The sequence below is a fragment of the Plecotus auritus genome (genome assembly GCF_963455305.1).
Source record: "Plecotus auritus genome assembly, chromosome: 9".
Taxonomy (NCBI): domain Eukaryota; kingdom Metazoa; phylum Chordata; class Mammalia; order Chiroptera; family Vespertilionidae; genus Plecotus; species Plecotus auritus.
Window position 1 is genome coordinate 152,850,030 of NC_137783.1, and position 59,307 is coordinate 152,909,336.

General features: G+C 58.9%; 6 protein-coding genes across 11 annotated transcripts; 5 read left to right on the forward strand and 1 right to left on the reverse strand.

Moving 5' to 3' along the window:
• Window positions 1-878: 878 nt before the first annotated feature.
• B3GAT3 (beta-1,3-glucuronyltransferase 3) lies at window positions 879-6,001 on the forward strand. Its single transcript, XM_080640359.1, has 5 exons — window positions 879-1,187; window positions 2,186-2,360; window positions 4,313-4,673; window positions 4,852-5,142; window positions 5,513-6,001. Exons 1-5 carry the CDS (start codon window positions 1,106-1,108, stop codon window positions 5,609-5,611), a joined length of 1,008 nt encoding a protein of 335 aa, XP_080496485.1. The 5' UTR covers window positions 879-1,105; the 3' UTR covers window positions 5,612-6,001.
• Window positions 6,002-8,375, reverse strand: ROM1 (retinal outer segment membrane protein 1). Its single transcript, XM_080640358.1, has 3 exons — window positions 7,381-8,375; window positions 6,758-7,004; window positions 6,002-6,644 (listed from the first exon to the last, which is right to left on the reverse strand). Exons 1-3 carry the CDS (start codon window positions 7,968-7,970, stop codon window positions 6,441-6,443), a joined length of 1,041 nt encoding a protein of 346 aa, XP_080496484.1. The 5' UTR covers window positions 7,971-8,375; the 3' UTR covers window positions 6,002-6,440.
• Window positions 8,376-8,630: 255 nt separating this feature from the next.
• On the forward strand, window positions 8,631-18,088 carry EML3 (EMAP like 3). Of its 6 annotated transcripts, none has more exons than XR_013958991.1 (22): window positions 8,631-8,774; window positions 9,574-9,745; window positions 9,824-10,111; window positions 10,201-10,308; window positions 11,281-11,348; window positions 11,517-11,640; window positions 11,868-12,038; window positions 12,228-12,297; window positions 12,382-12,492; window positions 12,735-12,830; window positions 13,163-13,318; window positions 13,469-13,610; window positions 14,007-14,158; window positions 14,242-14,367; window positions 14,448-14,579; window positions 14,972-15,039; window positions 16,108-16,196; window positions 16,328-16,373; window positions 16,505-16,592; window positions 17,115-17,213; window positions 17,455-17,585; window positions 17,660-18,088. XR_013958991.1 is itself a non-coding variant. In XM_080640353.1 (22 exons), the coding sequence occupies exons 1-22, from the start codon at window positions 8,753-8,755 to the stop codon at window positions 17,861-17,863; spliced, it is 2,715 nt and encodes a 904-aa protein (XP_080496479.1). In that variant the 5' UTR covers window positions 8,631-8,752; the 3' UTR covers window positions 17,864-18,088. The 6 variants fall into 6 exon arrangements, 4 of the variants coding, with proteins under 4 accessions (XP_080496479.1, XP_080496480.1, XP_080496482.1 ...); XM_080640353.1 differs by having other exon boundaries at window positions 16,276-16,373; XM_080640354.1 differs by having other exon boundaries at window positions 9,827-10,111; window positions 16,276-16,373.
• Window positions 18,089-18,306: 218 nt separating this feature from the next.
• MTA2 (metastasis associated 1 family member 2) lies at window positions 18,307-27,178 on the forward strand. The gene is made up of 18 exons (XM_080640357.1): window positions 18,307-18,828; window positions 19,423-19,490; window positions 19,829-19,922; window positions 21,685-21,802; window positions 21,915-21,978; window positions 22,152-22,269; window positions 22,543-22,645; window positions 22,825-22,924; window positions 23,082-23,270; window positions 23,370-23,444; window positions 23,524-23,582; window positions 23,815-23,912; window positions 24,036-24,175; window positions 24,394-24,622; window positions 25,044-25,133; window positions 25,804-25,922; window positions 26,020-26,168; window positions 26,379-27,178. Exons 1-18 carry the CDS (start codon window positions 18,801-18,803, stop codon window positions 26,542-26,544), a joined length of 2,007 nt encoding a protein of 668 aa, XP_080496483.1. The 5' UTR covers window positions 18,307-18,800; the 3' UTR covers window positions 26,545-27,178.
• Window positions 27,179-29,996: 2,818 nt separating this feature from the next.
• On the forward strand, window positions 29,997-38,223 carry TUT1 (terminal uridylyl transferase 1, U6 snRNA-specific). The gene is made up of 9 exons (XM_080641911.1): window positions 29,997-30,105; window positions 31,586-31,776; window positions 33,022-33,337; window positions 33,509-33,609; window positions 34,980-35,449; window positions 36,026-36,135; window positions 36,276-36,386; window positions 36,530-36,622; window positions 37,021-38,223. Exons 1-9 carry the CDS (start codon window positions 30,024-30,026, stop codon window positions 38,175-38,177), a joined length of 2,631 nt encoding a protein of 876 aa, XP_080498037.1. The 5' UTR covers window positions 29,997-30,023; the 3' UTR covers window positions 38,178-38,223.
• A 991-nt stretch (window positions 38,224-39,214) lies between these two features.
• Window positions 39,215-49,589, forward strand: EEF1G (eukaryotic translation elongation factor 1 gamma). The gene is made up of 10 exons (XM_080641995.1): window positions 39,215-39,384; window positions 40,414-40,572; window positions 41,575-41,638; window positions 42,023-42,165; window positions 42,947-43,090; window positions 44,901-45,030; window positions 45,381-45,585; window positions 48,755-48,927; window positions 49,011-49,135; window positions 49,357-49,589. Exons 1-10 carry the CDS (start codon window positions 39,373-39,375, stop codon window positions 49,513-49,515), a joined length of 1,314 nt encoding a protein of 437 aa, XP_080498121.1. The 5' UTR covers window positions 39,215-39,372; the 3' UTR covers window positions 49,516-49,589.
• The last annotated feature ends 9,718 nt before the right edge of the window (window positions 49,590-59,307 follow it).

Sequence of the window (59,307 nt, forward strand, 5' to 3'; positions counted from 1 at the left end):
CCACCCACGTAAAAGAAGTATGTGTGTATCATTTTAGTTTTTATTCTATCCCAAAGGTTTCCTCATTTTCCTTTCTCCTGCCTCCCTAATCTATCACCAGTAGGTTGCAGGTAACCCACTTATGTCTTTTCTTCTTTTCTTTTTTTTTAAAATATATTTTATTGATTTTTTACAGAGAGGAAGGCAGAGGGATAGAGAGTTAGAAACATTGATGGGAGAGAAACATCAATCAGCTGCCTCTTGCACACCTCCTACTGGGGTTTGCCCGCAACTAAGGTACATGCCCTTGACCCGAATCGAACCTGGGACCCTTCAGTCCGCAGGCTGACGTTCTATCCACTGAGCCAAACCAGTCAGGGCTTATGTCTTTTCTTCTGACTGTAATGTATAAGATGCAAGACTGCCATTCTCTGGAGCATTTTCTCAATTCATAAAAATGTTGCTTCCCGGCAACTGTGGACAGTTTGGCTCAAATCAACTCACAAAACTTCTCTGCAGGCCTGAATGTTTCTTACGATGACACATAACTTTTGTCAATCCTAGTTGCGTGTCTATGAATTGGGACAATACCATCTATCTCCTAGGATCCCAGCGAGGATCGTATGAGACGGACTAGGTCACATGACAGGCCTGGATGTCCATCACTCCGGTGGCAGGTGTTCACTGAGCTGCTGTGCCTGGCGCTGTGGCTGATGGATGGGTGAATGAAGAGGGGCCAATCCGGGCACACGGGCGGCGGTTCAAGGGGAAGGCCTCAAAGTCCCGCCCACGTGCTCCCACCGGCTTCTGACAGCAGCCCAGAGCGCTTGACACGCCGGATATGACGTCACCAACGCCCGAGGTTCCCAGAACTAGGCGGTGGGACCGGAAGTGAACCCGGGAGAGTGGGGGTGTTCCAGACTGACCGGATGTGGGCGCGGGCCGGCTCCCCAGCCCCAGTTCCCGGGAGCTGGTCGAGGGGAGTGCGAGGAAGGCGGGACGCGGGGCGGAGCCGCTGCAGGGGCGGGGCCTGCAGGCTGTCCGGCGGGGGCGGGACCCCTTGTCCCTGCGGGACCCCCTGTCCCTGCGGGACCCCGCCTGCCCGGTCGCCGGCGGCGGCTCGGCCATGAAGCTGAAGCTGAAGAACGTGTTTCTCGTCTACTTCCTGGTGTCGATCGCCGGCCTCCTCTACGCGCTGGTGCAGCTCGGTGAGCGGGGCGGGGCGGGGTGCTTCCCGCCCTGGGGATGAGCCGGGTGCGGACCCCATTCACCCGGCGCGGCCCTGCGACACCCCCTCCGCGGCCGCCGGGCGCAGGCCCCTCGCTAGAACGCACCCCGGCTCCCGCCGCACCTCGGATGAAATCCAGGCTCCTTCCTGGCGTGCAGGGCCCCGCATGGTCCCGCCGCCGTCACCCCATTTCCTAACCCTCTCGCTCGCTCTGCTCCGGCCACGCTGGCTCGGTGACAGTTTACGGAACCCCGCAAGCTCATTGCTCTGCAAGCTCTTAACCCGTTCCCTCCGCCTGCGGTGCTTCCTCCCGCCTTCGCAGCCTGCAGGTCTCCGCTCAGGGGTCACCGCCTCTGAGGCCTTCCCTGACTGCTTCGTTACGAACGCTTTTTTCTGGGTTCTCTCTTATGCTCTAACGACCTGTCTGCTTCCTTCATGGCCCTTATGACAATTGGCAATGTTCTTTGCTTAGTGTCCGCCTCCTCCAGGGAGCATGTCTGCCTTGCTCCCTGATGCATCCCCAGCCCCTAAGGCAGCCCCTCCCAGGAGGAGCACTCAATAAATACCTATCCAATAACGGAACGGAGCAGTTTAATGAGTCTTTGGTCACCCAGCGAAGGGATTTCCAGACAGGGCCCCTGCGGACCCCAGGTATTTGAGACTGTCCTGGGTTAGGGAGATAGACTTCTTTATGACTCCAGAAGGCAAAATTGGAACCAACCGGGAGGAGAAAGGATGGAGGCAGATAATCCGCTCAGCATCCAAATGAAAACGGTGACAGATGGGATTTATGACAGCTGGAGAGGGGATGCTGACTGGGGCAGTGAGGTCCCCACCCCGGAGGTGTAGAAGGCTGGCTGGCTGAGAAGCTGTAAGGTGACTCCTGCCCTGGCTGGAGGGAATGACATGCTGGGCCTTTGGGATACTGAACGTGCTCTGCTTCCGTTCTCTGCCCCTACCCCTGCTTCCCGGGACCAGGCCAGCCATGCGACTGCCTCCCCCCCTTGCGGGCAGCAGCAGAGCAGCTTCGGCAGAAGGATCTGAGGATTTCCCAGCTGCAAGCTGATCTCCATCGCCCAGCCCCTGCCCCTGCCCAGCCCCCTGAGCCTGAGGCCCTGCCTACTATCTATGTTGTTACCCCCACCTATGCCAGGTATGGGCTGTGGTGTACCCAAGAGGCTTGCATGAACCAAGAGGTTGGGGTTGATGGAGGTGGTGGTGGGGGGGCATTGGGCCAGGGAATGTTCCTCAAACCAGGGCATACCAAATGACAGGAGAAATGAACCACATCTTTCCTCAGAAACGTGTGGGGAAATGGTTATTTTCCACTAAAAGAGATAGGGGTGTACGATAAAGTAGAATGCAAGATCCCTGAGAAATGTTAAGTAGAACCATACAATTTCAAAGAAACTTGGAGCTTGCCACGGCGCGCACTCTCTCTCCTCAGGGACCCTCTGGTGAGAAAGTCTGAGGACCCCTATCTAGCTTGACGCAGACAAGGGCTTGGTCCTGCCCAGGCTGGTGTGGCTCCTCCCAGGCACCGAAGGCTCTCGGGTTCCATTCCCAGGGGCACATAGCCCCCAGTGGGGGCGATACTTCTTTCTCACATCTACTAGTATGTCTCTCTCTTTCCCTCTTCCTCTCGCTATAAAATCAATAAAAATTTTACCTACGAGAGGATTTTTAAAAATTTAAAACTATTTAAAAAAGGGGGAAGGCCCTAACCGGTTTGGCTCAGTGGATAGAGCGTCAGCCTGCGGACTGAAGGGTCCCGGGTTCGATTCTGGTCAAGGGCATGTACCTTGGTTGCGGGCACATCCCCAGTGGGAGGTGTGCAGGAGGCAGCTGATCGATGTTTCTCTCTCATCGATGTTTCTAACTCTCTATCCTTCTCCCTTCCTCTCTGTAAAAAAAAGCAATAAAATATATTTATATACACATATATATACATATATATATACATATATATGTATATATATGTGTGTGTGTATATATATATATATATATATATATATATATATATATATAAAAGGGGGAAGGACTCAGTCTGGTAGTTTTTACCAGGGTCTAGAAATAGTTACATTAGATATTATTTATAATGTGTTTACCCTTACCAGGCACTGTGCTAAGTGCTGCACTTTAAAAAAACAACACGATTGGGGGGGGGGGCAATGGTAAGATATGTACACATATAATACCTTAATAAAAAAAATAAAAAAATAAAAAAACAACACGATCTTTAATTGATTTTTAGAGAGAGAGAGAAAGAGATGGGGGGGGAGAGGAGAAACATCAATGGGAAAGCAAAACATCGATGGGCTGCCTCCTGCATGCCCTCTACTGGGGATCGAGCCTGCAGCCTGGACATGTGCCCTGACCGGGAATTGCATGGAACCCACAAGTTGCAGGGCTAAGTGCTATGCTTTTTTTTTTGGTTTTGTTTTTAATTAAAATATAGCCGTTATTACTCATACAGATCAAGTGGGAAACTGTGGTTTTGGATCTGCAGCCAAAGGGCCTGCTAATTGCTCCCTGGAATCAGATGGCTGAGCCATCTAGGCACGGGCGGCTCTAGAACCTCTCCCCCTCCACACACACACACACCGACCCGAAGGAGAAAGAAGCCGGGCCCCTCTTCCCAGTTCTTTGTCTAAACGCGGATAAACCGTCATCCCCTGGCGAGGAGTGAGTCCAGGGACTCCTAGATCCCTCTCCCTGGAAACCCAAGCACAGAAGGAAAAGAACCTGGTCCCACCGGAGTTTTAGAAAATCATTACCTTATTTAATCTTCAAAACAACCTGGCTGTGGAGTCCTGTTATTCCCATGTTACAGCCAAGGACCCTGAGACTCGGGGAGACTGAGCCATTTTCCCCGGATGTCGCACCTAATTACGAACCTGGCATTCCAACCCAGATCTGGTTCCTTCCCTGAGTGTCTCCCCGGGTTGAGGTGGGTGGCAGACATGAGGGGGAGGACAGGGCAGGTGAGTGTCCCTGTGAAGTTGACGGGCAAGACAAGGAGTTGGGGAAAGGCCCTGGGCTGCCAGATGGGGGTCGGGAGAAGCTGTGCCTGCCCCTTCCCTGCTGCTGCCTCTCCCCCTCCAGGCTGGTGCAGAAGGCCGAGCTGGTGCGACTGTCCCAGACCCTGAGTCTGGTGCCCCGGCTGCACTGGCTGCTGGTGGAAGACGCGGAGGGCCCCACCCCGTTGGTGTCCAGGCTGCTGGCTGCCTCTGGCCTCCTCTTCACACACTTGGCGGTCCTCACTCCCAAGGCCCAGAGGCTCCGGGAGGGCGAGCCGGGCTGGGTTCGGCCCCGAGGTGTAGAGCAACGGAACAGGGCTCTGGACTGGCTGCGGAGCGGAGGGGGCGCTGTTGGGGGAGAGAAGGACCCTCCGCCCCCGGGGACCCGGGGGGTTGTGTACTTTGCCGATGATGACAACACCTACAGCCGGGAACTCTTTGAGGAGGTGAGCACCCGGAGGGAGGGGCCGGGAAAGGGGCCCTGGGCCAGCTTCCTCTGTTGCTGAGTCTCTAGGCTGTTGGGGGAGGAGGGGGGGACATGGAGCAGAGGACCCAAGGGGTCCTTCCTGCTGCTCCCTGTCCCCGGGGCCACCCCTGTCTGTTTCTTGTCTCCTGACCTCTTAGATGCGCTGGACCCGCGGTGTCTCCGTGTGGCCCGTGGGGCTGGTGGGCGGCCTGCGATTCGAGGGCCCGCGGGTACAGGACGGCCGGGTTGTGGGCTTCCACACGGCGTGGGAGCCCAACCGGCCCTTCCCAGTGGATATGGCGGGGTTTGCGGTGGCCCTGCCCTTGCTGCTGGCCAAGCCCAATGCCCAGTTTGACGCAGCCGCTCCCCGGGGCCACCTGGAGAGCAGTCTCCTGAGCCACCTGGTGGACCCCAAGGACCTGGAGCCACGGGCTGCCAACTGCACCCGGGTAAGAGGATGGAGGTGGGCACGCAGCTCTGGGGTGGACAGGGGGTGGGAGAAGTGGGGTGAGGCCCTGGGAGGAGGATCACAGGGCAGGTGTCTGAGCAGGAGGGACCCTCCGGAACTCAGCCACAACCTTGCTTACTCTCCTGAAGGGCAGCGGGGAGCCAGAGAAGGAAAGTGGGGTCTTGCCACTCTGTCTCCCAGAGTCAGGGAGGTCCTGCATGGCCCACGGAGGTGAAGGGGTCAAGGCCCCATTTCAGAGGCCTGAGGCTCCCACTGTGTGCAGAGGGGGTTGGAGAATCCGGTCTACATTGAGGGCCCCAGAGGCCTGGCTCTGGCTGGGCCCAGCTCTAACGGGCGTCCCCCCGGGACAGGTTCTGGTGTGGCACACGCGGACGGAGAAGCCCAAGATGAAGCAGGAGGAGCAGCTACAGCGGCAGGGCCGAGGCTCAGACCCAGCCATGGAGGTGTGACAGATGCCCCACCGGACTACTGTTTCGCCAGGCACCGACCTGTGGGGCCAGGCCCCTGGCCTGCCAGGGTGCGGTTCTCCACGTCCTGACCCCTCAGAGCCAGGGGCGGCCCCTCTGCCATTTCAGCCCAGCTGCTTCCCCCTCCCCCAGCCTGCCATGTGGCACTGCCCACAAGCTGGGGACAAGCAGCCCTTGTGTTGAGCCGGGTCAGCCCTGTCTGGGGCGGAGCAGAAGGACAGACAGACTCAGGAGGGAGGGCAGCTGAGTAACTGGGTAACTTATTGGGGCTGGGCATGCACGGGGCGGCGGGGGCTGGAGGAGCTGGGCTGGACCCTCCCCACCTGAGCATGCTGACCCCTCCTACCTCCAGAATAAAAAAATCTCAGCCTGGATCGGCCTCGCATCTTTTTCGTTTTATTGGTCTGTTTCTCGCATTCTCATTCTTACCAGGGTCCAAACCTTGGCCTCCTGGCTTTTCTCTCAGACAAAAACCATCCTCTCAGGAACCACCCCTGGAGGAGGAGACCAGCGGCTTCAGTCCAGAAGCTTCCATGAGTCCGCAGGGAAGCATCTCCAGCCCTTCCCATGCCGCTTTCCCACCACGCTGGGATTTGTTTCTGGGCTGTTCTGGCCACAGGGGCTAGCCCTCGGACCCCTCGTTTTTTCTCCTGCCCCGTCCAGCTTGCTGATTATTCTTAATCACTCTAATCTCAGGGACATCCCTCCCCCCCCAACTTCCCCAGCAGGGGCCTTGGCAAAAGAGTTGTGAGGTTTCCTGTCTTCTCCACCCCTCCTCCCCTGCCAGACCCCCAGCCCACGCTCCAGGCCACTAGGCCTCAGGGGGGTCCTCCTTGCACGGGGCCTCTTCTGGAGGGGCCTCCCCGGGCGCTGGCCTGTGGGCAGCCCCTCCCTGCAGCCAGTGTCTCAGCCCCCCAGGAAAGAGATAGCCCTGGGTCTCTCCTTCCCCATCGATGACTCCTCCAAGCCCCTCCAGCGCCGTCTGCAGGTACCGCAGGCCCAGGAGCACCAGAGTCTGGGGAAAGCAAGGGGAAGAGGTCGGTGAGGGTCAGCGGGCCCCGGGCCGCAGGGTTGGAGGCAGTGAGGAGGTCCCGATGGAGGGAGGCCTCGGACACTTTGCTGACTCACCTGCAGCAGGAAGGTGACAGCCAGCGTGCTGCCCAGCGTGCTCGCCAACCCCTGCAGGTGCCCCAGCAGCACCCTGTGGCACCCTTGAGCCCAGAGGTTTAGGTTGGGCTGACGGGGATCGAAGAGGGGGTGGGCGTGGGGGTCTGAGAGCCGGTCTTGCAGGCAAGGCCTGGGTGAGTGGGGGTTGCAGCAGGAAAAAGGGACTCCGTCAATCAGATAGAGGCCTTCCACGTTGCTCTGGATCCGGCTGCAAAAGGAGGGGCAGGTGTTAGGGTGTCTGGAGATAGAGGCCTGGCGGGGGAGGGGGGGGGAGCTGAAGCACAGAGTTGAGAAGGGAAAAATGACAGGAACACATTTCTAACTGCTTTCCTACGCGCCAGGCATGCCCAATGCATTTGTCTTCACGGCAATTCTGTAAGACAGATGCGAGTATCACCTCCATCCTGCAGACGAGGACACGGGCCCAGAGGAGTTCGCGAACGTGCCCTGGGCCACACAGCTACTACGTGGCAGAGCTGTCACCCATTGCCTCAGTCACTAAGCTCTATTTGTTGCCGTCTGGGTGAGGTGGATTTTGAAAGGATGGAGGAGGAGGGGGAGGAGGAGAGAAGCAAGTCACTCACTCAACCACATCCTGGTCATTGGGATCCAAGTACCGGCTGCTGACCCACTGGACCCCAAACCAATCCTTGAACCCATGGCGCCCGCAGCAGTGGTGCCTCAGCTGCAGCTCATCCAACAGCCGTTTGGCATGGCAGTGTCCAGGCACCTCTGTGTCCTTGTAGTGAGCCATGGCAGCGCCCAGGCCCTCCTCCAGCCCCGAGTCCAGGCTTCCAGGTAGAGCTAAGGCTAGCCCCAGAGAGAGGAGCAGCAGCCCGCCACCCCCAGCAGTGCCAGCCACCAGCAGGGGGCCCAGGACCCTTCGCCAGGGCGGGTATTGCGCTGCGTCCAAACTGGCCCTGCTGGCCCCTGCGCCCGCCAGTCCTGTGCACAGGGCCACCGCTCCCGCGGCCAGGGCAACCTGCGGCAGGGCAGTGAACGGGCAGGAGGGAGCCAAGAAGGTGCGAAGGTGCAACAGCTGGACCAGGAGGTGCCCGCTACACAGGAGCGTGAGGCCACCGGCCAGCGCCAGCACCCAGGAGAGGAGCCAGAGCCCCTGCGCCAGCCGGATGCGGGGCTGGAGCGGCAGCGCCAGGGGCAGCACGGGCGCCATCTCCCATCTCTGCCCCGGGAAGAGCAGGGTTGGCAGGGACGGGTTGTCCGGGCAAGACGCTGAGTCAGCCCAGCCCGGCTTGAGCTGGGCTAATGCCACCCTGACCCCAATACCCTGGGAACCCTCCCACCCAGCCTTAATCGCCCGGCGCCCCGTCCCCTGCCGGAGCCAATTCGGGATGCCTCGGCCTTGCCCCTGGGGGAAAGCCCCGCCCCGGCCCCTCCCGGAAGGGGGAGGGGCTGGTCGGCTCGGCCCCGGGGGGCTGGGGGCTGAGGGCTGGGGGCGGAGACCTCGAGGTCCACGCGCCCTCCGATCCCCAGGGAGTCCGGGGGCGGAGATCCCGGAAGGGCCCCGAGAGCGGAGACCAGACGGGGGCCAGGGGGGTCAGCGGGTTGGCCCCGCCCCTTGCTGAGCCGCGGGGCCCGGACAGGGAGGGGTTACCGGGCGGCCCGGCCCCCCCCTGGGCCCGCCCCCCCTCCCGCGCTTCCTGGCGGCTCCGCGTCCGGCGCCTGTTTGTGCAGCGGCGCTGGGGCCCGCGACGGCCCCGCCACTCCACCCCCGGGAGCCCAGAGCGGCCCCGGGAGAGCCCGAGGCCCCGGCGGGCCCGAGCCCGCGCCCCCGCCCCCTCCAGCCCCTTTCCCCGAGCCCGACAGCGCCCCCAGGGGGTGGCACGGCGCCCCGCGCGCCCCAGGGTGCTTCCCCTTCCCCTCTCCCGGGCCATGGCCCCCGCGGCTTAGACGCCTCCTCCGCTGCCGCCGCTCGGAGCAAGCCCGGGGGGCCGGATGGATGGGGCCGGGGGGCCCGGTGAGTACGGGGCGGGCGGGCGGCGAGCCCTTTCCCGGAGCGCCCGGCCGGCCGGTCCGGCGCTGCTGGTGCCCGACGGCCGTCCAGGGGCGCCCGCGTGCTCTGCAGCCGCGGGGCTGGAGCATTCTCCACGGCCCTCAGGTCGCTCTCCAGGTCCGTGGGGCCCCTGCTGCTGTCCCTTCGGACTTACCCAGCGTCATCCTACCTACCCCACCCCCACCCCCCGTTGCTCCGGCACCTGGATGTTCCCCTGTCCCCAGGTTACCTGGGCCTCTCCTGCTGGTATTTCGTGTCTTTTTCCTTCTGACCCCCAACTGTTACCCCGGGACCTTCCCTGGGGCTCTGTCTCCGCGATGCCCTCCCCTGTCACCCTACATTTCTTCTGGTCCTCACTCCGGTGTCCCCGCGCTGTCCCAGGGCTGCCTGCTCAGGGTCCCGCCTTCCCTGGAGACGGAGCTTGCCCTGGGTGGGCCCCGTGGGCCCTCCCCAGCTCTGCGACAACCTCTGTGGTTCCCACGCCCCGTGGCAGGACTCCACGCTCCCCCCGTGCTCCCGGTCCGCCCTGCCTTGCGGAGGCCTGGACGGCAGCAGGAAAGGCGCTCTGCCAGCTTCCTCGCCTGCCCGCCAGAAGGAGGCCCTGGGTCCTCCGCCACCGTCTCCTCCCCTCGGGCAGCCTCGGAGCCGGGGCTGCAGCCCTCCTGCACAAATGCAAAGCTGCGGGGAGAAAGAACCCTCTCAGCCTCCCCCGGGTGGCGGGACCTTCTGAGCGCGCCTTCCCCTTCCCCTTCCCCTTTTCCAGGCGAGGGCCCTGCTCAGCAGGCCCTGCAGTCCCTGAGCCGGCGGCTCCAGGTGCAGGAGAAGGAGATGGAGCTGGTCAAGGCAGCCCTGGCAGAAGCCCTTCGCCTGCTTCGGCTGCAGGCGCCCCCCACCTCCCTGCAGGATCCTGACCTGACAGCTCCGACGAGGGCCAGGTATGCATGTCATCACCCCCTCTTCCTCCTCCTTCCCGGGGCCTCAGCGGGCATCAGGCTGATTCGCTGTCTCCTCAGCAGCCCTGCAGCCCCCGCAGGCCTGCCGCCCTCGTGCAGCCCCTCCTTGGTGAGCCGAGGCACCCAGACGGAGACAGAGTCGGAGATGGAGGCACCCCCTGGAACCCCTGGCCTGAGCAATGGGCCCCCGGCCCCTCAGGGGGGCAGTGAAGAGCCTAGTGGAACCCAGTCTGAAGGAGGGGGCAGCAGCAGCAGTGGCACTGGCTCCCCTGGGGGCGCTGGCTCCCCTGGGGGCGCTGGCTCCCCGGGCATCCTCAGGCTTGTACAGCCCCCCCAGTGCACTGACACGTGAGTGTCCTGTGGCCGAGGCCCGGGGGGAGAGGACTGCGGAGCATGGTTAGAGGGGGTGACCTTCACCGGCTCACTGCTCCGCTCAGGGCGCGGAGGAATTCTTCTTCATCCCCCTCGGAGCGGCCTCGACAGAAACTCTCCCGGAAGGCAGCGTCCTCGGCCAACCTGTTACTGCGGTCAGGGAGCACAGAGAGGTGGGCAAGGCTCCCCAACCTGCCCCACCCCAGGCCCAGGCTCCTGACTTTCCTCGTCCCTCACTCGCTTCCCTGGGTGGGGTGGGGGGACCTCATTGCCCAACAGGAAGAAAGGAACCAGCACTCCTGGGGGCCTGCTGTGTTCCGGGCACTGTGCTCAGTCCTCGACCTCCTCCATCTCATTCAGTCCCACGGCACCCTTGGGGGGTAGGTGGTCTCATGCTGTTCATTGTCCAGGTGAGGAGCAGGCTCAGAGAGGGTAAGTCATTTGTCTGGGGTCACACAGCTAGAGGCAGGACTCGAACTCAGCTCCTCCTGACTCTAGCTCCTTGCTCTTTCCTCCTTGTCAGCATATACCTCTTGAGATGCCAAGAGGCTTCTCCAAAAGCTCGCATGATCTTCATGGATGACTCTCCTCGGAGTTCCGGCCCCTCCCCTTTCTCGGGTTTACCAGGCTTGACTTTTAGAGCAGAGGCAGATCCCAGTGGTTGAGCGTAGCTGTCTCAGAGTGTGGACAGGCCTCAGGACATCGGAGTGATCGTTCTAGCCCTACCCTTGGCCTCTCCTTCATTCTCTGAAGAGGCATCACCACCTTATTATCATCTCATGACAGTGATCTCTGGAATTCTGTTCCTTTCCTCCTGAGAGATAAGGACTTTCTTGTTGACCTCCCAGAGCCCCGAAGGGCAGGGCTGGGGGACATTCTGGATTCCCTTCTGTCTGGAGGAAAGGGCCCCTCCCTGTCACTCAGCTTTATGGCCCGGTGCCACGCGCTCAGCCCCCAGCCTCACCGGCTCATGTCTTAGATGGAGCCGGTAGTCCCGTCTACTCCAGGGCCTGGATGCCCACCATGCAGACCGTGCCCGCAGGGGTGACGGTGGCCTCGAGTAGCCTCCCTTCTGTGCTCGGCCCCTTTGCACGTATATCTCGGGACCCGACCCCAATCCCTATGCTTTTCTGTCTTCCCAACAGCCGTGGGGGGAAAGACCCCCTCTCCAGCCCTGGGGGTCCGGGATCTCGGAGGAGCAATTACAATTTGGGTAAGTACAGAAGCATCTGGAAGAATCTGGATGAAAGAGTTAGGGTTTGGGCTAGAGCCCCAAGAGCTACTTTGGGGCGACCTGTGAGGTCTGGTGGGTAGAGTTCTGCTCTGGCTTCCCGGGAGGGAGGCTGCAGGGCGGTGGTTGACACCCCCCTTTTCTCTGTAGAAGGCATCTCGGTGAAGATGTTCCTTCGCGGCCGCCCAATTACCATGTACATCCCATCTGGCATCCGCAGCCTTGAGGAGCTACCCAGCGGCCCGCCCCCGGAGACCCTCAGCCTTGACTGGGTGTATCCTGCCCCCTCCAGGCCCATGGGAACCATCTTTCCCATCTTGGGACCCCCACCCCCCACCCTCCCGTTTATGGTTTCCTCCTGGCTCTGCAGGGACGGGGAACGCCCTGAATCCTCCCTTACCATCCTCTGCCAGTAGCACTGCCAGCCAGAAGCTCTGTTCTCCTCCCTTCCTCATCCCGCCCTTGATCTGACCCTTTCCTTGACCGCGGTCCCCACTCCAGTTATGGGTACAGGGGTCGTGACTCCCGCTCTAATCTCTTTGTGCTGCGTTCTGGGGAGGTGGTCTACTTTATCGCCTGTGTGGTGGTGCTGTACCGGCCTGGGGGAGGCCCAGGGGGTCCTGGAGGTGGCGGCCAGAGACATTACCGGGGCCACACGGACTGCGTTCGATGGTGAGGGGCCTGGGGGCGGGGAGTGGGCGGCTCTAGGCATGGGGATGCTGGCTTGGCAGACAGAGGGCCTGTTGGGTGTGGAGGAGCAGGAGAGAGGCGTTGCCTTGCTGCTCCGTAAGCCTAGAGAGGCGGCCTGGGTGGTCTTGAGAGACCCACCCCCTTCCTTAGAGCATCTGCTCCCCCACGTAGCCTGGCCGTCCACCCTGATGGTGTTCGCGTCGCCTCAGGACAGACAGCTGGAGTGGATAAGGATGGAAAGGTAAGGCCAAACTCAAACCCAGGTGGCAGGACGAACCTCTAGCCCAGCTCTCCTCCCCACGCCTGACCCCTTCTCCCGCTCCAGCCCCTGCAGCCTGTGGTTCATGTGTGGGACTCGGAGACGCTGCTGAAGCTGCAGGAGATAGGACTGGGGGCCTTCGAGCGGGGCGTGGGGGCCCTGGCCTTTTCAGTGGTGGTGAGCTGGCCGAAGCCTCTAGACCCCCATCTTTCTTATCCGGGAACCCCCTTCTTGCACTTCACCAGGAAGTCTCAGACATCCTGGCCTGCCGGAACCTTGCCCAGCCGGTTCTCCTGAGAGAGGGATGTGTGTCCGCTTCTCCCTCCCTCCCCACCTGTGATGGTGTGTGTTGCCTAATGACCGTGAACTCCCAGACCTCTAGTCCTCACTCAGCCCCTCCCGCGTGTCCCCACCCTCAGGATCAGGGTGCTTTTCTCTGCGTGGTGGATGATTCCAACGAGCACATGCTGTCCGTGTGGGACTGCAGCCGCGGCACAAAGCTGGCTGAGATCAAGGTGAGGGGCCCCGGTGGCCTGCAGGCACCGCCGGTTGGGAGGTGGGAGTGGTGGGCCCCGAGAGTCCAGACTTACCCATCGATTACTTCCTTTCTGGTTGTCGCTGGGGCCCACCATTTCTCTGTGAGGCTGAGAAATGGGGACTCACAGGAGATCATGTCAGGCAGGCGGATGACTAATCAGTAGTTGCTCTTCGGGGCCCAGGGTGTGGAAGGGGGGTACCCCGGGGTTTCTGGACCTCTGCAGACCCAAGGTCAGGATGCAGAGGAAGAGGCAAGTGGAATGAGGGAGCTCAGGGCTGGGGGTGGCTGAATCCAGTGTCTTCTCTTCAGAGCACAAACGACTCAGTCTTGGCTGTCGGCTTCAGCCCTCGCGATAGCAGCTGCATTGTCACCAGCGGGAAGTCCCACGTCCACTTCTGGAACTGGAGTGGCGCCGTGGGGGTTCCTGGGAATGGGACCCTCACGCGGAAACAGGGTGTCTTTGGGGTGAGGTGTGGATGGGTGCAGGGTGGTGGGGAGGACAGAGTGGAGCTGGAAGTAGCCATCTAAGGCCTGGAGACCCCGATGCTACCCAGCTCCCAGCGACCCCGTGACTGTTGGTCTTTGCCCTTCCCTTTGACCTCACCTCTCCCCTAGAAATACAAGAAACCCAAGTTTATCCCTTGCTTTGTGTTCCTCCCGGACGGGGACATCCTCACCGGGGATTCAGAGGGGAACATTCTCACCTGGGCGCGGAGCCTCTCAGATTCCAAGACTCCAGGCAGGGGCGGAGCCAAAGGTATGTGGCTGGGGGTGGCATCTGGGAAGTCTAGCCCCCTAGAGGGTTTATGGGAACAGAGAAGAGGGTTCTCCCCCCCCCTTCTTTTTTTTTTTTTTTTACTGTGCGAGTTGACAGTTCTCTGGGGGATCGTCTAGAAAGGTAGGGGCAGCATGGCAGAGAGGAAAGGGCTGGGGCTTTGCGGCCTGCCAGGTCCTGGGTTCAAATCCCAGTGTTGCCACTCATGGTCTGGCCTTTAGGAAGTGACTTCAGCTCTTTGAGTCTCAGTGGTCTCGTCCGTAAACTGGGAAGAACAATAGCCCAGGTCAGAGACGGTATGGGCAGCTGGGAGTTACTCCTCCCCTCCCCACTTCCCTGCACCCCAAGAGCCTGACCCACCCAGGACTTTGCCAACAGAGACCTATGGGATTGTGGCTCAGGCCCATGCTCATGAAGGCTCCATCTTTGCCCTGTGTCTTCGGCGGGACGGGACTGTGCTGAGTGGTGGCGGGCGGGACCGGCGGCTGGTACAGTGGGGGCCTGGTTTGGTGGCCCTCCAGGAAGCTGAGGTGAGGGCTGGGCTGGGGTGGCGGGAGGGAGGGAGGGGGGAGAGGAATGGCCAGTGCCCCCTGACTTTCTGCCCCCACTGCAGATTCCGGAACACTTTGGGGCTGTGCGGGCCATCGCGGAGGGGCTGGGCTCCGAGCTGCTGGTGGGAACCACGAAGAATGCGCTGCTGCGGGGAGATCTGGCCCAGGGCTTCTCCCCTGTGATCCAGGTTGGAGAGCCGAGGGCTCTGGGGGGCGGGAGGGCAGAGCTGCTGGGAGGGCAGAGGTGATGGTGCATGCTCTGCTGCAGGGCCACACGGACGAGCTCTGGGGGCTGTGCACACACCCCTTCCAGAACCGCTTCCTCACCTGCGGCCATGACCGGCAGCTCTGCCTGTGGGATGGGGAGGGCCACGCGCTGGCCTGGAGCATCGACCTCAAGGTAGAGCCCGGCCCCCGGTGCGGCCCCCACCATGACTCCTGTGGCCCCCACGCCTTCCTCAGTATCCCCTTTCCTTCTGCTCCCTGGAGGCAGCCGGTTTGTACTGGTATGGCTCCTAAATGTTCCTTCTTCTGTGCCGATGCCTCCAGTACCGCCCCCCCCACCTCTTCCCCTGCCCACCCAGCAGCTGACGGTTCCTCTCCGACCCCGCTCTCAGTTCTGGTGGCTCAGTATTTTGAATATCACCTCCTTAGGCTCTGCCTGCACACACAGCCTGCAGGTCTGTGTCCCTGTCCTTCCCGCCCCCTCCTTGGAATGACAGGGTGTCTGTCTTGGATTGGATCCCTCACTAGAGAGGCATCTTCTTGAATTCACCCTTTCTCCCCTCCCAGGAGACGGGCCTCTGTGCTGACTTCCACCCCAGCGGGGCGGTGGTGGCTGTGGGACTGAACACAGGGAGGTGAGAGGGAGCCCGGGGAAGCAGGGGGTATAGGAAGGGTTCCCGGTGATGGCGCGTGTGTGTGTGTGTGTGTGTGTGTGTGTGTGTGTGTGTGTGTGAAGCAGCGTGATCACTGGCAGCTCCAAGCCCCAACGGCACCTTCCTGTTCCTCAGTGCTTCTCCCTGCAGCCCGGGTTTCCCGGCTCCGGTGGCACTGCCATCGCACCCTCCCCCAGCACTTTCCCCTGCGCCCCGAATGGAGGGGGTGGCAGCTCACAGAGGGAAGCTGCGGAGATGGGAGGGCAGAGGGGAGGCGAACAGAGGAGTGACAGGCCTACAGACTCCCCGAGGCCCTTGTAGTCCAGCCCTTTTCCTTGCTCCGACGACAGCCTCAGAAGCCCCTCAGCTCTTATCTGCCCATGGCCCCTTCCCATTGCCCAGTGTAAGAATGCAGTGGGGCCCTGACCGGTGTGGCTCAGCGGATAGAGCGTCAGCCTGTGATCTGAAGGGTCCCAGGTTCGATTCCGGTCAAGGGCGTGTACCTTGGTTGCAGGCACATTCCCAGTGGGAGGTGTGCAGGAGGCAGCTGATCGATGTTTCTCTCTCATCGATGTTTCTAGCTCTCTGTCTCTCTCCCTTTCTCTCTGTAAAAAACGAATGAAATATATTTAAAAAATATATATATATACATTTAAAAAAATGCAGGGGGGCCCTGGCCGGCGTTGCTCAGTGGTTAGAGCATCGCTTGTGCACCTAAGGGTCATGGGTTCGATTCCCAATCAAGGGCATGTACTTGGGTTGCAGGTTCAATCCCCGGCCCTGTCCTGTTTCGGTGCATTCAGGAGGCAACCGATCGATGTGTCTCTCTCACATGGATGTTTCCCCCGCCCCTTCCCTTCCATTCTCTGAAAACCAATGGGAAAATATCCTGTGGTGAGGATTAGAAAGAAGAAGGGGAAAGAAGAATGCAGCGGGGCCTTTCTGTCTGCCTCATAGCTTTTCTCTGGGTGTCTTGGAGTCTCTCCAACTTGTCAGTGTGCTGCCCGGGATGGGTGTCTTCACCCCTGCTTCCCCGCCTCTCCCTTCCAGGTGGCTGGTTTTGGATACGGAGACCAGAGAGATCGTGTCCGACGTCACCGATGGCAACGAGCAGCTCTCAGTGGTTCGGTACAGCCCAGGTGGGAGCCCCCCCCTCCCCCCCGCCCCGGCCCCAGACCTGGCCCTGGCCCTGCCCTCTCTGAGCGACTGTCTTTGTAGATGGGTTGTACCTGGCCATTGGTTCCCATGACAACATGATCTACATCTATAGTGTTTCCAGTGATGGTGCCAAGTCCAGCCGCTTTGGCCGCTGTGTGGTAAGGAAGCTGGGGTGGTGGGTGGGGCATTGCCATAGCAGGGAAACTCCTCAAAGGGCCCAGTACACGTAGGGGGGTTAGGGAATGGGGAACGGGGGCTCCATTTTTAGTCTCTTGACCCTTGCTCCCAGGGTCACTCCAGCTTTATTACTCACCTTGACTGGTCCAAGGATGGGAACTTCATCATGTCCAATTCTGGGGACTATGAGATCCTTTACTGTGAGTGGCAACAGGGTGGGCATGGGGAGAGGGTCATTGGGGTGCGCTCCGTGTGTGTGTGTGTGTGTGTGTGTGTGTGTGTGTGTGTGTAGGCTCCTGTTCGGAGGCCATGAAGGATATGTGGGGAGCTCCAGGAGGAGGGGCTGTCACATGGGGACGTGGAGATGGGGTCGGAGTCGGAATTATACACATAGGAGTAACTGATCTGGAAAAAAACCACACACACAGTTTTATACCATCTTTTTCCCACAAGGAGTTGAAAAATATACTAAGAAAAGATTGTTTGGGAAAAGCTGCTCAGGGCAGGTGTGGGGGACTGCGCATCTAGGGAGGAGGAGCTGGGGAGAGGCCTGGAGAGCGCAGGAAGCGCGCGGGGGCTGGGTTTTGCCCTGGGCTGCGGGCTGCTGTGGTGACCAGATCACATGCCACGGCCTCCCGTCAGCCTTTCCAGCCTGGCCTTCCCGGCCTCGTCCCCACTGAGGGCCGGGTGAGGGCTCAGCTGGGTGGGCGCCCTCTCCCCAGGGAACGTGGCTGGAGGCTGCAAGCTGCTGAGGAATCGTTACGACAGCCGAGACCGGGAGTGGGCCACCTACACCTGCGTGCTAGGCTTCCACGTGTACGGTGAGCAGGGGCGCAGGGTTGCGGAGCCTGCCCCGGGCTGGGAATGCTGGGCGGTGTCCAGGGGTGGGTGTCCAGCAACCAGCAGACCCCGCCCGGAGGCCCCTGCGCTCCTCGGCGCTCCCTGGGAAGGATTGCCTGGAACGTGGCCGGTGGGCGGCCGGAGGAGCACCGGAGCGGCGAGGCTCTGGGCTGTGGGCGGAGGCAGGGAGGAGGCTGGGCTGAGCAGCCGCTGTGCTGTCAGGCGTGTGGCCAGATGGCTCGGATGGCACGGACATCAACTCCCTCTGCCGCTCCCACAACGAGCGCGTGGTGGCCGTGGCCGACGACTTCTGCAAAGTGCACCTCTTCCAGTACCCGTGCGCGCGCGCCAAGGTGAGGCCGGGGCCCGGGGCGGAGGGCCGGCCCGGGGCGTCGCAGCCTCCGCAACTCCACCTTCCCCCACCCAGGCGCCCAGCCTCGTGTACGGCGGCCACGGCAGCCACGTGACCAGCGTCCGGTTCACTCACGATGACTCGCACCTCATCTCGCTGGGCGGCAAGGACGCTAGCATCTTCCAGTGGCGAGTGCTGGGCGCCGGGGGCTCGGGGCTGGCGCCCGCCACGCCCTCTCGAACCCCCTCTCTGTCCCCGGCCTCGTCTCTTGACGTCTGACAGCTGCGGAACGGGACTCACGGGCCCTGCAGCTCGGCTCCGCCCCAGGACTAGGGGCCGACCTCTTCCTCGACTTGGAGACATTCCCAATCGCGCATTCCCCTGGAGGGGGTGACCAGCACCCCAGCACACACTGTATAGACCCGCTGGCTGAGCCGGGCAGCCCCAGCCTGGGCCCCCATTCCCGCTGCCTGCCGAGGGGCAATAAACCAAAAGCAAAGTCGCCTCCCAGTCCTTTTGTGGGGCCCGGCTGGGTGCCGCCGGGCCGGAGGGTGGGGCGGGGATGTGGAGCAAGCGGAGCGCGGAGAGGGCGAGAGAGCGCGGGCCACTCGTGCAAACGACAGGCAAAGCCGCTCGCAAATAACCCCGCGAAGCGCCCGGGCGGCGGGCGGAGCGGTGGGCGTGGCCAGGAGGGGGGGCAGCCAGCTCCGCGTCCGCCCCCGGAGGCGGGGCGGGGCCGCAACGGAAATAACCGAGCGCGGGCCGCGGCGGGCCGGAGGCAGCCGAGCGGCTTCCGGAAGTGGCCGAGCGCTGGGGTCTCGCTCTCCGACCCTAGCCGAGCGCCCGCCTTGTTCTCCCGTCCGCCGAAGGCGCTCGGGAAGGAGGCGAAGCCCGAGGCCGCGGGCCCAACGTCTGGAGCGGCTCCGCGAGGACAGGGGCCCGAACCGGCCCCGAGCCGCCGCAGCCGAGCTCGTTCCGGAAGAAGCCGAGCGACGGCGCGGGCCTCGGCGTCCGGCGTGAGCGGTGGTGGCGGCGGCGCTGAGCTGCGGGCGGAGATGAACTGCGACGGCTGAAGCGGCGGCGGTGCCGGCTGCGCGTGCCCGACCGAGACTTCCGCGCGGCGCCAGCTCCGCGCCCGGCCTTCGCCTCGGGCCGAGCCCTATCCCCCGAGCCTCCCGGGCCCTTTGTGCGGCCGGAGGCGGCGGCGGGAACGGCCATGGCGGCCAACATGTACCGGGTGGGGGGTGAGTATCGGGCAGGGGCTGCGGGGCCCCGGGCGGGAGAGGTGGGAGTCGGGACCGAGAGGCTCGGCCCGGGCGGCGTGGTCCCGAGCGCGGACCGGAACCGGAACGGGGAGCGGGGTGCGGATCGGCTCAGCCGCTAGGCTGCGGGACCCGAGGTTCCCGGAGGCTCCCCGAGGCTGGGGCAGCCCGGCAGCAGCTCGGCCGCGTCGGGGCCCCCCGTCGGGGAGCGGACTCGGGGGAAAGGGGTCCCGCGGGAGCTGACAAGCCGGCAGGGGCGCGAGGGGCCGGGGCGATCGCTTTGCCACTTGGCCCTGCGCTAGAGACTGGGGTGCAGCCCCATCGCTGAGTTGGGACTCTAGGCCAGCCCCCTGCTTCTTTCTAACTTAAGGCTCACTTTTGAGTGAAAGATCTGGTTTTGGAACTAGGTGGTCGGGGTGGGGGGCCATCCCTTATTTCCTCTTAGTCTCCCCACTTCCACTTTCCAGGGTCCTGTCTACCAGGACCCTTACCTCCTGCCCCTCCCCCCAGGCCTGTCTTGCCCTCCCCCCGCTGCTCCTCTCTGATCTCCCCGGCTCTCCCCTCCCCCTCCCGCAGATTACGTCTATTTTGAGAACTCCTCCAGCAATCCCTACCTGGTGAGACGGATTGAAGAGCTCAACAAGGTGAGTGGAGCAGTCCCCCCGCCCACCCCTCACAGTGGTGTCTGCCTGCTGAGGTCTCTAACTGCGGTGGAAGAGAGGGAGCGGGCCCTGTCCCCAGGACCCATTCATATTCATTCATTCATTTGTGTGTTCAGGAAAGGCTGTTGAGAGCTTCGTGGGAAATGTACTTGACTCTCTCCTGGGGGCGGAGGAAAGGGGTTGGGAAGTCTGTCCTTAAACGTGTGCCCTTGTTTATCATTTCTGAGGTTTTGCCACATCCTTAGAGACTTACCGACAGTTGTCAGTCGGTGCATTTCTGCTTTTCACTGACGGCTTCCCCCCGGCCCTTCCCCTCTTAGACTGCAAATGGAAACGTGGAGGCCAAGGTGGTGTGCCTCTTCCGGCGGAGGGACATCTCCAGTAGCCTCAACAGCCTGGCTGACAGCAATGCCAGTGAGTGTCTCCGCGCCCCCTCCCTGCCCCCTCCCACCCCCCCCCCCCGCCCCCCACGGTCTGAGGCCTGGGCATGTCCCTGCAGGTGTGTCTCCTGGTAGCATGCCCACGGCAGGGTGTGAGTTTGGGGGTGGGACGTGCCTGGTCTGTGGAGGGAGGCCTGTCGGTACACGTTGGGGTTGGGAGCAGGGTGGCGAGGCCATGGTAAGGAGAGCCAGACCGTGGCCTGTGTGGGAGTGTGCGTGTGAATGGTGTGGGTCAGAGGGCTGGTAGGGTCTACTTACTTACTGTTCTGAGACGATGGTGTGTACGTGGGGGGTGAGGAGGAGCTTTGGAGAAGCAGGACTCTTCCCGGGCAGTTTGGCTCTGTTGGGTCAAAGGCCGGTGACCAAGGTCAAGGTGAAGAAGAGGAGGATGGTTCTTAGAAGCCTGCGTAATAGGGGAGCAGGCTCCTTTTGTGACCACGAGGGGGTGAGAATACATGGAAGGGACAGTGTGAGAAGCAAAGGAAGTTTTCATGCACTTTTCCCTCTTTCTCATCTCCCCTGCTTCCCCCTTCACTCCATTCTACGCCGTTTCCTTTTCCTCCAAATCCTTCTCTTTATGCTGTCGTCTTCTTTCAAAAAACATGACCTCTCTCAATTTTCTTTATTTCTTTTTCTTTCCTGCTTTGGCTGTCTTTCCCCTATTTCCTGTTCCTCCTTCCTAAGTTATTTTCCGTATTTCCGGCTGCTTTGGGCATGAAGGGGTTACAGAGGAGCTGGGCCTAACAAGGTCTCTGGCCTTCTGGGGTTTCCAGCTCCATCTGGCAGGGGCTGACCTTGGCCTTGTCCAATCAGAAGGGGTGTGGGGGGGTGTGGTCCCCCTTCCCTTAGCACAGGGTTTCCGGAGCTCACAGGCGAGGGGTGGAGCCTGTGGCACCCCCCACCTTCTCCCTGTGGTGAACAATGCACCACTGCATCTGGGCCCGAGGCTCTTCTGCCTCCTCCCACTTTGGTTGGCACCCAGCCAGGTTAACCCTTCCCACCAAGGTTTCAGGGCCAGTGGCAGCTCCTTGGGGAGGAAGGTGTTGGCACGGGGTGGAGAGATCCGGCCTTTGAAATCCCCGCGAACAAACTTCCCCAAGTAGAAAGTGAGGGGTGGTGAGGGTTGCATGTGGTGTTTAAGAGCCGAGTCTCCTGAAATCTGAAAAGAGGAAGTGTGAGACTTAACCTGGGGTGATGCTTTCCATCTTACTCCGTTTCTGGACCTCAGGCTGGGTTAGCGAGAAAGAGACAAGGTGACATTGTTGCTGGCCTGGTGGGCGGATTCGGGCTTTATGCGTGGCGTCTGAGCACGGCACCTGGTGTGGGATGTACTTCTGTGGCACTTTGGTCCTCAGCATCTCTTCCGTAAGAGCATTAGTGATGGAGAGCTGCGGGGAGCTGGTCGGGTAAGGGTATGGGAGGCAGAGGCCTGGGAGTGTGAGAAAAACCGCCGAGACAGGGACTGTTGTCCTTGCCAGGGGTGGGCAAACTTTTTGACTCGAGGGCCACAATGGGTTCTTAAACTGGACCGGAGGGCCGGAACAAAAGCATGGATGGAGTGTTTGTGTGAACTAATATAAATTCAAAGTAAAGGAGCGGAGGGGAGAGCAAGAGAACCGGATAGAACACCCGGATCCGGCCCGCGGGCCGTAGTTTGCCCAAGGCTGGGCTCAACTGTCCAAGGGGCTCCTTTGTGGATTGGTGCTGACTTGGTTTCTTCCTCCTTCATCTCCCAGGGGAGTTTGAAGAGGAGTCAAAGCAGCCAGGGGTGTCGGAGCAGCAGCGACATCAACTGAAGCACCGGGAACTCTTTCTTTCTCGGCAGTTTGAGTCCTTGCCAGCCACCCACATCCGGTACGGGACCGTCAGGCCAGCGAGCCCTTCCGTAGGGGACGGAGAGGAGGGTGGTGTGCGGGGACACTGGGCTAAGGTGCTCACCCAGAGTCTTCGGCCCTCTCTCTCGTAGTGGGAAATGCAGTGTGACCCTCTTGAATGAGACAGATATCTTGAGCCAGTATCTGGAAAAGGAGGTGAGAAAGGGGTGTTGGGAGAAGGGGGGAGCGGGTGTTTCCCCAAGAGGCAAGAGGAAAGGAGGACAGTGAGGAGGCGCAGGCTGCCAGGCCGCGTGTTTCGGCGACTCCGCGGACACTGGCCCTGCCCTGAGGACTGCTGGCTGCCCTGCTCACCTCCTCTCCCCCTCCAGGACTGCTTCTTCTACTCCTTGGTGTTTGACCCCGTGCAGAAGACGCTGCTCGCCGACCAGGGGGAGATCCGTGTTGGGTGCAAATACCAAGCTGAGATCCCAGATCGCCTGGCCGAGGGTGAGCAGCAGAACAGGCGTGCGGCTGCTGGCTTAGCTGCCATCGGGGTCTGAGCCGTGGGCCTTGCACCTGCGCCGTGCCGGTCTGCCTGCTCTGGGCCGCGACCCTGATGGAATGCAGCTCCGGAGCTGGAAGGGACGGGCACAGCGGGAAGAGAAGTCAGGGTCGAGGTGCCTGATGGAACCTGTCGGCACCTTAGCCTTCCCCTCCTGCTGGGGTTCTACCCGCCACCTGCCTGCTCTCTCCCTGATGGTGCCGTTGCCCTTCCCTCAGGGGAGTCTGATAACCGGAACCAGCAGAAGATGGAGATGAAGGTGTGGGACCCAGACAACCCGCTCACAGACCGGCAGATCGACCAGTTTCTCGTGGTGGCCCGGTGAGGGTGGGTGGATGGGGAAGAAGGACGGGGAGGTGTGAACATAGTTCTGCGTCCCCTTCTTAGACGGACACAGTTCTCGTTTGGCACGGAAGTTGTTCTTCTTTCCCACCTGGCTTAGTTCCGCAGCCCGCTTGAGCTCGCTTCTTTCCCTCCTGACGTCTCGATTTCTCTCCCAGCGCGGTGGGGACCTTCGCGAGAGCCCTAGATTGTAGCAGCTCCATCCGGCAGCCCAGCCTACACATGAGTGCAGCTGCCGCCTCTCGGGATATCACCCTGGTGAGCAGGCGCGGGTGGGTGGTGGGCGGGCTGGGCTTCGGCGACGGCAGAGCCTGGGGCAGGAGCGGGGTGTCTCTGAGTGAGTGGGATTGTCGAAAGCAGAGCCGAGCATGCCGAGGGTCTCGGGTCATCGGCATCGTCTCCCACCTGCCCATAGTTCCACGCCATGGATACACTGCAGAGGAACGGCTATGACCTGGCCAAGGCCATGTCCACGCTGGTGCCCCAGGGGGGCCCAGTGCTGTGCCGGGACGAGATGGAGGAATGGTCTGCCTCCGAGGCCATGCTGTTTGAGGAGGCCCTGGAGAAGTACGGGAAGGATTTCAACGATATTCGCCAGGACTTTGTGAGTGGGTGGGGCTTCGGGGAGGGGGAAGACGTCGGGTGAGGGAACCAGGGCCCGGGGCCAGATGCGAGCTCACCCTCGTTCCCTCTGCCTCCTCAGCTGCCCTGGAAGTCACTGGCCAGCATAGTCCAGTTCTATTACATGTGGAAAACCACAGACCGCTACATTCAGCAGGTATGGCCTGGGCCGGAGGCGGGCCGGAGGCCCCCTGCTGAGATGCTCTCTGACCCTTCTCTGTCCTCCCTTCCTGCAGAAGAGACTGAAGGCGGCCGAAGCAGACAGCAAACTGAAACAGGTCTACATCCCCACCTAGTGAGTGACGGCAGGGCCTGGCCGGGGGGCCGGCGCTTCCTCTCCTCCCCCCCCCCCCCGCTTCCCCCACCCCCCACCCCCCGCTTCCCCCCCCCCCCCCCCCCCCCCCGCCCGGCTGTGCTGTCCTCAGCCATGAGGGCTGGGCAGGAGGCAGGGCCACATTATTATAGAGACAAGGTGGAAACATTGTTTTCCTTGAGCTCTTTTCTTTTCTCCCGCTCCTGCCCGTTAGCACCAAACCAAATCCTAACCAGATCATCTCTGTGGGCTCAAAACCTGGCATGAATGGGGCAGGATTCCAGAAGGGCCTGACTTGCGAGAGCTGCCACAGTGAGTTCCAGGGAGGGCCAGGGATGCTGGGGGTGGGGAGAGGCCTGCCCCGACCCAAGAACCTGAGGGGCTCAAGTGGCGTGCCCCTCCCCCACCCGACCTCCACCCCCTCCGCTCTCTCAGCCACACAGTCCGCTCAGTGGTACGCCTGGGGCCCACCCAACATGCAGTGCCGCCTCTGTGCTTCCTGCTGGATCTACTGGAAGAAGTACGGGGGACTGAAGACGCCGACCCAGCTTGAGGGGGCCGCTCGGGGCACAACAGTAAGGACTGCTGGGGCAGGGAGGGAGAAGAGGAGCATATTGGTGTGACCTTGGGTGAAGGCCGGGACACCCCGCTCCATAGGTGGGCAGGGCTTGATGTGTTGGGGCGGGCAGGGCAAGGTGGTGGAGGAGCCAGGAGGGCAGGACTGAATAGCCCTCTCCAGAGAGGGGAAGAAGGGAGCCTCGGTATCCATCTGTGTTTTCCTATGTTCTTCCAGGAGCCACACTCGAGGGGTCATTTGTCCAGACCTGAAGCCCAGAGTCTCTCCCCCTATACGACCAGCGCCAACCGGGCCAAGCTGCTGGCCAAGAACAGGCAAACGTTCCTGCTCCAGACCACGAAGCTGACCCGTCTTGCCAGACGCATGTGCAGGGACCTGTTACAGCCGAGGAGGGCTGCTCGGCGACCCTATGCCCCCATCAATGCCAATGCCATCAAGGCAGAGTGTAAGCAGGCGTGCTGGGCTGGTGGCGGTTAGGGGCTGCCTGGCCAGGGGCCAGTGTGTGTCTGGATGTTCAGTGACCGTGGGGAGAGGAGGCCCAGGGGTTTAAGATTCGGACATGGCTGCCAAAACCGGTTTGGCTCAGTGGATAGAGCGTCGGCCTGCGAACTGAAAGGTCCCGGGTTCGATTCCGGTCAAGGGCATGTACCTTGGTTGCGGGCACATCCCCAGTGGGAGGTGTGCAGGAGGCAGCTGATCGATGTTTCTCTCTCATCGATGTTTCTAGCTCTCTATCCCTCTCCCTTCCTCTCTGTAAAAAACCAATAAAATATATTAAAAAAAAAAAAAAAAGATTCGGACATGGCTCCTGGATAGGAGCGGCCTGACTAGATAAGCCCCTTCAGAAGCTTTCCCCTTCTCTCCAGGCTCCATTCGACTCCCTAAGGCCGCCAAGACTCCACTGAAGATTCACCCTCTGGTGCGGCTGCCCCTGGCAACTATCGTCAAAGATCTGGGTATGTGATGGGCACCAGACTGGGTACGGGGTGGGTGCAGGAAGGGGAACCAGTTAGGCTGGTGTTAGGCTCCCAGTCCTTTTACGGGCGAAACCTCCTCTCCCCTTGCTGTTTTCCTTCCCATTCAGGCCTTAGAGATTCGGTCTTAACAAACTGTCCTCTCGTAGGTTAATAATATTTTCTCATGAGCTATCCAGTGTGACCATACTGATTTGACAAGATCACACTCCTGTGTGGCTTTCGAAATACTGATTAAGTTTTTGGGGAGTCAGAAGCTATATGGGTGCCCCAGCTGGTGGACTGAAGGGTCTTGGGTTCAATTTCGGTCAAGGGCACATGCCCAGGTTGTGGGCTCAAACCCCAGTGGGGAGCGTGCAGGAGGCAGCCGATCAATGAGTCTCTCTCATTGATGTTTCTATCTCTCTCCCTCTCCCTTCCTCTCTGAAATCAATAAAAATATGTTTTAAGAAAAAGCTGTCTGGGGATTTTTTACTGTGTGGGGGTCAGTGCCCCTAATCTCCACATTGTTTAAGGGTCAGCTGTACTGGTAATTGCTTGCCAGACCCTCCCCATCACCTCTCAGGGATGCCCCGGGAACCTGCATAGAGAAAAGAACGTATGCACGTTATTTAAATTTTCTTTTCTTTTTTTTTTTTTTTTTACCTCGCAGTGGCCCAGGCACCTCTGAAACCAAAAACACCTCGGGGTACCAAGACACCGATCAACAGAAACCAGCTGACCCAGAGCCGGGGCCTGGGGGGCATCATGGTGAAACGGGCCTATGAGACTGTGAGTGAGGCTGGAGCGGGCCATGCTAAGGGGGGCTTTGATACATGACAGGGTCTGAGAGAGAGAGTCCCCTCACTGTGCTGCCCCCCTTTTGCAGATGGCAGGGGCAGGGGTTCCCTTCTCTGCCAATGGAAGGCCTCTGGCTTCAGGGATTCGCTCAAGTTCCCAGCCAGCAGCCAAGCGTCAGAAACTAAACCCCGCTGATGCCCCCAATCCTGTGGTGTTTGTGGCCACAAAAGATACCAGGTAGGGAGCCCGCCATGGGAGCGGGCTGAGAACTTGGCAACCCAGGTTGGTGGCATGGGAAATAGGAGTGTAGAGCTGGGCCAGCAACAGGGAGACTGGGTGCAGGCTAGGGTGCCAGCAAGGAACGGCTGGAGGACTTGCAGTGTGGAATGTGGGATTGCAGCGCGGGGGTCTTAGCCTTCTTGATTCCCCACTTCTCTTCCTGGCCAGGGCCCTCCGGAAAGCTCTGACTCACCTGGAAATGCGGCGAGCTGCCCGCAGGCCCAACTTGCCCCTGAAGGTGAAGCCACCTCTGATGGCAGTGAGGCCCCCAGTCTCTCTGCCTGCACCCTCACATCCTGCCAGCACCAATGAGCCCATTGTCCTGGAGGACTGAACTTCTGGGCAAGGGAGGGGGGCTGCAAGCTAGAGGATGGGTGCCCAGTTCACCCGAGTTCCCTTCTCTTTAGTGTCAAAGGGAGGGAGGGAGGGAAGGAGGGAGCAAGTGTGTGTCCCTGGAGGGATTGGGCGCCCTCTGGTGTTACCACTTCCAGGCTCGTCTCCTCCCCTTGCTTCTCCGTGCCTGGTGATGGAAGGCGGACTGCAGGAATTGACCCATGGTGGGACCTGGCCCCTTGGGGGATAGGACCCACAGCTGTCTTGGACAGTTTTAGGGGGAGGGTTTTTTAATTTTTTAAAAATTTTGCCTCCCTTTGTGAAAGGGGACAGGGGAGGGGAAGAGTAAACAGACACCTGGTTGGGGGCGGGGGGCGTGCACTGCCATGTCTATTATTTTTTTTTCTTTTTCCTAATGGGGGTTTCTCTTCCTGTCCGGTGTCCGGACTTTGCTAAATAGTTTGAGGCCCCTAAGCTGGCATCAAACCCAGCCCATGCTCACTCTTTCCTCCTCTCCCCTTCTCCCCTCCGCCTTTTGTACGCCAATTCTCAGAAATAAAGACCTTTTGTCCATTTTTTAAACGTTGATTCTGTAATTGGTTCTTACAGTAACAAATAAAAAGCCGTTTTCTTCAGCTCCTCCTGGCTCAGCTGTTCTCTGCTATGAGTGTGTGGGGGTGTGTCTTCAGTTGGAAAATAAAGGACCACAAGGAAGCACAGAGGGGGCTTGCCCTGGGAGCAGCTCTGTGAGATGCAGCCTGAGCAGGTGGCCCTCCCGTGCCGTGAGGCCCAAACTGCTCCCCAGTTCCTGTGGTGACCCAGGTTTATTCAGAGCATTTGGGATGAGCTGGGTCTCTGGATGGGACTCCTCCATAGGACGGGTGTGTGCGCGCGAAGATGCTTCTTTATTTCCTAATTCTTAACTCCTTTTCCTTTTACTTAGGGAATTCTGGGAGTTGTTACGAGGCCAGAGCAACTCTGGGGGGCGGTACTGCAAGATCTTACCACCTCGCTCCCGTCTATTTGCATAGACTGTTGCTTCCTGGGTCCCCAAGGCCGGCCTCAGCAACTGCCTTAATGTCAGGGCCCACTCTCGTGCTTCCTGCCTTTTTAGGTTTGAGAGACCGAGATTAGCTGGGCCCAGCAGGAGACGCACCTGTCAACTGAGGGTGGCTGGTACCAATTCAACAACAGGAACTTCCACGCTCGGCTGTGAGGAGACCCTGGGGCCAGGCCTCTCTCCAGCTAGATAGCTCTGCTCTGGGCTGTCTTCAGGTTGATCTGTCCTCATGCAAATGAAGCCTCCCAATCCTTTCAGTGTGCATGGTCCAGGCACTGTCATTGGTGAGGAACTGCTTTACAAGGGCTGGTTCAGGTGGCAGGACAGGGCAGCAGGCAGTTCTGTGCAGGCTTCTTCCGGAAGTGCAGTTCGTGTGAGAGGCTCCTGCTGGCTTCTGTTTTTTTAATTTCACTTTGTAAAAAATATATATTTTTCATTGATTTTAGAGAGGAAGGGAGAGAGAGAGAGAGAAACATCAATGATGAGAGAAAATCATTGATCAGCTGCCTCCTGCAAGTCCCCCACTGGGGATTGAGCCTGCAACCCCAGCGTGTGCCCTTGACCATAATCAAACCTGGGACCCTTCAATCCGCAGGCTGATGCTCTATCCACTGAGCCAAACCAGTTAGGACTACTTTAAAATATATTTTTATTTATTGAAGGGAGAGGGAAAGAGATAGAAACATCAATGATGAGAGAAAATTAATTGATCGGCTGCTTCTTACACGCTCCCTACTGGGGACCAGAACCCACAACCCGGGCATGTGCTCTTGACCAGGAGTCAAACCCGGGACCCTTCAGTCCGCAAGCTCTATACACTGAGCCAAACAGGCTGGTGGGGCTCAGTAGTTGAGCATCAACCTATGAACCAGAAGGTCCCGGTTGGATTCCCAGTCAAGGCACATACCCGGGTTGCAGGTTCTATCCCCAGTGTGGAGGCAGTTGCTAAATGATTCTCATCATTGATGTTTCTCTCTCTCCCTCTCCCTCTCTGAAATATAAAAAAAAAGGAAAATATAAAATCTGAGCCTTAGCTGGTTTGGCTCAGTGGATAGAGCATTGGCCTGTGGACTGAAAGGTCCTGGGTTAAAAAAATTTTTTTTGAGTCCAGCTCTGACCCATGTATTCAGTGGTTAGAGCATCTGGGTCATGGGTTTGATTCCCGGTAAAGGGCACGCCTGGTGGGGGCACATGGGGAAGGCAGATGTCTCCCTCCCTCCCTTCCACTCTCTCTGAAAAGCAATGGAAAAAATACCCTCAGGTGAGGAAAAATAAATTTGAATCCAGTTAGCCACCAGGAGCCCATAGTAGGTGTCTTCTTTCTCATGGTCTCCACACCTTAGCAGAGAGATCAGAGGTCTATCATGTACTCCCGGGACACTTCTTTTAGAGATGGGGCATAGCCCCAGCAGTTGTCACTTGCTCAAGGTTACAGACCTTGAGCCTCACACAGACCTTGAGGCTCTTTCCACAGGCCACAGCTATGAGCTGATAGCTGCCGCAAGGGCTGCTTCGCCCATCCGCCCGTCCGTCCATCCGCCAGTGCTCTATCTCATGGTCCCTGTGCCTGGGGCCTCCCCAGCTCCCTCACTCTCCTTGTCCTGAGCTTGCACTTGTAGTGTCAGTTTGAACTGACGACTCACTATACTAGGAGAAGGCAGCGCCTTCCCCTCCAATGCCTTTTACTCAGGTGCCACCAGAGTAGGTCTAAGCCGTGAAGTGGCTGGTGGCTCCGGCCCCACATGAGCGCAGCCCATATTGCGGAAGGAAAGCCTTGCTCATCCATCTGGCTGTGGCCCCTTGGAGCCCGGGAAGGTGACGGGGCGGGAAGAGCTCCCCAACCAGGGCTAGGAAGCGGTCGCAGAACACCGTTTCGGGGGAGGAACGAGGGCAGAGAGAGAAACAACTGTCCTGAGGCTGGGAGTCCATGGACAGCGGCCGGTTTCGCGGAGCTGCTCAGCCTCCGCCTTTGTTCTCCAGGGAAACGCAGGGTTGAGGGTACAGCCGCGCGGGTCTCTATGCCCCTGGAAGCAGAGCACAGCCTGCCCCGGGCCACCGCTAGGAAACGGCGGCTGTCACTCACCCCCGCGCCGGCCTTTGTGTCTGTTGTTATGAATATTCACGACCTTTGGGCCAATCAGCACCGGAACAGCTCAGCACACCAATCGGCTTACGGTATGCAGATAAGACACGTGGATGGGCGGCTCTTCCTAAAGCCCAGAAAGCCTTGACACCCGCTGGAGTCGGAACCCTGAGTCGAAGGGACCTGGTTTCCGGAGGAGTATGCCTACACGGGTTAACCGCCTTACGTCACTTCCTATTGGGCTGGCGGAAGTTGCTTTCCAGCGCATTGCGATTTGGAAGAGCGAGCGCCGCTGGTGGCGGAAGTGGTTGCATTTGGTCGGTACCGGGTAGTCGCGATGGCGGCGGTGGGTTCGGACGTCGAGTCGCTGCCGCGGGGGGCTTTCCGCTGCCGCCTCTGCCACGTCACTACAGCCAACCGTAAGCGGTGGCTAGTGAGGAGGGGTGGTTGTGGGCTTTCGTCTTCGGGTCCTAGCGAAAGTTAGGGTTACAGGTTCTTGCCAAGTGTCCATAGGTAGAGTCACCCACCTCCGTCTTCACTCCGTCCGTCCCAAGGAATTAGAGTGGGGAAAGTCCCACCACCTCCAGCCTCCTTCCCACTACCCGAAATCTCCCGTTGTATCCCCTCTTTAACCGCCATCTGCTGGACATCGCTGTGTGCCTGGTGTCCGCTGGGCTCTGCGGTGGGAAAGCGGATTCGGGAATGCAGGAGCACGCCATCTAGAGATGGAGACCATTTCCGTGCTCTGTGGATAGGAGTGGGGAGCTGTGGGACCGCAGAGAAGGTAGGAATGGAGTCAGGGAAGCCCTACAGAGGCAAGGAAGGGTGAAGTAGCATGACCGGAAGGCGGGTTTCCAAAAGTTGACAAGGTCCTTGTATGACAGCACAGGGCGCTCAGTGAAACCTCAGGTTTGACCTGTGAAGTCAGAATCATGATATTCCCTGAGCAGGATCTTCCTTTTTTTTTCTTTTTTTTTTTGTGAATGGCACCGCTGCTGTGTCCCCCTAGGGCCAGCCGGAAACCCAGTCTTCCCTGGCCCCATACATACACTGATGACATCAAGCAGCGGACTCAAGATGTAATAAACATCATGGCAGCCAAACTTTTTCTTCATGCGCCACGTGCCAGACTCCCTGCCAAGTGCTATGTGAACAATTCCTGTTTGTTATGTGCTGTGATCACCTCGATTTTATATCTGAGGAAACTGATGCACAAGAGAGTTGCCCAAGGTCTTGGCTTCATTGAGCTGGGATTTGAACTTGGACAGTGTGGCTCCATATCTTGCATTTGTAATCTTTATACCATACTCAGAGATGACCCATGGGAAATAGTCTAGGCGGGTCTTGATATATTTAGTTCTTCTATTATTATTTGGATAAGTTACCTATTTGTTTTGTTTCTTTACAATTTGCACACGTTGCTCTAACTAGCACTTACAGATGGTTTAAGACATACTTGTAGCCCTGGCCGGTTTGGCTCAGTGGATAGAGCGTCGGCCTGCAGACTCAAGGGTCCCAGGTTCGATTCCGCTCAAGGGCATGTACCTTGGTTGCAGGCACATCCCCAGTAGGAGGTGTGCAGGAGGCAGCTGCTCGATGTTTCTCTCTCATTGATGTTTCTAACTCTCTATCCCTCTCCCTTCCTCTCTGTGAAGAATCAATAAAATATATTTTTTTAAAAAAGAAGGAATACTTGTAGTGTAGTCAGTTCTCCTGGGAACCACTTGAAATGCACTGTGTGTAAAGACGGACAAAAGAGGGAGGCAGAGGAAGCCAGGAGTTTGTTTATTCAAAGTTCACACCTCCTGTGGCTTGGAGGGCCGGGAGGGTTAGGCACGCGGATAACAGGTTCACTGAAGAGGGAATGTGGATGTTTTTGCTTCACTTTGGTCTTTGCAGGACCCAGCCTGGATGCCCACTTGGGAGGCCGGAAGCACCGGCATCTGGTAGAACTACGAGCTGCCCGGAAGGCTCAGGGACTTCGAAGTGTGTTTGTCAGTGGCTTCCCCCGGAATGTGGACTCTGCTCAGCTTTCTGAGTACTTCCAGGCATTTGGACCCGTGGCCAGTGTCGTCATGGATAAGGACAAGGTAGAATGAATGTGTGTGAGGGTGAAGAATGAGTCAGGTGTCCCACCCACCAAAAGAAGTGCGAGGAGCCAGGCGTCGGTTTTGGCCACTTCCTAACGTGCACGGCTTGTCCGTGGACGAGTTCAGCTTTGTGAATACCACCCACCTTGAATTTTCTCAGTTCACCGGAGTTAGTCACCGGGGTACTTGTTGGTTGTTTACTTACTCAGTCAATCTTTTATTTGCCAATTACTTGTTAACTGCTAACTTTGTACTAGGCACTGCTTGGAGCTGAATTTTTTTTAAAATATATTTTATTGATTTTTTTAGAGAGAGGAAGGGAGAGGGATAGAGAGCTAGAAACATCGATGAGAGAAACATCGATCAGCTGCCTCCTGCACACCTCCCACTGGGGATGTGCCCGCAACCAAGGTACATGCCCTTGACCGGAATCGAACCCGGGACCCTTCAGTCCGCAGGCCGATGCTCTATCCACTGAGCCAAACCGGTTTCGGCTGGAGCTGAATTTTACAAAAATTGGGTCATTATGACACATGTTCCCAGTTTCCCCCACCCCCTTGCCCAATGAATATCGTTTTACTCGCCCTGACCGGTTTGGCTCAGTGGATAGAGCGTCGGCCTGCGGACTCAAGGGTCCCAGGTTCGATTCTGGTCAGGGGCATGTACCTTGGTTGCGAGCACATCCCCAGTGGGGAGTGTGCAGGAGGCAGCTGATCGATGTTTCTCTCTCATCGATGTTTCTAACTCTCTATCCCTCTCCCTTCCTCTCTGTAAAAAATCAATAACATATATTTAAAAAAAAATACCGTTGTACTCAACCACGTGATAGCAACACTTGTATCGTATTGCTGGTATTCTTAGATGGAGTTCGTCAGAGGTAGTTATGTTTACATCCAGCAGAGTGTTCCTTGCGTGGATTCTTCATCTATGTTAAAGACTAATTACAGCAGGGAAGTGAGGGGATGGGTCCCAGTAGAACCAGTGAAATCACGTCATTGGGAAGAGTGCGACAGTGGGATAGGTAAAGTGAGACTTCAGAGGCCGACTGGGTGAGAGTCACATGTGTGGGATCCAAGTGAAGGAGAGAATTGCTTGCCCAAATGTTTGCCGTTGCTCCAGAGTCAGCAAGCAGATATTCCCAGTTCGTGGGGTGCTCCCCGTTGAAACTCCCGTGCCCACTGTCAGACCATGTGTTTGGGTTCTTGGTTGCAGACCCGTCACCCCTGCCCCGTTGTGATTTTCCAGGGAGTGTTTGCCATCGTGGAGATGGGGGACGTGGGTGCGCAGGAAGCTGTTCTGTCCCAGCCCCAGCACAGCCTCGGGGGACAGCGTCTGCGCGTCCGGCCACGGGAACAGAAAGAATTCCAGAGACCGGCCTCCAAGTCCCCCAAAGGAACGGCCCCCGACAGCCACCAGCTGGCCGCGGCCCTAGCCGAGGCCCCGGACGTGGGGGCACAAATGGTAAAGCTCGTGGGGTTGAGGGAGTTGTCCCAGGCCGAGCGGCAGCTTCGGAGCCTCGTGGTGGCGCTGGTCCAAGAGGTCTTCACGGAGTTCTTCCCTGGTGAGCGCCCCCTCCTGCCTGAGCCCCCCCGTGCTGTCCTCCCCGCTGCTCCCTCAGTGCTCTCAGCGAGCCGTGTTGACGTGGTTGCTCTTCCATCTTCGTGCCCCGTTATGTGCTCTCACCCTTTAGTCCCCCAATGCCTCCTGACCTTATTCTCTGCTCGGCACCCAGGCTGCGTGGTCCATCCTTTTGGCTCTTCCATAAACAGCTTTGACGTCCACGACTGTGATCTTGACCTCTTCTTGGATCTGGGTGACTTGGAAGAGCCCCAGGTGAGTGGCCAGGGTGGTGGTCAGTGGGCATGGCTCTGTGACTGGGCAAGCAGGTCACCTCTCTGCCTTCGTTTCTCATCTGTTAAGTGGGGATCATAGGACCTGCCTGAAAGTTATTGTAATTCGAGAAATGGGCATGTGGATGTGGATTGATATGCACATGAACTGACATGAGAAAACCCAGATTTCAAAATGGCATGTATGATATTGGGGGGGGGAAAAAAACAAAAACAAAAAACATATATACACACACACACACACACACACACACACATACATATATGTGTACACACACACATATATATATATATATATATATATATATATATATATATATATATATATTAGGACATATACTAAGGTCATTTTTGGGTTATGTTTTTTGCTTCTCTGTATTTTTTTTTTTAAATATATTTTATTGATTTTTTACAGAGAGGAAGGGAGAGGGATAGAGAGCTAGAAACATCGATGAGAGAGAAACATCAATCAGCTGCCTCCTGCACACCTCCCACTGGGGATGTGCGCGCAACCAAGGTACATGCCCTTGACCGGAATCAAACCCGGGACCCTTCAGTCCGCAGGCCGACGCTCTATGCACTGAGCCAAACCGGTTTCGGCCGCTTCTCTGTATTTTTTACCATCTAATGTACAGATTCTGCTCTTGGAATAGGAAAGGGTTGTTACTTTTTTCAAAGTTGCATGTTCACAGCAAAATTAAGCAGAAAGTATAACGTTCCCGTCTACCTCCAGCCCCTCCAAAAAGGTTACTTTTAAAAGAAAATTTCCTTTATCATTGTCTCTACACACACACACACACACACACACACACACACACACTCACACACACACACACACACACACACACACACACACACACACACACTGTATTGTCCAAACCACTTGAGAGCAGGGCGCACACACCACGCCTTTGCCCCTTGCTCCTCCCGTGTGCGCTGCCTCAGAACCGAGGGGCTGTAGTGCGCGCAGGACACGGTGCAGTTATGACGTTGAGGGAACGTTACACTGAACACGTGTCCAGCTCGCGGGACTGTAACGGGCAGCACCTACGCCCGTCTTGGCAGCACCCTCACGGCTGTGTTGTCGCTTTCGTCTTCTTTCTCCTGAACAGCTCCTCTGCCCTTTTTGACAGTGACATTTCTGTAGTACACAGGCCATTGTTTGATGTCACTGAAAGGTTATTTTTAGTGGAAAGAGAAGTATTGGGAAGATTAAATGAGTTATGGTATGAAGTCCTTGGAGTAGGGCCTGGCACACAACAAGCAGTAAGTCACAGTGTGTCTTGGGGACGGAATGTTCCATGGTTAGGGGACAGCAGGGGAGGAATTCACTCAGCTCATTCCCATCCACAGCCGGTCCCAAAGGCTCCAGAGTCTCCGTCCTTGGACTCGGCCCTCGCATCCCCGCTGGATCCTCAAGCCCTGGCCTGCACCCCAGCCTCCCCTTCAGACTCGCAGCCTCCAGCTTCTCCCCAAGACTCGGAAGCCCTGGACTTTGAAATCCCTTCCTCCTCCTTGGCACCCCGGACTCCGGACTCGGCTTTGGCCTCCGAGACCCAGGCCTCTCCCCAGTCCCTGCCTCCAGCCTCACCGCTGCAGGAGGATCGGGGAGAAGGGGAGCTGGGGAAGGCTCTGGAACTGGCAGAGGCCCCGAAGGGGGAGAAGACCGAGCAGGGAGCCATGCTGGAGCTGGTGGGGTCCATCCTTCGGGGCTGTGTTCCTGGAGTGTACCGAGTCCAAACGGTGCCCTCTGCCCGGCGCCCCGTGGTCAAGTTCTGCCATCGGCCTTCAGGTCTTCACGGGGACATCTCCCTCAGTAACCGGTACCTGTTTCGGGGGTGATTGGGGAAGGCCAGCTGAGCATTCCGGGGGGGCTGAGCAGGGAGCCGGGTGTGGGGAGCTCCTGCACCTGCTGAGCCTCGAGGTTGTCCTTGCTGGGTCCCGTCCTCCTTCCTGCCACTCCCTCCGTCTGGCTGCCATTTCCGTGTCCATGAAGTGTGGGTTCGGGAATGCTGTCTTTAAGGGATTTAGAAAGTTTGATGGTTGGATCGGTTTGGGAAGCGCTAAGTTAAACGCAAATAGGTTTCTCCCTTCCCTCCCTTTCCCCCACCTCCTCTTTCTCTCTCCCTCCTCCCCTTTTCTTCCTTTCCTCCCTCCCTCCTGTCTTCGTTTCTCTGCACGCAGAAGGGTCTGAGCAGTGGATGTGTGACACGGGCATATGGGGCGGTAGCACGCGGCGTTCTTGGCATGGCCTCTCACAAGGCCAGTGTGTCAGCAGACACTGTGGGAACCCTCTGCTGGCCTTACCCCTGGCTCCCCTTACCAAGTCCGGAAGGAGAGCCGGGGAGACACCTTCAGGGGGTTCCTGCGCCCTAACAGCCCTGTCTCCTCTGTCCCAGGCTGGCCCTGCATAACTCCCGCTTCCTGAGCCTCTGCTCTGAGCTGGATGAGCGGGTGCGGCCCCTGGTGTACACGCTCCGCTGCTGGGCTCAGGGTCGAGGGCTGTCAGGTGAGGGTCGGACGGCCCTGGGGCTGAGTTGGTGTTGGGGCAGAGGAGGGAGGCGGATACAGAAACCGTGGCTGAGAAAGCCCGCCCGCCCGGGAGGGTGTCGGAAGCACCTCTAATCTCATGAATTATCATTTCCCCAGGGAGTGGCCCCCTTCTCAATAACTACGCCCTGACCTTGCTCGTGATCTATTTCCTTCAGACCAGGGACCCTCCTGTGTTGCCCACTGTGTCCCAGCTCACCCAGAAAGCAGGTACGGCGGCCGGCCTCCACCCTCTATCTCGTTAGCGTCATCTCACCTGCTGGGATTGAGAGCTCTGTTATCACCCCTCTCTCCATCACCCCCCCGCCCCGGGCTTCCAGCTTCCAGGCTGACCCTCCCCTTTTCTCTCCCAGGTGAGGGTGAGCAGGTGGCGGTGGATGGTTGGGACTGTAGTTTCCCCAGAGATGCCTCGAGACTGGAGCCCAGCACCAATAAGGAGCCCCTGAGTGAGTTTGGGGACTAATAGGAGATGTTAGTGGTGACAGTAGGTAACATACACCCACAGTTCCGTGGGCCGGCGTGGCTCTCACAGCGGCCTGGGGCCAGCTCGTGTTACTGCCACTCACAGGTGAAGAAACTGTGTCTTGGAGTAATTGCGGGGTGGGGGTGGGGGTTTGCACTGCTGCCAGGGGAAGGAGCAGCATCTGGGGAGGGACGGACGTTGCTAGGGGCACAGAGCTCGAGCTTGGCCTCTTGCTTGTAGGGCTCAGAGCGGCCTGGCTCTGGCACTTGTGAGCTCCTCAAAGGGAAAAAGAAAGTCCTGCTAAGTGAATGACTGGTTCGGGGTCTGTCTCCGTTCTGGCCTCTGAGTAACCCCCTTTCCCTGGTCTCCCCCCTCCTCCAGGTTCCCTGCTGGCCCAGTTCTTCTCCTGCGTGTCTTGCTGGGATCTTCGTGGCTCACTGCTGTCCCTTCGGGAGGGTCGGGCGCTGCCTGTGGCAGGGGACCTGCCCTCTCATCTCTGGGAGGGCCTGCGTCTCGGCCCCATGAATCTCCAGGACCCCTTTGACCTGAGTCACAATGTGGCAGCCAACGTAACCAGCAGGGTCGTTGGGCGGCTACAGAACTGTTGCCGAGCCGCAGCCAGTTACTGCCGAAGCCTCCAGTACCAGCACCGTTCTTCCCGGGGTCGGGACTGGGGGCTGCTCCCCCTTCTGCAGCCCAGCTCACCGAGCGCCCTGCTGTCTGCAACCCCCATCCCCTTACCTCCTGCTCCCTTCCCCCAGCTCACTGCTGCCCTGGCCCAGGTGTTAAGGGAAGCATTGGGGTGCCAGCTAGAGCAGGGAACCAAGAGACTGCGGTCAGAGGGCGGTGGAACTGGGGATTCTCCCCGGGAAGGGTCACGCAAGAGACCGAAACTAGACAGACAGAGGAAAAGCTCCGAGCAGGGGGAGCGGGAGCGGGAGCAGCAGGGGTGCGCAGGGGACCGGAGCGAAGAAGGGGTGGAAGACATGGTTGTAGAGGTTGCAGAAGCAGCGCAGGCCTGGGCCCTGCGGAGCCCTGGGCAGCCAGGGGCACCTCCCCTGCCCACTGCAAAGCTGCTAGGCACTGGCGAGGAGGAGCAGCCAGGCCACGCAGTGCTGGCAGAGCAGGGCCCCACGGGACCTCAGGCGGCCCAAGCAGGGTCCCAGGGTGAGACAAGGAAGGGGGCATCGCTCTCTCCAGTGAGCTGGCGCTGTGCCTTGCGGCACCGAGTGTGGCAAGGGCGGCGGCGGGCCCGAAGGTGCCTGCAGCAGCAAACCAAGGAAGGCGCCGGAGGCAGGACGGGCACGGGGGTGGAGTGGCTGGCGACGGAGGCGCGGGTGACCCAGGAGCTGAGAGCACGGGGCAGTGCCGAGCAGAGGCCAGAGGCTGAGCCGCTCCTGAGCTTTGTGGTGTCTGCCTCCCAGGCTGACCAGGCTCTCACTGTGACCCCACTCCAGGATTCCCAAGGCCTGTTCCCTGAGCTCCATCATTTCTTACAGGTTTTCCTCCCTCAAGCCCTTCGCAATCTCCTTCCCTGAAGCCAGGGACCCTGAAGGGCAATAAAGCTGCTAGTTTAACACTCGCTCCAGTTTGCTCTTCTTCCCGCCTGGTGACGGCCCTCCCACTCCCCAGCCTTAACGCAGCCTTCTCGGAGGGCCTTCCCTGGCCGCCCTTCCAGCCTTTACCGCACTTGGAGGGAGTGGCTAGGACCCTTTAGTGCCAGGAGCCCCCTCAGAGCTCTGGATGCTGGGGGGCGGGTTCTGCACAGCAGCTGTGGGAACAACGGCCTGCCTCCATTTTACCCGCAGATCTTCAGACCCGGGCATGGGTAAAGGGCAGCGCGCCTCCCCGGTGACAGGAGGTGGGAGGGAAAGGACCGCTCTCCCCTGGCCCCTCCTGCTCAGCCCCTTTCTTCTGCAGGAACAGCATCCCCCAGTGCCAGGCGGTCGAATGGGAGAAAACCAATTTAACAAGTTTCAGACGTGGGCTCGGATTGGACGTTTATCCTCTAAAAAAGCAACAAGCCCCGCCCCGCCACGTGTGGCTGGAGGTTGAGCATCGTCCAAGCAGCAGGAGGAGGCGGCCGCGTGGGTTCCGGTCGGGTCGCGGGCTGGCGCCCCAGGGGGAGCGTGCAGCAGGCAGCCGATGGCCGATTCGCTCTCATCAGTGATGTTTCTCTCTCACCCTCTCTGAAGTGAACATATATTTTAAAACAGCACACCAGAGCGGTCACAAGGAATTTGGTACATCGCCACTCCCAGGCGGCGTGTCCGCTCCTGTCACACAAACACGTTGGGGTTTGGCAGAGCCTCCCATCAAGTCACTGGGCCCCGGGCCTCTCTTACACCGCGGCCGGAGGGGGCCCGCAGCACCCGCGCGGCACACGGGGCTGGGCGCTGTGCCACGCAGCCGCTAGGGCGGCCGGCGGCCGGCGGGTCCTCAGTGCCCTCTCCGCGCCTTCTCCCTCCACGTCAGGACTCCGATTGGCCGGGCCTGAGGGGCGGGCCAGTCAAGTAGCTCACTGCGCAGGCGCGAGCTCCTCCGCGCAGGCCCCACCCCTTTTTCCAATTTCGCGGCCGCGGTCGACAGAACTGTCGTGCGTGTGCCTTCTATGCCGTCCTCGCTTTCCGGCCGCTGTTTCCCCGCTGCTCCTCGCTCCCCCCCCACCCCTTCTCCGACGGCTTACTTTGCGGCAGCACTGAGAGCCCCACCCCCTTTCTCTGCGGAATCACCATGGCGGCTGGGGTAAGTTTGCCGGCTCGGGCCGTCCGGGTCACCCTATCCGGCGCCATCCTCTGCCCGATTGCGACCCGCTGGCGTCAGAGGAGTTCTGGAACCGAGTGGGGAGCAGATCCGGGGCCCAGAGGCCGTACTGTTGGGGAGCAGGGCTTCCAGGCCCCGGGGAGAAGATGCTGAGGCTGTGGGAGGCCAAAGAGTTGGAATGGCCTGGGTTAGAGGAGAAAGGAGATGCCGGGTCCTGGCCGTCTGGGTCCGGAGAAAGGGACTCAGGTTCATTGCCTCCTTGAGACGTGGGGTCCGGGCAGGTTGACAGAACTTTTGCGACCGTTTTGTGGGGCGATAGCAGGGACAGGTTGAAGACGAGGGTCTTTGTGGGCATGTACTTGGCCGCGGTCAGGGCTCGTCCAGCCGGGAGGTTTGGGAGTGGAAAGACTCCGACGTGGATCCGACCCGTGGGACCTCGCTGGCCAGGTTCCTGGAAGGAAGAGGGGGCAACACCAGGCACCTCGCTGCGGGACGGCACCGGAGCGACGGCATGCGCGACCGGGGAAGGGAGGCTTCTGAAAGGGAGGCCGAGTTGGTTTCGGAAGAGAAGACCCATTCGGCATCTCCGTGGCTGTTCGGGTGGGACTTGGTCGGGGGGTGTGCCCTCGACCAAGGTGATGCTTTTGAAGTGGTGGGCGGCCCAGCAGTCGAGTAGGCAGGCCTGGCAGCATCAATGAATGAAACGCGGGCTCTGCGGAGCGGGCGGTGTGGGTCCGTCCGCAGACGGAGCCCGAGGGAGCTTGAAGTTGTGGATTTCATGCTTCTGAGGATGTCCTGAGGGAAGGTCAGAGCTGTCAGCAAGCTTTATTTAGCATTCGGTGTGTCTGTCCTCTGTCCTCGGTATTTCGGAGGACTCTGATTACACAAGACGCCCGAGCGAAAGCGGGAGTGGAGCAGATGGCGACTGTTCGGAAGTCATCCCGGGCGGTGACGTTTAGGACTGGGACCCTTGTACTCACGCTGACACCCTGTCCCCTCTTCCTTGCGCAGACCCTGTACACGTACCCTGAAAACTGGAGGGCCTTCAAGGCCCTCATCGCCGCGCAGTACAGCGGGGCTCAGGTCCGCGTACTCTCCGCACCACCCCACTTCCACTTTGGCCAAACCAACCGCACCCCTGAATTTCTCCGCAAGTTTCCTGCAGGCAAGGTGAGTAGGGACCTGGAAAAGGGTCTTTGGTCCTGAGAACCCAAGTGGCTGTGAGATTCTATCACTTTGAAGATAGCCTCCATCTTTAAAGAGATTTCAGCCCCCCCATATTTTAGTGATTTTTAAAAAAACGTTTATTTTGAGCTCCGCTGGTGTAGCTCAGTGGTTGAGGGTGGACCTGTGAACCAGGAGGCCACAGTTAGAGTCCCGGTCAGGGCACATGCCCAAGTTGTGGGCTCGGTCCCCAGTAGTGCGTGTGCATTGATTCTCTCACCCGGGTCTCTCCCTCTCCCTCTCTGAAATCACAGGCTCACTGTGGAAGAGAGAATGCCTTTCGACTGTTCTCAGTGCAAATGTGTCAAGTATCTGCTATGAGCAGGATTCTTTCCCCACGGGCTTCAGAGAGGGAGCCGTCCTCAGGAGAGGCCATGTGTGGGGAGCACTGTGACAGACGTAGATAGCAGACGTGGCTTCTCACCTTTCGATTATTTGATGGATGGATTTTCTCCAAAGAGTGATGATACCTCCGTATTTTGGGTTCCTTATGTGAGTTCAGGCCGTAAGGGATGCCAAGTTATTCATATCTTTTTGGTTTTTGAGTTTTAGATAATATCAAGAGTTTGGTCAGCAGGGGTTGTCAGCCTTAGGTAAACACTTTCGTCCAGAACAATTTAGTTCCTGGGATTGGCTAGTAAGAAATGACTGTGTTTCACTTACCTTTTCCCCCCTAAATCCTCATCCCAGGATATTTTTTCCATTGATTTCCAGAGAAAGTGGAGATGAGGGAGGAAGGGGAGAGAGAGAGAGAGAGAGAAACATTGATGTGAGCAAGACACGTGGATTGGTTGCTTCTCGTACACACCCCCACTGGGGCTGGGGATCCTGCATCCGAGGTTTGAGGACTGGGACTTGAACCTGAGACCCTTCGTTCGGAGGGCCGACGCTCTAACCACTGAGCACCCAGCCAGTGTTTTGCTTACCTTCTGACGGCTTTGTCTGCAGGTCCCAGCCTTTGAAGGTGATGATGGATTCTGTGTGTTCGAGAGCAATGCCATTGCCTACTACGGTAACTTGCAGTTGGATGGGGGGATGGGAGGGTCTGGAGCAGGGGTGGGCAAACTTTTTGACTCGAGGGCCACAATGGGTTCTTAAACTGGACCGGAGGGCCGGAACAAAAGCATGGATGGAGTGTTTGTGTGAACTAATAGAAATTCAAAGTAAAGGAGCGGAGGGGAGAGCAAGAGAACCCTCCGCTCTTTCGGCTCCGCGGGCCGGATAGAACAGCCGAACGGGCCGGATCCGGCCCGCGGGCCGTAGTTTGCCCACGGCTGGTCTGGAGTGAGGGGTGTAGGAGAGGATGAGGGTGCGCTGGAGTGGAGAAGGAGAGGACTTTTCGGGGACTGGTGTTGGCGTGACCCCAGGGTTCTGACTTTGCGTCTTGCCTCTGCAGTGAGCAATGAGGACCTGCGGGGAAGCAGCCCGGAAGCAGCAGCCCAGGTGGTGCAGTGGGTGAGCTTTGCCGATAGCGACATAGTGCCCCCGGCCAGCACCTGGGTGTTCCCCACCTTGGGCATCATGCACTACAACAAGCAGGTGAGTCTTGGAACTTGGAAGAAGCCCAAGAGGGTGGAGTCAGCTCCAGAGTGTCGGGCAGTAAGGAATAGAGTGGGTGGCCCTGACCGGTGTGGCTCCGTGGATAGAGCGTCGGCCTGCGGACTCAAGGGTCCCAGGTTCGATTCCGGTCAAGGGCATGTACCTTGGTTGCGGGCACATACCCAGTGGGGAGTGTGCAGGAGGCAGCTGATCGATGTTTCTCTCTCATCGATGTTTCTAACTCTCTATCCCTCTCCCTTCCTCTCTGTAAAATATCAATAAAATATATTAAAAAATAATAATAAATAAAATAAAATATATTGAAAAAAAAAAAAAGAGAGAGAGATAGAGTAGGTTGAGAAAAGGGAGGGACATGCCAAGAATGTGTAACAAGGCCCTAATCTGCAGGCTGTGAGTTCGGAGCTCTGGGCCGTTGGTGGGTGGGAGACCCGTGGAGGTGGTCAGAGAAGGGGTTTCTTCTGCAGGAAGTTATACCAAATGACAGGGGAGTGGTTAGACCAGACGACCTCTAAGGTTCCCTCGAACGGGCAAAGACCTGATCCGGCTGTGATCAGGACGGTGGGCAGTGAGGAGGGGAGGGGAGGCCCGCCTGCACCATGAAGAAATGTAACGTGGCGCTTCACGTGGGACCCATTTGGGAGGATCCTAGACTCCGACCCCACTGAGAGCGGGTGGGATGAGTAAGTGAAATGGCCTCTTAGCTCAGTAACTGGGGGGAGGCATTGATGGTCACTGCTAAGTTTGATCCATGAATCAACAGGCCACAGAGACTGCCAAGGAGGACATGAGGCGAGTTCTAGGGCTGCTGGACGCTCACTTGAAGACAAGGACCTTTCTGGTGGGCGAACGTGTGACACTGGCTGACATCACAGTTGTCTGCACCCTGTTGTGGCTCTATAAGCAGGTCGGTTTGTAACGAATCCGCTCGGCAGCGGGTGGGTGGGGTTAGAACCCAAGTGACAAGTCTTCGGGTCGCTCTCTCCTGATTTGAGGACTCGGGTGTGAGGGACTCTGAGGGAGTCCCAGGGCGGGGGCGGGGCTGCCTTCCTTGCGGGAAGCTGGCGGTGGTCTGCTGCCCTTAGTGTCTGTGGGGCTAAGACGTTTCCTGTGAAGCCGGCTGTGCTTCGTCGTGAAGGCAGGTGGGGGTGGCACCTAGAGCTGGGAGCAGAGCCGGGTTCAGTGCTGGCTCGTTCTGACTAGTTGTAGGTACACGCGGGACGGCGGGGGGGAATCCTCTGGTCCTTTTCATCCTCGGTAAACTGTAACCAGGGGTCCTCAAACTTTTTAAACAGGGGGCCAGGTCACTGTCCCTCAGACCGTTGGAGGGCCGGACTATAGTTTAAAAAAAAAACTATGAACAAATTCCTATGCGCACTGTGGGCCCGGGACGCGTCGGCTGCTAAGCAGGACAGGCAGCGGCCCCCGGCGGGCCAGATCCATGTCCTCGGCGGGCCGCATGTGGCCCGCGGGCCGTAGTTTGAGGACGCCTGCGTAAAGCCAGGGGACTCATCACCACAGTTGAGGTTATTGGGGCAAAGAAGATGACATGTTGCTGGTTCCTAAACAGCAGCTCTCGGACTGATGCTGGCCCACAGCAGCAATGTGATGAGAGCAAGGAAACTGCACCTACTTCGTGCCAGACCCCATGCCCAGGCCTTACAGGGGTCGGCTTGGTGCGGCCTGCTGTGGGGGTCACGGTGGGGTAGAATCTGCACCCGAGGACCGCAGAGCCTCACCGCGGAGCTGGCCCTGCGCCTGCCTCCCCCGCTGATCTTGGCAAACTGAAAAAAAGGTCACACGAGCCTGCCAGTGTTCCCGGTGGCTGAGCATCGACCTCTGCACCGGGAGGTCACGGTTCGATTCTCCGTCAGGGCACGTACCTGGATGGTGGGCTGGGTCCCCAGTGGGGGGTGTGCAGGAGGCAGCCAATCAGTGATTCTCATCATTGATGTTTCTATCTCGCCTCTCCCTTTCTCCCTGAAATACAAAAAAAACAAACAGTTTTTTAAAAAACGGTAAATGAGTTTTTCATGAAGCTGTTTAATTGAAAGGTCTGTCCATTATTCTGAAATAATCTTTTTGCTTTTGCCTATTTTCTACTTATTTATTTGACAAAATGAATAATTGATAGCCCTCTGTTGATCCCAACCTGAAAAAAAATTATATGTCAACACGTGGGATTTCCAAGGTCGGGAAGGAGGTGTGAAATGGCTTGGCAAAAGGAGTGAGCCCGTGTGAATGCTGTTCCTACCGAGTAGATTCTTAGTGAGTGGGGGGGAACCAAGCGTCCACTGAGCTGGACTGGACCACCTTAAAGACATCAGGAAGGTGGGTGGGGGTCGCCCTCCAGGGTAAGCTGGTGTCTAGGCCCGTGGTCGGCAAACTGCAGCTTGCGAGCCACATGTGGCTCTTTGGCCCCTTGAGTGTGGCTCTTCCACAAAATACCACGGCCTGGGCGAGTCTATTGTGAAGCAGTGGCGTTAGAAGAAGTTTAAGTTTAAAAATTTGGCTCTCCAAAGAAATGTCAATCGTTGTCCTGTTGATATTTGGCTCCGTGGACTGATGAGTTTGCCGACCACTGGGCTAGGCAGCCGCTGTCTGGGGGTGAGGGGTTGGAGGAACTCGGGTGTAGGAAGAAGTCTCTGTCTCTGGCTGGAACCTTCGGGGCCGGTCCCCCCGCTGACTGTTCCCACCCTCCCGTCCTGTCCTGGCAGGTCCTGGAGCCGTCTTTCCGCCAGGCCTTCCCCAACACCAACCGCTGGTTCCTCACCTGCATTAACCAGCCCCAGTTCCGCGCTGTCCTGGGGGAGGTGAAGCTCTGTGAGAAGATGGCCCAGTTTGATGGTGAGTCAGGAGGTAGGGCAGCGAGCGCCACGTTGGGCTGGTGTGCGCCATCTCGGCCCCTGGGCTTCCTGTCCAGCCTGTGGGCGCCGTGGGCCCAGGAGTTAGGGCATCACAAGTGCTTGCTGATGTTCCGTGCATCTTGCCTTCTGCCCGCACTCACTGGTTTGTGTGGACAGAGATGCCCGTGCACTTGTGACTGAGGGCCCTGCGCAGGGATGGGGGTGCCGCGTGGCCGCGGGGCTGAGCCTGGCTCCCGCCCCCCGTTCCCCCCCACGGCCCCCCTTGCTGCCTGCTTTGGAGGGCAGCGGAAAGAGGCCGAATAGTGACTTTTCTCCCTTCCTCTGCGCCAGCTAAAAAGTTTGCAGAGAGCCAGCCTAAGAAGGACACCCCTCGGAAGGAGAAAGGACCTCGGGAGGAGAAGCCGAAGCCCCAGGCCGAGCGGAAGGAGGAGAAGAAGGCCGCCGCGCCCGCGCCCGAGGAGGAGATGGACGAGTGCGAGCAGGCGCTGGCGGCGGAGCCCAAGGCCAAGGACCCCTTTGCTCACCTGCCCAAGAGGTGAGGGTGTGGGGGGGGGTGCACGGGACCTAAGAGGGCCCCTTCTCACCTGTGTGTGTCCTTACACAGCTTGGGCCCAGGATTTGAGGTCATTCATACAAAATTAAAGGTGTGTTTTAGTTGGCAAGTAAGGTGACTTTCTGAGTTTAAAAATTGGGTGGGTTTTGAAAGGAGAAAGTATGTTCTAGATCAGGTGGGCAAACTTTTTGACTCGAGGGCCACAATGGGTTCTTAAACTGGACCGGAGGGCCGGAACAAAAGCATGGATGGAGTGTTTGTGTGAACTAATAGAAATTCAAAGTAAAGGAGCGGAGGGGAGAGCAAGAGAACCCTCCGCTCTTTCGGCTCCGCGGGCCGGATCCGGCCCACGGGCCATAGTTTGCCCACGGCTGTTCTAGATGCATCCAGTATTGGGGAGGTTCAGAATTCCCTTTCTGCAAGGAAGCAAGCAGGCAGGCAGGGTTGGGGGGGTGGTCACTGGTCTTGGGAGTGCTCGTCTGAGACCCTCGGAGCTCAGTGAGGTGCGTGCTGCTATGCACCGGCCTGTGACGTGCTCACTCGGGGGGCGATGACCCGCGCTGCATGGGGCCTCTCTGACTCATTGTTTCCCAAACGGGGGCGTTCAGCCCCTCAGGAAGAAGGAAGCAGATGGGGTGCTTGTCTGTTTCCTCTTTTCAGTAAATGTGGGGGTTCTTGGAGGAACGAATATGGTAAAGGGAGGTTTTTGGTGTAAGAAAAGTGGGGCACCCGTCACTCCCAGTTCGCCACTTCCTAGGGCGGAGAGCCTGTGAGAGGCAGCAACTCCACCTTCACATCGGGGTTTCTTTCCGGAATGAGCGCCAGGTGCACGTGCTCGCCGCGGGGGACGGGGACGGGCTCCCCGCAGGCGGTGCTACGGGCTGTGTAGGAGGCAGGGTGGGTGGGGTGCAGGGTCAGCCGCCCAGTAAGAGGAAGATGCCTTGCATGCTTGCTGGGGGCTGGGACCAGCAGGCCTTGGGGCGTAGGGGTGGGGTCGGTCCCAGTCTGGGCTGGTCCCAATCCAGCTGCTTCTGCCTGGCGGGCCCAGTGTGGTGGTGCCATTGAGGTCTCTCCAGGGTCATCACATCTTTGCTCGCTGCCCCAGTCACTGTGTTAGACTCGCAAGCGATGGGGGATGTCTTTCTCGCCCACCCTGCCGTCCTCTCAGTCGTTGGTCTGGGTCAGCGCGGTTTGACCTCCCCGTCGCCCGTGGCTTTGACGTGGGGTAGATGGAGGGGTGAAGGGGCGTGCTCTGTGCCGGCACAGCAGCTGTGCCGCGGGGAGGTGAGCTGCTGCTTTCCCGCTCCGGGACCTTGGCGAGTGGCTGAGATCCCTCAGGGCCCGGGGCTCCGCACGCAGCTGCTCCTGGCATTTACCCCCTTTGAGCCGATTTCCTTGGGACCCAGCACAGGGCAGGTCAGGGGTGAGCAGGACTCTTTCCCGTTTGACTGCCACGTTTTCTCCTCCTAGATTCTAGTGGCTGTGCTTATGGGGCAGACTAGCATGGCCATGATCTGAAGGGGGAGGGTTTGTTTGTGCCCTCCTTCTGTATGAAATGGCTGAACAGAAAAAAAGCGAGCAGGATTTTTGGTGTGTAAATGAGCTGTGATGATAACTAACCCCAATTACATAGGCTGTTGTAATGTAGACACTTAATTATTAGCTAGAGATGGTCACATATGTGACTCTGGGCAGGAAGTAAACCAGGCCGTGAGCTTGCAGTCTTTAATCAGCTGCGTCCCTCACGTCCTGCGAGTGTTTGTGATGCCTGTGTGGGGGCTGCCAGGATGATTTCCCCCGGGACGTTTTTAAACTTACTGATTTTAGAGAGGAAGGGAGAGAGAGAAACATCAATGGTGAGAGAAAATCACTGATTGGCTGCCTCCTGCACAACTCACACTGGGCATTGCCCTGACTAGGAATCAGACTGTGACCTCCTAGTTCATAGGTCGACGCTCAACCACTGAGCCATGCCGGCCCGGCTCTCCCAGGACTTTTAATGTCACAGAGGTAATGCCTTCAAAGACCAAGACCATCATTTGTCCAGTTACTTCCGGTCTGTTTAGGGCTCCAGCTAGCTTGTTTCAGGAGCTGTTGAGAGCTGGGGTGGGTGGGGGAGGGATTATGGTCATGAATGATGAACGTGGCTCAGGAGGGTGTGAAACTTCCCGTCCCATCTTGGGGGTGGTGGACGGGGAAAAGCTCAGATGAGGTCTCCGGTGTTCAGGAAGGAACCTGGGACCTGGGGTTCGAGGACAGGTTCTCTGCTTTGCTCCAGTGCAGCTGGGCAGGGCGCACACTCAACCTGGTCTGTGAAGGGAGGGAAGGTCTAACACTAGGTTTTGCTGTAAGGAGTGAAATAGGTGGCAACTTGTGGCATTATTAATACTAGTGAATAATTGAACCAACTTAAGCATTCAGTAAGGGGGCTTCATAGGTTCATGGCACATTTAGGCAGTGGGAGGTTAGTTAGCCATTAAAACATTTGCAAAGAATTCTCAGTAGCATGTCATATATTCAGTGAACAATTTGTAAAGCACAAAACTAGCTATATCATCTCTGAAAAATTGTGGAATTTTTCACAAAACATAAAAAATACTAGTTGTCTTATTTGCTGGTTTGTGGGTGGTTTTCTTCAGGCGCATGTGTTTTAGCGATTGGAAAAGAAAGAACGGTCGGGGTGGGGGAGTGGGGCCTGGAATTCCTGGCCGTGTGCGCCAGATGCTTCGCAGATAACCTGCACCGAAGGGTTCAGCAGCACCTGAGCTGGTTTCTGGGCAGAGTGACTAAGGACGGGGCGGAGGCCCTCGGAGCACACTCCCTGCTAACCTCGCTGTCATTAGAGTGTGTCACCCCAGAGCCAGAGCCTGTGGATGGGGAAGACACTGAGTCACTGACTCAATGTGACTCATGGAAAAGAGGCCTGGGAGGGGCGGGCCAGGAAGAATGTCCTCCCCGTGCCTCCACTAGGGGGCAGCAGTTCGCCGTGCCTTTCCTGGGCGCGGCTCCCTGGGGTCCCACCCTCCGCGTGCTAAGCATACTCGGGCTGGGGGTGGGGAGCACGTGGAAATGCCCTTGGCTTCTTAGGGGCCACCCGTTGCTGCCTCGCAGGGCCTTCTCCGCAGTGACCCCGATGTTTTCCTCCGTGCAGTACCTTCGTGTTGGATGAATTCAAGCGCAAGTACTCCAACGAGGACACGCTGTCGGTGGCACTGCCGTACTTTTGGGAGCACTTCGACAAGGACGGCTGGTCCCTGTGGTACTCCGAGTACCGCTTCCCCGAAGAGCTCACCCAGACCTTCATGAGCTGCAACCTCATCACGGGTGAGGAGAGGGCGGGTCTGGGAAGAGGAAGGAGGGCAAGGTCATGTGATCGCAGAGGCCGACCGTTCCCCTCGCTCCTTCAGGAATGTTCCAGCGGTTGGACAAGCTGAGGAAGAACGCCTTTGCCAGTGTCATCCTCTTTGGAACCAACAACAGCAGCTCCATTTCTGGGGTCTGGGTCTTCCGAGGCCAGGAGCTTGCCTTTCCGGTGAGGAAAGGGCAGGGGCCGAGTGTGTCTAGCGGGAAGGATGCGGCACACCTTGATCCTGGCTGATAGGCGTGGAGGGGCCTCCCGGAGCGGGTACCAGAGGGAGCTGGCATGTTCCCAGCGGCCTTGGGACCTGATGGCGTGTCTGAGCTGGGAGTGACAGGTGTGAGGCCGTGTCTGGTAACCTGACCACATGCTTCTTACCTGGCTTTTCTCCGCAGCTGAGTCCAGACTGGCAGGTGGACTACGAGTCATACACGTGGCGGAAGCTGGATCCCAGCAGTGCGGAGACCCAGACGCTGGTGCGAGAGTACTTTTGCTGGGAGGGGGCCTTCCAGCACGTGGGCAAAGCCTTCAATCAGGGCAAGATCTTCAAGTGAACGTCTCACCATCGCCGGGCTGCCGGCGCCCGTCCTCCAGGGAGCTGGGGTCATTAAAGGAAACTGAACATCCAGCCCTGTCTGGTGTGCCTGCTCTGGGGGGCGGCTTCTCGGAGGGAGTGCGGGTGGAAGCAGGGCGCGTCCCTGCGGCTCTGCTCCCCGCGCAGGAGAAGCCCCGGAGCAGGCCCGGCCTCCTACGGTGGTGGCTGTCTTCCAGCTGGTGCGCTGGGTGGGTGGGACATGGGGCTTTGTGACCACCTGACTCTTGGGGACCAGATCCCCCGCGAGGTGAGGTGAGCAAGCCCACAACGTGGAGGGAGTGCAGGTGCGCAGTGTGTGCCGTTCCCGCAGCCGCCCTGTGAGCGAGGCGCTGGATGCAAGGGGCCAACAGGAACGGTGTCTGAACACAACTGTGTGGCGGCCCTGACCCGGCTGCAGGTCACCGGGCGGCCCTGCTTTCTAACGAGGGGTCAGAGGGTTAATGACTTGCCTGCGATGACCTTTTTTAAAATACATTTTTATTGACTTCAGAGAGGAAGGGAGAGGGAGAGATACAAACAGCAGTGTGAGAGAGAATCACTGGTTGTGAGAGAATCCCTTCTGCACGCCCCTCATGGGACTGAGCCTGCACCCCGGGCATGTGCCCTGACCAGGAATCCAACCGTGGCCTCCTGGTTCATAGGTCGACGCTCAACCACTGAGCCACGCCGGCCGGGCTGTGGTGACATTTCTTAAGTGGTAGAGGCAGGGTTTGAAACCCCTTTGGTGCCTGGAAACACCGTTTCCACATAATCGTCATCCAATAACCCTGCTCACAGCAGTGGTTACTGGTTTTTCTCTTTTGAGCTTAATTTTCAAAAATTTATTATTTATCTTTTTCAACATCATTTTTTTAAATCCTCAATGAGGGTATTTTTCCATTGATATTTTTTAGAGTGTGGGTGAGGGGAAGATAGAAATATTGATGTGAGAGAAACATCGATTGGTTGCCTCCTGTACTCCCTGGAGCCTGCAACTGAGGTATGTGCCCTTGACTGGAATCGAACCCAGGACCCTTCGGTCTTCTTTTTTCTTTTTTTTAAATATATGTTAATTGATTTTTCACAGAGAGGAAGGGAGAGGGATAGAGAGCTAGAAACATGGATGAGAGAGAAACATCGATCAGCTGCCTCCTGCACACCCCCCACTGAGGATGTGCCCGCAACCAAGGTACATGCCCTTGACCGGAATCGAACCTGGGACCCCTCAGTCCGCAGGCCGACGCTCTATCCACTGAGCCAAACCGGTTTCGGCGACCCTTCGGTCTTCTATCCACTGAGCCACACCGGCTGGGGCAAGCTTAGTTTTTCTACTCGGCAGGGATTCTTGCCCTGCTCTGGTCTTTTCTGAAGAGCATTGACCTCCCTACGAAGTTAACAGCTCAGGTGAACACGGAGGCATTAGATTCCCGTTTGAACACGTGCAGAAGCAGCCGTGGCTGCCTGTGGTTAATTGAGGTTGTGGTTTTCGGGGTGTTTTTCCCTCTAAGCCTGGGGACTCGGGCTCCTGGCTTAGGGGGGGAAGAAGGGTCTTTCTGGGGTCTGAGCGGACTGGTGGTTTCGGGGAGAGCTTAGCCGAGCGGGGAGCCGGCACTGCAGTGGGGTAGGAATCCAGCTGGGCGAGGGTGGCTGGTTCTTGCACAGTCTGCTTCCTGGCTCTCCTCTCGCACTCAGTCCAGACTTGCTCCCTGCCTTGCATCTGAGCCCCTGGCTCCTCTGGGATAGGAGCTGAAAGCGCTAGTGCTGCCGGCTGCGCCCTGAGCTGGTGGCTGGGGCCTCACTGAACCTGTCAGACTCCCGTTCCCACCACACCCTGCTCTGCTTGTGTAATCTTCCCCGCCTTCCTGGTCTCCTTAATTGTCCCAGGAGCTGATGGCTTAGGCAGGAGAGATCAAGTCACGGGGGGTTTGAGGGGGCAGGCCTGAGAGGCCCAGGAGTGGAGCCCAACTGGAAAGGGGCCATGTGTGCCTGGTGAGCCAGCCCCTGTGGACTGGCTGGCTCTGGCCTGGGGGGGCTGGGACCCCGCCTCCTAGCCCGCCCTCCGCCTCCCACCCCCCAGTCTGCAGGAAGAGTGACTCATCCACACCTGCCTCCTGTGCCTCTAGCTCTGGCGGTTTGGTGTTGAGGGTGGCAGGGTTGGTGGTTGGGGCCAGGCCTGTATTTGGGGGAGGGCCAGTTACCCACAAGCAGAGGTGGGCTGGGAGGCCTGAGGGGAGGGGGTTGTGGCCTCCGGAGGCTCGCCGTTGGCCTCCAAAAGGGTGGGATGGAAGGACCTCTTCCTTGCCCAGAGGGGCAGGCAAGAAAGGTTAACGGGGAGTTTCTAGCGGCAGATGTGGGGCGGGAAAGAGGGGAAGTACATCTGGAGCTGATGGGGCCCCGCCCTGCCCCGGGAGGCCTGAGTCACTGCAAGCTCTGGGCTTGCGCCCTCCGCCCCATCGAGCCCATCCTGGTGCGGCCGAGTGGCCCCCCTGAGCCCGGCCCTCCCTGATCCAGCTCTGGTGGCAGATGCGGGCTGGCCACTTTCCCCCGTGCCACCCGTGCGCCACCAGGAGTTGGCATCCCTGCACACAGCGTAGTGCGAGCTGCGTGCCCACGCCCGCAGGAGCTGGGGTCTCAGGCAGGGGGCGGGGGTGCGGTGAGGTGTGGCCAGGGGGGCTGAGAGCAGGGTGCGTTTTTGGAAACCGGGTAGGCTGAGGGAAGGGGAGGCTATCTTACCCTCTTACCGGGCAGAACCTCAGCCTCAAAAAGGGAGGCTGAGAAACTGGAGGGGCGTCGGGGGCATCTGGTGCAGACACACGCTTCCAGGGGGGGCAGTGGGAGTGGGCTCGGCGGGAGCTGCCTCAGCTGGGGGTGACCCGGGAGGGAGATGCTGCTCAGGAGCAGCTGTTTATCTCAGCTTTGTTGGCGCTCTGGCTTCCGTCACTTAGAAAGTCAGAAGCCTTTCGAGTTCTTCCAGGAGAGACCTGCAGCGTCATTTGCTGAGCCTTGCTGAGCCCTGCTGCTGCTCGTGGGCCAGACCCTCCCGCCGAGGCCTACGTGCCCCAAATGTGCCACTTCCCCTTTCCAGAGGTGGGGGGAGGATCTAGAATGTTGAAGGGAGAGGAATGAGTGCTTTGGAGGCCCCACCCTGGCGTTTCTGAGAGTAATACTGTCTCCATGGCAACCGGCACTGTCCTCGGAACCCAGCACCGTCTCCCCCCCCCTCCGGCCCCCGCCGTCGGATGGGTTTTGCTGGGTGGCAGTGGCTTCCCTGGCTCAGCCCACTGGTGTACCCTCAGGACACCGCATCTTCCCCAGCGTGCTTGGTCCTGCATGTTAGAATGTAATCCTGGGGTACCCCCTTCCCTAGCCCCCTAATGCTGAGGAGCTAACGCGTTGGCTCCTGAAAGGTTAGAGAGACCACCTGCTCCTGTCTGTTGGCTCTAAGCAGGCTGGCGTGGCTCCCGGAGGAGGCTGGCGTTTTACTGCAGTGTGGTCACTGGGGTGTCCCGGTGCCTGGGCCCCCGGGGGATGGGCGGGGTGCGGGGTATGGCCAGCAGCACTCCGATCTCTTGTAAGAGAATTCCTTGTGCAGGTGGGACCAGGTCAGTGGCAAGGCTATCGCTGATGACCTTAGATGTTCCCAGCTGCGTTTCATGCCTGTCACCCCGCCCCTCTTGCAGCCCCGCCCACCTCTGCTCCCCAGTTTCCCCGGGATTCCAGCGGGAGCTCGCTGCCTCGACCCTATTTACACCAAGGGCGCGGCCGCAGAGCAGGGGCTGCTGGCCAGACAGGGGTCAGGCTGTTTCTGATCGGATCTCCCTGGAATGCGCCTCCCTCCTGTTCCAGCTGCCCCCTCCCCGCCGCCGCAGGAGCAGCTGGCCTGGGAGGGCCTCTGCTGCTGGCTCAGCCCTTTTGCAATCATCTGGCTGGCTCTCCGGGACCAGGACGGGGCTGGGTAGTGAGGGCGGCAGAGCCGAGGGGTGGCCGAGGGGACGTGGCCCGTGGAGGAGGGAGGGCAGAGGGGCCTGGAGGCCGGGGCAGAGGGAAGGGAGCAGCTGTGCAGGCCAGGGAGGCGGTGTGAGGAGCTTGGGGCGTCCATCCGAGGAAGTGGGCTGCACTGGGCTTGCCACTTCCTTTTTTATTTTAATATTTTTATTGATTTCAGAGGGAGAGGGAGAGATAGAAACATCAATGATGGGAGAGAATCATCGATCGGCTGCCTCCTGCACGCCCCACACGGGGGATAAAGCCCAAAACCTGGCATGTGCCCTGACCGGGAATCGAACCACGACCTCCTGGTTCATAGGTCGATGCTCAGCCACTGAGCCGCGCCGGCCGGGTTGGGCTTGCCACTGGCAGGTGTGAGGGAAAGGTGGCTATAGCGGACCCTGGCCAGCCGTGCCTCGGGGAGATCCCCGTTCCCCTGACTCACAGGCGGCCACCAGGTGCCTGCTGCCAGTGGGCCTCTCTGGGGCTGAGTCACTGGCTGCTAGGGTGTTGGCTGCCCTGCGCTGGCAGCGCCTGTGCCCCGTTCACCCCTCCCGCTGCTAGCATGGGGGTCAGCAGACACACCCCTTTCATCCCACTCTCTCACGAGGGGCTCTCCATCTCGTTGACTCAGACACAGGCTACCTCATGCAGCAGGCCTCAGCCACCCAGGAGGAAGCGAGCCCAGAGGGGAAGTGACTTATCAAGGGCGCACGCTGGTCTCTGCAGCCCCTGCGGCCACTCACTGAGTCACGTTTGCTCCTAAGAACAGCAGGAGGACGCTTGCCTCGGAGGCAGGGGGTGGCATGGTGGATGGAGCTCCCTGGGTGTGGGCAGCAGGGAGAGGGTGGCATTGGATGCAGCCTTGACCGGTAGGAAGCGTGGGAGTGGAGGAGTCCTGGGGCAGGGGCAGCCTCGGACCCAAGTCCTGGGGCTGGGCGGGCAGAGGGCACGGGGTGTAGAGGCGGCCAGGCTTCCAGTAACAGGAACCTCAACTATGCGGTGACTCAGGCCCCGGGCAGCCGAGGCCCTTCCTTCCCCGCTCGGCCTGATTTCCTTAAACCAGACTTGGAAGTGTCAGCAGAGGACGAGGAAGCCTGGGCTCTTCCCCCTTCCCCCGGGAACTGGGAAAGGCAGGGCAAGATGGGAAGGATGGGAGAGAGACAGATCCCCAAAAAGGGGAGAGGAGGCTGGTGCTCCCCTCTCTGGGCCCCTCCCACCGCGCCCTGCGCCCTGGCCCTGCTGGGGAGGGAGCGGGCGGGCGTTGGCTGCTCCGATCATTCCAGCTCCCTCCCTCGGCTGCTGTTTACAAGTCGGTCGGCCCAGTCCCAGCCCAGCTCTAAGCTCTTCTCTTCTCCGTCCTCCCTCCCTCCCTCCCTCCTCACACAGCCTCATTCAATCACGTCTGGCCACTTCTTTACCTTAATCCTGGACCACATTTCCTGTTATCTTCTCCCTTCCGCACATCCCCACACCCACAACGCACCAGCCTCTGTGGCCTTCTCTCGCTGAGGCTTGGAATCCAACCATCCGTAGTGGCCTATCCCCCTCCCCCCACGCCCTTTCTGCCCCCCCCCAGCCCTCTCTGCACCCCCAGCTTTCTCTGCCCCCCCCAGCCCTCTCTGCCCCCCAGCTCTCTCTGCCCCCCCAGCCCTGTCTGCCCCCCAGTTCTCTCTGCCCCCCAGCCCTCTCTGCTCACCCAGCCCTCTCTGCCCCCCAGCCCTCTCTGCCCCCCAGCTCTCTCTGCTCACCCAGCCCTTTCTGCTCCCCCAGCCCTGTCTGCCCCCCAGCCCTCTCTGCTCCCTGCTCTTGCCCTGACCATCTTTAGTTGCCTCCTTTCCCCCCAGGATCTGTATCAGCCCGTGCCCTCGCCCTGCGCTCCCCTCGCTGTGACGGGGCCTGTTGGTGCTGGAGGTTTCAGCGGGGCCGATGGAATGGGGAGTTGCCGCTTCCGCTGTCTGGTCTGAGCCGCAGGGACTCCTTTTTTGAAGCCTGGGCCTGACACCCAGCCTGGCGCTGACTGGGCTGGAGCGGAGGCTTTCACCTGGCCGCAGCTTCTGAATGGGACGAGGGGAATCAGGTGCCCGAAGGAATGTTTGGACCCGGCATCACCCAACGGGCTGCAGGGTGGCTGGGGAGGGGACAGAGGCGGAGGCCATGGGAGTGATGGAGTGGCCTGGTGCTCGGCAGGGATGCTGTTCACTGGGCTGGGCTGGGGTGAGGTGGGTCCTGTGATCCCGATGGTCCCACATGGCGCCAAGAGGGCTGGCCGTCATTGCTCTGCTTCTAGGGCCCACGTGACAAAGCGCCCCCGGCGGGAAGCCTGTTTGCAGAGACGGCGGCAGACTGCGCACTGCGCTTCCTTTGGGGGTGGGCGTTGGAAAGCCATGATTCCTTTGGAGCCGTCTGCATCTGTTCTCGGTAACCCACTGATGTCAGAGGAGGGGACTGTGGTGAGGAGGGAGGGGAAGGGGAATCCCCAGGCCCGGGGCCTGCCCGCAGAGCGCCCCTTGGTGGTTGCTATGGAAACACACATAAGCATAATAGGAACAAAACAGGCGCGTTGCTGGGCAACAGGAGTCCAAGTTCAACAGACACTACAGTACAGATGAGGGAACCCCGAGGGAGCGGCCCGGGTGAGGAAGCTGGGGTATCCCGGTGACGACAAGCCCTGGAACTCACCTGGCGTTCAGGGAGTCTGCAGAGCCGAGTGGTGTGGGACTTTGCCTCTGAAGCGGGAGAGGGAGTGCCAGCCGCCGCCGCCGCGCCCGTCCTCCCTGATTCCTGGAGAGCCCTGATTTTGACAGTGGAATCTGAAACCAGACAGAGCTTATCTTTGCGATGTTGGGACCAAGAGGACAAACTATAACTAAAAAATAGTGTGTGTGTGTGGGGGGGGCGTGAGGTAGCTGTGGAGATGACCTGGCAGAACAGATAACATCCAGACTCTCCAAAGCACAGGAGAGTCCAAGGGAAGGGGACAGCGGAGTCCGCGTCCTCTGGACTGAGGGCCTGCGGGCAGAGCTCCCGTCCTGCCAAGTTCTCCACCACCTGCACCGGCACCGGCACCAGAGGCACCGGCCCGAGTTGGACGCAGTAAATGTTTGTGCAGCTGCATAGAAGTCTACCAGTGGGTGGGGGGGTGCTGGAGGGGAAGCTGAGAGCCAGGGGAACCTGAAGGGCAGGATGCTGGTGTGAAAAGTACAGGCGCAGGACCAGATGCACCTGTAATTCATTCATTCATTCATTCATTCATTCATTCACAACATGCTTTTGACTGACCAAGTGCTCTAGGCACGGGCATGCAGCAGAGAGTAAGATACGCTGCCCTCATGGAGCTTCGGTGCTAGTGGGCTGTGTGCCTTTAGGTAAATCACAAACCCTCTCTGAAACCATCTCTCCCGGAATGTGTGAGGATTAAATGAGCTAACATATGGAAGGGCCTGGGCCATGTCAGACACAGTCACCCGGCAGGTAGCTTGGGGGGTGAGGAGTGTGTGTGTGTGTGTGTGGGGGGGGTGGGCTACGGCTGTGGGCAGAATAGGGTGGCAGAAATTCCTGAGTGTCTTCAATGACATCATTGAAAACTGTTGAATAAAAAAAACAAACCCACAACTCTTGGAAAGATTCCCTCCCCCTGGGCTATTTAACAGGCTGACCTAGGGGAATACCCTCCCCCCTGCTCTGGTCACAGCAGGCGGGGTCTTGTTACCCCTCTCTACCTAGGAGCCTGGGAAGGGGTAGGAGCCAGTCACAGGAACCCCCACTCACTCTGCAGTAGTACCCCCGAATGAATGAAGTGCCCGCACAGTAATCACCGCTCTGCCCGCCTGCTCCCCAAACCAGCCAGGCCTGCCTTCTCCCTGTTGATCAAGAGGGCGGCCCCAACGCAATGGAGCAGGAAGGTTGGTGCCGAGCCAGGGCGCCAGCCGGCCGTTCACTCCTGGGGGGGCCCAAGCTGAGGTGAGGGGTGAGGGCGCAGCTTCCACACCCTCTCCTCTCTTCCTTTCCTGCTCCAGCCCCTCCCCGCAAGCTCCCCCAACCCTGCTTTTGCAAACACCCTATGTCACAGCACCACCCTCTTTCTGAAAACCTAGGTGTAAGCATTTCCGGGGTTTTTATGTGACCTGGGAAACTTGCACTTTCAAGGAGCCAAATGATTCATTTCATAAAGTTAGAAATCCCTGCGGACAGCGCCCAGTGGCCACCGCTGGGCACAGGGGAGGAGGGAGAGCAGGGGAGGAGGGAGACTGACTTTGCATTGTTCACTGTTTACATTCTTCACCCTAAGGAGGTATTGATTTTATTTAAAATACGTCAACGTGGATTAGCTCGCTTGTAGTATCACAGGCCACTTGATCTATATGCTCAGCCCATATTTAAAATGCTGAATAAATGTGAAAAGAAAGAAGAAAATCGAATAGGCCATCGGTAAAGGAAGTAATTAGCTCTCGGTTTCTAGTTTTTAAAAGCATCCCAAAGTTGAAAAGTTTAGATTTTTTTTTCTTTAAATAAGGTAGGTGCTAGGAAGGGGTTGCAGAACAAAATGAAGGCGATTCCTCAGACAGTCCGGCTGTGACTGTGCTTGCGATGTGTGTGGTGGGGCTGCCTCTGCTGGGGATTTGAGTCACTATTTGGGTATGTGTGTGTCAGAGAGAGAGAGAGAGAGACAGAGACACAGAGAGAGAGAGAGACAGAGAGACACAGACAGGGAAACAGAACGCTGGTGCCCGAGTTTCTCTTTCTCTGGGCCTTTGCATGTTGATGCCTGTCGGAGTGTCTGCACATGTGTCTCCACCTTCCTGTGCCCATTATCTGAGTGTCTACATGTCTGTGTCTCCTCTTGCTGTCTCTTCCCTCCCCCACGGCCTGTCCCCTGTGTGGGTAACTGGACCTGGGACACAGCCCCCAGGGCTGGCAGCAGAGTTGGCTGCTGGGTATTTTTAGCCCGTAAACATGTTTGCCATTTCAGAGGACAGGGCCTCTGCTCTCGGCCCCAGCCCACTCAGATCTTGCCCGCGAGGAGGGCGCTCCTGCCCAGGCCGGGCCTGCTGGGTGCCAGCCTGGGGTCTCCCTTCCCCGCAGCATTTGGGAAGGAAGGAAAGCTGGCTGGGTGTGGGCGGTGGGTGGCCATCCCGGAGGGAGCACAGAGGATTCATGGGGGAGAAGCGAATGGGGGTGTGCAAGGGGGTGTGTGTAGCCAGAAGGACCCCGCACCCCATCATTAAGCATTTAATAAAATCTCCATGCGCTTGGAAGCGGCTGTGGGAAGTGGCTGTAAATTTGGAAATAAAGCGTCCTGCCGGCGGGAGTGGGGGAGGGGCTGGGAGCGGGTCCGAGAGGGACGGGGCAGGTAGGGGTCCTGCGGGAGCTCGGCTGCCCTCGGGGGTCTGGGCAGGTGGGCGGCGGGCGGCAGGCCTGTCCCCCGTGTCGCTGCGCAGCGGTGAGCGCTGGTGACCCTGGTTCCAGCAGGCGGGCAGCGTCTCCAGGCCGGTTCTGGGGGGAGGGGCTGGGGAGCCCCCAGAAAGAGGGAAGATGAGAAATGGGTGCGCGTGCATGGAGCTTGGGAACCAAATGAGGGGCCTAGGCTTTGAAGGGCAGTGGCCAGTGTTGAGAAAAAAATCCTCAAAAGGTCAGTGTCCGGCGGAAGTCCCAAGCCCCAGCCGCTTTCGGAACCCTTGGGTCCTTCGTGGAAAATGTTCTGATTCCCAGTTCCCTGGATGGGCAGCCTCAGGGAGCTGCCGCGGCTTCCTGCGGGCGAAGCGGCGCTTTGCACACGTTGGTG

Bases quoted from the DNA above. Each gene is read 5' to 3' on its own strand.
- B3GAT3 (XM_080640359.1), top strand. From the start codon at position 1,106: ATGAAGCTGAAGCTGAAGAACGTGTTTCTCGTCTACTTCCTGGTGTCG. The intron at 1,188-2,185 runs GTGAGCGGGGCG...TCCCGGGACCAG, and splicing joins CTACGCGCTGGTGCAGCTCG to GCCAGCCATGCGACTGCCTC. The intron at 5,143-5,512 runs GTAAGAGGATGG...CCCCCGGGACAG, and splicing joins GGGCTGCCAACTGCACCCGG to GTTCTGGTGTGGCACACGCG.
- ROM1 (XM_080640358.1), bottom strand. From the start codon at position 7,970: ATGGCGCCCGTGCTGCCCCTGGCGCTGCCGCTCCAGCCCCGCATCCGG. The intron at 7,005-7,380 runs GTGAGTGACTTG...CTCCTTTTGCAG, and splicing joins AATGACCAGGATGTGGTTGA to CCGGATCCAGAGCAACGTGG. The intron at 6,645-6,757 runs GTGAGTCAGCAA...TGCTTTCCCCAG, and splicing joins CTGTCACCTTCCTGCTGCAG to ACTCTGGTGCTCCTGGGCCT.
- EML3 (XM_080640353.1), top strand. From the start codon at position 8,753: ATGGATGGGGCCGGGGGGCCCG. The intron at 11,349-11,516 runs GTAAGTACAGAA...TTTTCTCTGTAG, and splicing joins GAGGAGCAATTACAATTTGG to AAGGCATCTCGGTGAAGATG. The intron at 12,493-12,734 runs GTGAGCTGGCCG...CCCCACCCTCAG, and splicing joins CCCTGGCCTTTTCAGTGGTG to GATCAGGGTGCTTTTCTCTG.
- MTA2 (XM_080640357.1), top strand. From the start codon at position 18,801: ATGGCGGCCAACATGTACCGGGTGGGGG. The intron at 24,176-24,393 runs GTAAGGACTGCT...ATGTTCTTCCAG, and splicing joins GGGCCGCTCGGGGCACAACA to GAGCCACACTCGAGGGGTCA. The intron at 24,623-25,043 runs GTAAGCAGGCGT...CCTTCTCTCCAG, and splicing joins CAATGCCATCAAGGCAGAGT to GCTCCATTCGACTCCCTAAG.
- TUT1 (XM_080641911.1), top strand. From the start codon at position 30,024: ATGGCGGCGGTGGGTTCGGACGTCGAGTCGCTGCCGCGGGGGGCTTTC. The intron at 33,610-34,979 runs GTGAGTGGCCAG...TCCCATCCACAG, and splicing joins GTGACTTGGAAGAGCCCCAG to CCGGTCCCAAAGGCTCCAGA. The intron at 36,623-37,020 runs GTGAGTTTGGGG...CCCCTCCTCCAG, and splicing joins CACCAATAAGGAGCCCCTGA to GTTCCCTGCTGGCCCAGTTC.
- EEF1G (XM_080641995.1), top strand. The intron at 41,639-42,022 runs GTAACTTGCAGT...TTGCCTCTGCAG, and splicing joins CAATGCCATTGCCTACTACG to TGAGCAATGAGGACCTGCGG. The intron at 42,166-42,946 runs GTGAGTCTTGGA...ATGAATCAACAG, and splicing joins TCATGCACTACAACAAGCAG to GCCACAGAGACTGCCAAGGA.